A 60,948-nucleotide genomic window follows, 5' to 3' on the forward strand; every position below is an offset into this window, starting at 1 on the left:
AGACAATTAAGTCTACTTAATGAGACAATTTAAGTAAGTCAGGAGATAAGATGTGCTTTTCTGTTTGGTGTTGAATTTCATGAATAACAAGGAAGAATTATCAATAACAGCCTTTGTAAAAGTAGCAGAAATACTCCTAAGAAAGCAGAAGCAATTGAAATTGCACAAAGTTCATGTCATGCGGTAGATTAAAGTATGTCTGGAAAGAACCAAAAATTGTACTTAAATTGCATAAATGCAGCATACCTTGCTCTTTTGCAGTTTAAATTGCAATTCAGTTCCTAATCAGTCAGATAATTTCAAATAGGAATTAATAATGGAGTCTGTTTCCATATCAGTGACTACATGCAGAGCAAATTTTGCTGAAATAATCCAATTATTCTTTCTTTTTACTTTGATATCACGCTGCCTCCAAGTAATTACCAGAAAAGTTGGACAGATGTAGTTCCATAGGAATTATGCTGGTACCAGCAGCTAGCATTCAAATACCATACAGAAACTGGGAAGTGAAACACTTAATTCCTGGATGGTGTTCCTTGTTGACATAAAGATTTTTGCTGAGAGTTACTTGGGGTCTGGCAGTTCCTTTGATGACCTTACTGTGGTGATCTGAGATTTTATTCCCCAAATACTTGGCAGATGTGGTTTGTGCCACAGGTGACCAGCTACACTCAGACACTCCAATTCCTTGACTGGCATTTAGGGCAAGCAGTCGAAAAGGGGCTTTGCTGGCCCATCAGCAGGTGGGGTGTAGAGACGTCCACTTTGTCCTGTTCGAGCTGCCATAGCACAATCCATCAGGTGTTGTCTGTGAGGGACCTGGACCTCTGCTGGGAGGACACTGGAGACAGTGTTTGCTGCAGCGGCATACAGGAGCTTTTCTCCTCTGGACCTGACATTTCAGCACTACATGACATGTCAGTCATGGCTGCACTCAATAGAGGAAATGTAAAAGGGTGTAAGAGCTCCTCAGGGATTGTGAGTATTTTATTTTTAACATAATGTTTAGTAGTGGGCCTATGTTTATGTAGAAGAGATAAAAGCTGCCATACATCTTTCTATTTGGGATCCAGCATGACTTCTACTAGCCTCTGACAGTTTCCATTTGACAAAACACAAGAGACTTGTGTCTTATTAGTGGCTTTTTTTTCTTTACTTTTTTCCTTTTGGGATAATAATAGGGGAAAATAATTTTAAGAGCCTTTGGAGACTGTACCTCTTGCATAGGCTTATGCAAGAAAACTGATTTATCAATCTAGCTAGTAAGTCAGAGTTCTATGACTTTTTAAAAAGAAATTATCAATTTGAAATGAAAAGCAATTCTTCATCCTACACTAAATTAGAACTTTTTGTTAAGAAAATGGAAGTGAAATGGAACAATTCCTTGTATCATAGAAGCCAATTTTTCTGTCATATCTCTGAAGTATCTCTCTTGCCAAATGTATAAGGGAAATATTTGTTGCTAGGGTTGTGTTATGTACAAGTTATTCCTAAGTAATTCAAGAAAACAGTTCATGCTGAAACCTTACAAATCTACTTTTTAATTCCCTGTCCATATTCATCCATTCAGTCCAGTAATTCACCTTCTCCCTATTAGACTGCTATTAACAATGAAGGCAAATATTGCAGCAGTGCTACTTTCATGCAGCCTTTGACTTTTTAACTCTTCAAATCCAGACGACTGACACATTTTCTTCACCTTTACTCTTTTATATATCCAAATATTTCTTTCTGAAATTAGTGAAACAAATTCTTTTAATATTGCTTAAGACACAACTTTCCCATGAAAGAATATTCAAGAAAATTGAGCCTTTTTATACACAGCTATCATTAGGTATTTCCCACTGTTAGTCTAAACACACAAATTACAGTCTGTACTCATGGTTACTGAAAATACAGGCTTCAGTCCAAGAGATCTTCAAGTAAAATTCTCCACAGTAAACTTCAGAGTCTATCTTATTTTACTTCCACATTCCTCCCCTACAAAACTGATGGTGGAGTTTATTTTCAGAGGGTGAACCTGCAAAGCCTTCAGCAAAAACTTCAGCTGTAGATGGGGAAATGTTGCCCTCTGTGTTGTGTGCTTATGCAAAGCAGTCATTTGCTCTTTGGTATGTAGATTTTAGGAGTCTGACATCATATTTACTGTTCCAAAATCTGAACTGGACTCTAAAAGATCATTAAAACCATCACCAGGATTAAATAAACAAGAAGAACAACAAAGGTATGATGCACTTGGCCTTGCTGAAAACCGATGGAGGCAGAGTCAGTAAGAAAAGATTCCTCACTTTCAATGAAATAAGGCCACGTATTTTCAAAAAACCCCAAAAGCTGTGAAATACAAGGCCACTTTGCACACACCAGAACTGATATGGTGGGCCTTGGGACTTAACCCTTTCCAGAAATCAAAGGAAACAGAACCAGCAGTGTCCTCTGCATTTCCCTCTTTACTTTTTTCTCTACATTCCGCTTTTTTGCCATGTGAAATTCATTCAGAACCAAGAATTTCCTTCAGGACAGACTTACCCATATGGGTTAAGTAAGTCTGGAGAAACACAGAAATTTGTAAATATAAACAAATATAAAATAGTAAGCATGACAGTCACGACAAATTCCAACCTAGCAAGAGAAACTGCCTTAAAATAGTCACATTTTCTACCAAAAAAAAAAAAAAATAATTTGGAGACAAATGCCACAAACCCTACCCAAACCTTCCTGTAATCCCTGAATATGCTAGTTATTACCTCAGGCTGTAAGCTGCACTGTTACTCAAAGCTAGAATGAATTATCAGGCATTGACACCATTACAGCAGCATACATTTATGAGATCTGTACTTACACTAAATCTGTTTTGATCATCTCCCATTAAGTGAAAGATGACAACCTAGGACAATTTCTACATGATTGGGGTTTTTTTTTCATTATTATTCAATAAAGAAAAAATCCTGGAAATATTTTACAAGCTAGTGAACCAATTAGAAATTTGAAAGCACGCTCTTCTCGCAGTTTTTCTTTTCATTTTTTTCCTAAATGAAAGTGAACTCATTAACGCTATTCCTCGCAACTGTTAAAAAACCTCTACTGATACTTGTTGCACATGCTCAGAAATCTTGTATTGTATTAGAAAAGCTTCAAGAATAACATCTTTCACAACTACTATCCAACTCCACTGCTTTGTGATGGGACAATTCTCGAAATAACTTAGTCTTCTGTTGAGCCTCAGAGGAAGCTCAGCATGGACATGGCCCATGGAGCTGCTGGCAACCCCCTGGTGAATGTTCCCATCAGAACCTGTGCCTTCAACCACCCCAGAGCCCATCTGCAGCACCATCGACCCCCGTTCCCCAACAGGTCTGTAGCCACCAAGACAGCACCAGAACCCTCTATTGTGCCTCTCGTTCAGTGAATTCCCATAAAAACCTTCAAATTCAACCAGTTTACCTTAGTTTTGCAGATGAAGAGGTTTGCACATAGTCATTCACTGTTGGCTGTAGTGGATGATGACTACCCAGTCATCAGCCAAGGCTTGCAGGTGGCTTAGAAACACGAAATGGGAAGACCTGTAGCATCAGGCTGACTGTACAATCAGTATAGGATTTATCTACAACTGGGCCAGTATTATAAAAAAAAGGAAAAAAAAAAAAAGTTTAATAAAAGACCAGTGTGATAACCCATATGTCAATTTTTAGAAACTGGATAACAGCCTGATGAAAATTTTTTTCACTCCTCTTGTACCAAAGAGCAGCCAGCCCAAAATTATTCCAAGAACCTTTATTTCATTTATATATTCCATGGACCTGATTCACTGCTACCCAGTAACAAACTAAGCATAAAGAAAAGTCATGACAAAGAGGAACTTATTAAACAGTTAGCTCATAACAACATAACACTGTCACCCAGAAACTGAGTTTATAATTTTATAGATCATTACTAGCTGTCATTGTAACTGACAATTTTTGAATGATGCTCTAAAACAACATTCTTTAAATAATTTCCAGTGAATCGTATAAAAACTAAAATAAACTATGCTTCTCCCTATTCTATACAATAAAATCTGTTCTCAGTTTAGTACACACGAAAGGAACAGAGTGTAAAAATGCAATCTATTTCTCTACTAGAATAGTCAAACTGCAAAGTTTTGCTAAAATATTTTTCTTTTTCCACTGGAAGGATTCTCTTGCAAAGTCCCAAGATTCCTCTGCTATCCATCTCTCCCTGCATATTTGCATGAAACTTTTCTGGTTATATATTGCAAAAGGAAATGTGTCATTAAATGCTTTTCAAAGTGACATTGCTGAGTATGTTGGAAGTATATTCTGTGCTCTTCATGAACGACAGGCTGCACATCCCAGGCATCAGCTGCAGTTCATTAGTGCTACAACTGCAGCAAACCAGATGACTGCTCCACACGGCTTTTCAAAGGCAGCGATGATAAGCAGCCAGCTCTCACTGATGAAGGAGAAGATTATTCCTTCAGCTTTTTTAAGGAAACAAGTTGTCAGCCTGGGAAAAGTAGAGTGAAAAATAGATTTCTAAGAAACATGGAAGCACTAAGAAGAAACTTCTCTGAAGTGGAGAGTGGAGAATTGACACTGTTGGGGCTGCACAGCGTCCAGCTGGAGACATCCTTGGCTTCTGCTGCTGCAGGCAGGGGTCGGCTGCAGCAAGGAGGGAAAGCTGGCAGCTGCAGCAAGGAGGGAAAGCTGGCAGCTGCAGCAAGGAGGGAAAGCTGGCAGCTGCAGCAAGCAAGGAAAGCTGGCAGTTGCAGCAAGGAGGGAAAGCTGGCAGCTGCAGCAAGGAGGGAAAGCTGGCTCCTTCACAAGGAGCGAGCCTCAAACAAAGGTGGTGTAAAAGTGTTGGCAGAAGCAAAGGATGACAGAGGTATCTCTGTGTAGGTTCCACCTGATTTATTCCTGGTGGAGGGTCCAGGGACAAAGACCAGCAACGAGGGGAGAGCACAGCATTTTATAGAGGGGTGGAACAAAGGGAAACAACCAATGGGGATTGAATGAGGAGGAGTTAACAGAGGAATATCCAATAGAGATAACTTAAGGGAGGGAATTACATGAACTAACCAATGGGGCATAGAAGAAGGGACAACTTTCCAGAACTAATACATAAGCAATTAAGGGAAATGCATAAACATGAGCTTATGCATAAAACTTGATGGAGAGTTCCTGACCCAATAAACTTAAAACATATAAACTAAGAACCACTAGGAACATGGGAACTCGCCGTAACCACGGGGTGAGAATCAGACCTCTGTGTTCTGGAGGCCTGTCCACCAGTCCTCTCAGTGCTCTGCTGCAGGGGCCACTGCCACATGCACTGCAACAGGGAACTGTTTGCTGAAAATTGTTTTGAAAAAAACCCTCTTTATTTCTTGATGCTTTGATTTTTATAATTGGTGGAGGTTTTTAGGGAAATCTAACATGAGCTCAGAAGCGCACAATGCCTGCAAAGGGTATACAGAAGTATACTTCAAGTTTCCTCACAGGTATTCATATTATGCACTTTAAATTTGACTCGTATGAGTGGGTTCATTATTACTAGTAGCTCAATTTCCTCTAATGGTTTCCTGCATGACTAGATTTTCATGAACAGAAATTGAATCTGTAGATTAAAATCTTGCATGCACCACAGTATTTTTCAGGTATGGTTTGGGAAAGATGAGAGCAGGAGCCTCTTAGGTCTTGTTGATTTAAAACCATTCTGAAGATTAGTTGTTCTTACACTAAAGAATGGGATATTCCTCACAAAAACCAACCAACCAAACAAAACCAACAAACAACAAAGAAAAGCAAAAAAACTCAAACCAAACCAAAAAGAAACCCACAAAACAAAACAAAAAAAAAACCAAAAATCCCCAAACCAAAACCAACCAACCAACCAACCAAAAACCCTGGAAAAAGACATTTTAAAAAGGTACAGGGGAATGTTTAACAAAATGCTCTATTAGTTCTCTAAAACAAAATTGCCAAGTTTAAACCTGATGTCACAAATACTTTCAGAAAGCCTTAGAATTGTCATAGGATGTTGGAGGGGAGACAAAACTGCTCCTCTGCCAAATCTCACTGCTAAGAACTACAGAATGAGATGCGAGCAGGTACCTACAGAAGTTTTAAGCATAAACATGACCAGTTTCTGCATGCATTGCCATAGCATCCCACATCTCCTGAGAGATGTCTGAGAAGCTGTCCCACAATCCAGGACACTGGCAGTACCAAAGCAAATCTTTGCAGCCACATGATACCATAAAACTAAATAGACATTGAAAGAACAAGAGCATGCCACTTGTGTTAGCATGCTCCCTTGAAAAAACAATTGCAATCCAAACTTGATCTTTTTGATGGACCTCAAACCTGAGCATCAGGAACTCCTATTATGAAACTCTCATGTCTTCTTTGCTTTTTCCTTTCAATTTAGAGAGGTAAGATGTCAGGAATGTTCATAACAAACTGTAAACTGCAAAGCAAAAACCTTCAGGCTGGATAGACACCATCCACACTTCCTTTGTTTCTAAAGTCAGTTCAGATAAGCTTGTGACAAGACATTGCTCAGCTGCAGGAAGGTTTGTAATTAGACATAATTAATAGACTGAAAAATGCCCAATACATTCTTGAATGGCTATCAGAGAGTGGAACATTTGACAAGACATCAGGTAAAGAGGGATGGATGAAGAACACAGACTCTATGCAAGAAACCAGGGATCAAATTGGGTCCAATCCCACAACATTTCTACAATTGAGTAGTTTCAGCTCATACACACAAAAAAAATGTTTGTCCACGCTGAAAGGGTTTCCAGCTCAATGAATAACAGCACACAATAAAAGAAACAAACCCCCCAAGAGATGATCACAACTTTAGACATATCATCTGAAACATGAAAAACAAAGTTATATTTGATGCCCTTTCCTGCTAAGGAAAAGTTAACTTCTAGCTGGACTGAAAACTCTCAAATCTCAAGCAAATCCTATTTTGTCATTGACAAAAAAGACGTTATTTCTTCACGATGGAAAGCATCTTTTTGACCATCCTTACTCATTTTACACTTTGTATCATTGCTTCACAGGAATAAGCAAACTCTTCATTTCTACACCAAGAAAAACATGCTAGGAATAGATCAAACATGGACTTGACACAATCCAAGTGAGATATACAATACATAGGAGAGATTCTACAATATATGAAAGGAATCCTAAAACAGGAAAAAAACCCCAACTTTTAAATAAGTATTTAAAATTTATGTCTGACAAAGCACTGCCTACATTCAAATGCCAACTACGTATTGCACTTTCTTGACTTTTTCTTTAGTTGGTGTTTATCTTCTATACAGATTCCCATACAATTCACCGGAGGATTGCACAACATATTGCAACAATGCAGAGCACTCATCTGAAACATTTGAGACAATGTTAGACTCTCTGTTAGCAAGCAGCTGTTTTGCATCTAAAACCCCTGTGTTTATTACCAAGATTTTTAGATCTTCCAGTGTTCTGATCCATTGCAAAAAGCAGAAGATTTAGGCATTGCTTAGTTTATTATGGGAGTTCATGCTCTTTGAGGGACTATACTGCATGCAATGTGTACGTGTAGCCAGGTTAATACTGAAGATAATGGATAAAATTTCAAGCAGATGTAGTTTTGCATTTAATTTTAGTTTATTTAGCTTATCCTTAAACAGCTCTAGTTTTTGTACACTCTGACAGAATAAGGTTACAGTTTAAATCGGTAAATAAAGTAAACAGGGACAATTACACGCATACCAGCCCTTACCTAGTGTGCTTGTGGGTATATTTTCAGGGCTGGGTGATTTTTTTTTTTTTATTTATGGTAAGTAGATATGTTCCAGAGCAGAGGTTTTATCACTTGTATCTTCTTTTCTCAGGTCACAGGCCTGAAAAACGGCACACTGTAGGAGTTCAACTCATTTCTTATAACACATTGCAAACCTTTGTTACCATTAAATTAATTTAAATATTTTAAAATAAATCTCTCTGCTCCCAGAGGTTTCCACTTCCTACATGTATTCTGTTACTGAGTCCCCTGTGGCTCCATGGCTCACATACATGAGCACACAGATGCAGGGATGGCTTCAGTAATATTAAGCCGACAGCAAGGAGTTGAGAAGGGTTCTTGCTTAGAGTTCCACAGAAAGCAGTTTATTGCTACAACTTGAGAAGGTTTCTAGAGGCAAATGACCCCAAACATGTGACAGCTCGAGCTTAAGTACAGGGGTGTGGCTAACACCAGGAGCCAAGCGGGGAAGCAGAACTGGGGTACATTACCATAACCAAACAAGGCATCCTGGCAGAGGCTCCTTTCCCTCACCATAACCCATAAGTCATTGGCACCAGAGACTGTCTTACCAAAAAGCTCTCTCTGTCTTTTGTACCACTGGTCAATCGGCCACCACCTTTTATGGGGAACATAGCCTTAATTATCTTTTAAGATCCCCCATTAATATTGTGCAAAGCACTGATTAATTGTACAGCACCAATAATAAAAAGAACTGCCAAGATAAAACCATGTTCCTTTTTGTGGAAGGTATACAACAATGATGATTATTATGGTAGGTGGTAGATTCCTCATATGCCTCAGCCTGGAGGGGGCTGGTGCCCTCCCAAGTGACAACTCTTGACCAAAAAACACTCAGAGGCATCCACTGAGGAAACAACATTTCAGTGATTTTCTCAACAGACTTTTCCCCCATTCTCTTCCATACTGCATCATATGTAGTGTCTTCCCAGTGCTATTCCACTCCCTGCACTACACATTTCCACATTTCTTTCAGCTTGTGGATAATACCTTGCCAGGTCCCTGGCTCTGACAGGGCAAATTGTGCTGCTCAGGACACAGGCAGAATTTCCATAGGAAATTTCCACAGAAGAGGCTCCCTCATGCAGGAGTGATGGGCAGGGTCTGACTTCAAGCTGTCAGCTGGTACATGGACTGTGCAGTGAGCTCAACATGTGGGCCCTTCATGAATGATCAGTGACTCGAACAGTACCCACAGTAGCAATGTTTTTGATAATCATATTGTAATTCATCTCTTAATGCCAATACAATCCACAGATGACTTCACTTCTTAACTAAGGCCTCCAGCACCCAGCTGTAGGTAGGTGCTGTGACTGTAAATTGCTCTTTTCTTTTTCAGAAGAAGTAAGTGGGTGTGAGAGGGTGAAATTTTCATTGATCTGAGCTTCAGGAAAGAGAATTTGAAGGAATTTCAGTGTTGTGGTTATAAAACTTACTGCTTAGCAGCTTCAGGTAATATACTGTACTTGAGAAGATTAATTAAATTGTGATCAAATCCAACCCAAAGCTCTTTCATTCCCCTAAAATTTCCTGCCCTCCATTTTTCACCCTTCTATTTGGAGCTTGCTTCCCAGACTCCAAAAAAGCATCAGACAGATCCCTATTAAGGCTATAAAGACAAGAAAAATGATTGCAAAGTTCTCAGAGACGCTGTAACTCTTTCCTGAAGACAAACACCTGACTCAGATCATCCCATACACACACACAGAACTGGTCAGGAAAACAAGGCATATTTGACCACAATAGTTTTAATCAGTTACAATCAAACTAATTTTGATTTTAAACAGTTCACGAGGAGGTGGCAGGCTCAAAAGTCTAACTGATTACAAACACACAGTCTAAAATAATAGTAATTGGATAATCCCATGCTGCTGTAATCATTATCCAGTGTTTCTTGTTCATATTACACTCCCACAAAACAAGCATTTCCAAGCATCCCCTTCTAATGTACAAACATAAGGAGAGCAAAAATTACATGTGGGAACCTTAACTAAATGACAGTAGAAGTAATCAAGCTGAAAACCATCTGCCATTACTGGCTGTGCAGTGAAGTTTGCTCTGAAAACTAGTGTGGGAGGCTTGTTTTTTTGAGCAGAGATAAAGGTATCCTGGCAAGGAGAGCCAGCAAATCCCAAACCTTCAAATGCACATCAGCCTCCTCCACCAGCAACTGCTCTGTGTGGCCTAAAGCCTGCTATCAGCTATGCTTCGGCTTCCTCAGACATAAGGACATTACCTTGGACATTACCTACTGTTTGTACTAGCAAAGTATCCAGCACCTTTTTTGTTCAGCCAGGGCACCTGATGCAGCCATGTGGTGCAGGAAACAAGCACTTCTCAGTTAAGCAGACAATTTTTTGTCCTCCTGCTGCTGCTTTTTATTCTGCTCAGAAGTCCTGCCAGCACTAGGATCTTTGGAGCTGCTGCACTTTCACTGCTGATATATCCAGAAATTCAAGCATTTCAGGGTTCTGCTGTGACTTTTTAAAGGGAAAGAGAAAGCAGAGGAAGAGCTTCTCCTCCCCTGGAAGGTAATGAAAGCAAGGCTGGACAACTCAGCTGTGCACAAGCCTACAGGAAAAGGAGGAAATATTACTGATGCCAAACTGTCCTGTAAGAAGAAATCTGCCAAATATGGTCTGCTTCCAGAATTCCTCAGAGACAGTATCAGTCTCAGGCTGTGATAAGCAAGAAGCTATCTAGATTCAGAGCCTAAAAGCTACATCACATTCTCTGTAGAATGGGCAGGTTACTCCCTTCTCTTTTGCTCTTGCTCATTCTTCCTTCACTGCTGCCTTTCCCTGTTCCTTCCCAGTAAGAAACCAGGAGGAAAGCAGATCACTGACTTGGTTTGTCCTGCACCAGGATCTAGGGCCAGCTGGGTAAGGTTTCATTTAAATAACAAAATGCTTTTTATAGGGAAGAAGTTCTCCTTGTAAAAGCATTTGCCAAAGGGGTTAAGTGACACAATGCATGTTTTCCCAATGGGTAAACTGAGGCATGGGCTAATGACATGTTTGGTAACCTACAGACCAGGAAAGGAATCTTCAATTCCACTCAGATTTTTTCCATCCCTCTTACTAAGATAGGCTGTTTCCTCAGATCTGCTGACAGAATTCAAAATTTGTGGTCAGATCTGCTAAGCAACTTAGATCTCAGTTTTAGCATAAGCATTGCATAGTACCCCCTAACTTCTGGACATCTTGCATACAGATGATAAATGTTCCTATTGCCAGGCAGCATTTAAAAGCTTGAAGAAAATTTTGGAGACGAGCTCTTTGTTTTCAGCCCTGCATTTTCATGGAAATAGACTGGCATCTTCAGAGGAAATTAATATTGTTCCCTTGGATCACAGCACAGAGCATCTATATTTATTCCCAGACTGCTGTTGTGCCTCATACCAAAGAGCTATTCCACTGCAGCACTTTTGCCACCTCCAGTCAGCTCTTTTAACAGCAGATTTTAGGATATGCATGGTATATGCATTAAGCAGGCACCCTCCCCTCTGTAAGGCCCCCAAATTGAGGCTGGAGCCAAGGCACAGGGGAACTGCAAAGGCTAGGGACTGTATTCAGCTAAAAGGAAATGCTGAAGAAAAGGTGGGACTGGAGGGCAGATCTGAAATATTACAGTTCCAGGAGCAGGGTATTTCATTGTGTCTGACCATTTATCTTCATTGAGACTGAAGGGGCTGAGCACTCACCTGATAGAGGCTTGTTCTGCTCCTTTCTCATGAAAAAAGTGCAAATGCCAGCACTTTCTCTCCTCAGTAGTTGAATTACTACAGGAACAGTTTTCTAATATTTTCTCTGCTCCCCTGAGGGAAATACGCTGTACTGGGGTGAGATGGTGATGGTGAGACTGTGAGCCCTGGCTGGGGAAGGGCTGGACAGACCCCATAAAAAGCAGGAACTGGTGGCCAAATCACCACTTAGTGACTGGAAGTTCATTCTAATCCCTTTTTGGAGGCATCCGCAGCCCTTCCTTCCTCCCCATCTCTGCATATCTGTTTTACCTGTTTGCAGCCAGGAGGCAACAGCAGAGTCCTTACTGACTTGAATGGAATCAGGATTTTATCTTTTTCAGGTACTCCTAAGTAGACTACTGCTTTTTTGTGCTCGCATCATTGATGTTATAGGTAAAATCCAAGTCAGAAATTTCTATTCTGTCTGTTCTACTCTGAGGGAAAGTTTCTAAAATATTTACTTCTAGGATGTCAGAGAACAATACAGTGAGAAGCTTACTGTTCAGCTATTTTCATTAAAGGTTTTATCATCTATTCTTAGCCATATCCCCAAGTTCTAATTAGGAAATTGCTTTGACACAGAGCTTTAAAAATTGAATTGTCAAAGCAGCATAGTTGGTGTTTTTGCCATTCTTGTTTGTGACTAAACACTTTCAATAGCTTTTTCAATCTCTTTTTTAATACTGATCCTGAAATCTCCAAACAGCTTAGCAGCAAAGCAAGGCTGCATCATTAAAGGCAGTTCACTTACAAACACTATAATTTCTGGAGAGAGGGGAAAAAAACAGATAAGATTTGAACCTAACACAGAGCACATGCAAGCAAATGTAAGTTTTGCTGTGTGGTGCCAAGACCACAGTGGGACTTCTTTTCCCCAGAAGGGTTAAACAGATTAACTGAGACCTGGTGTCCTGCTACCTGTCCACCACACATCTGAGATAACTTGTGGGGACAGCATGGGATTCACAACAGTCAGCATGATGGCACGAGAACTAATAAAACCAGCCCCATATATTGAAGTCTAAGAGAGCAAAAGATGATTGTCATTCACTTCCACAAATTCTCCCAACATGGAATTTAGATTTCTTACCTGTCACAGGGGAACTTTCATTGAATACCTTTGTCTTCCTGGTTTTGTGAGAGCACTTGCACCAGTATCTTTTGTTGTTTACAATAGCTTCATTCACCTTCTCCAAGGCCTAATCCAGCAGGAGTGTTTTGGGCTTTCAGTGATGCCATGAAGATTTTTTGCCTTTTCTTTTATACCCGTGTTATACTTTTTTTACAACTTCTGTATTCTTAGTGCTTTTTGCCTACATTCTTGGACTTGTTTGTCAAGCTAGGAGACTAAACATCTTGGAAGCCTCGTAGTTAGGGGTCAGTGTGCCCCAGACACCAAGGTCCTCTCCAGAACACATTTTGTAAACTGAGATAGAACCATCCAGGGGAAGGTTCCTTGGGGAGGAGGAGCTCACTCGAGCCTCTCACTGGGGAATCTTTGATAGATGTGCTAATTAGCAAGACCTATAATGTTATACCAGATCTATTGTGGGTGTGCATTGCAGTGTGCATTTCGGCGCATTCCGCCTGGATGTGCTGCACCTAAGGGTCCTTAAAATAAATACCGAGGTAAAATCCCTTTTTCCCTTCTAACCATGTTTGACTCTTAAGACCAGGAAAAGGCATCATCAGGACAAACTGAACCAGGAAACAGCTGCTCCATGATCCTTTGTTGGGACTTGGGCGACAATTAAGTTACATTAAACCCCAAAGCAAGCAGGTGGGAATTTGAGGTAGCACTTAAGAAGCTATGGACATACAATATTTTACTTGAGGTACCTCAAGAGGCAACTGGACACTTGAACACCATTGTGGACCTTTGCCTATATGATCTATTGATTTTTAAATCTCAAGTTAGTATCACATCACTATCACTGCCTTCTCCACAAAAAAGGAAAAAAAAAATAAAAATGTGATATACTTTTGTGTTCAAAGGGAAAATAGTCTGCTTTATTTTTAAACCAAATTTCTTGAAGCAAGATAAGGTCCTGGAGTTGCATGTCATAATTAAAAAGATTTAGTAAGAATTAAACAAAACCTAAAATCCTGGTTCCTCAATGGGGAGAAGTCACTTAGTGCAGTACTTAGAATGGCAATCCTGTAACACCTTTGTACAACATATTCATACCATCCCTACTTTGGGGAGTAGAAAAGAAGAGCCACTATGAATGAAGCACTAGAGGTTTTCGTAAGGAGACAGCTCATTACCCATTTCCCGCATCTCATGTGTCTAGTGGCACTTTGTGCTATTTGGGCTAACAAGCCTGACAACATTTGTGCCCCTGCAAATCCCCACTCCGGCCTTTGAACATTCAGTATTCACGTCCTTCCTCTGCTATTACAATTGTTTAGAAAGGTGCTGGTTTTATTGTTTTTTTCAAGAAAAATTGAAACTGCATCTGAGCAAGATTGTTGCCAATGCTCATCTCGGCACTGGCATCATTAGCAAAACTGATAACAAGCTGTGGAAACAGTATGATAGATCGGGTTTATGCCTTAAATATGACACTTGCTTTTTTGGCCACCTTTTCATATTTTGCCCAGTTTTCAGAAAGTAAATCAACAACTGTCAGAGACTATAAGCTCTTAGGACTGAAAAGCTGCCAGCTTGCTGGATAGTGAGGTTGGTTGTTGCTGAAAATGCTGAAGGTAGGGTTGGGATCTGTTTGTGGCATAGCTTGAGTATCTGGAAGGTACACAACAGTTTTGCTGGGGCCCTGGGCAGCACAGCAGCAAGTACAGTTCTGAGGCACTTTCCTTCAGATTACACCTCCTTCTCGGGGAAATGTCCTGCAGGGGCCAGGCTATAGTTCTACAGGCTTCAGAACATAAAATGTGTATTTGTTTCACAACTCTGGCTTCCCAGCCTATGCCTCTGCTCCAAGCAGGAAATGAGCAGCAGCACTGTGCAGCAGGAACAGCAGCTACTGCATTACATGTCTGTAAGTCATGCACAGGCACAGGGCGTGTCAGCCATGGCAGTTTTCTGCGCAGGTGTGCTTTCCTCATCTGCCCAGATGTCCAGTTCTCAACAAAAGGTCTTAAGTAGGCATTAGGATGAAGTCCAAAATAACTTTGGCAGCTGAAGGCATCAAATGCCCAATTACACAGCTAGTCAAACCCTTACTGACCCTTTTGCAGTGTGGTACCTTGAATGGTTATGAGTGAAAGGCTTTATCCACGCCATCACTTCTGGAAAGGTCTCGGATTGCATTAAAGCACAACCCAGAAAAAACCTTTTATACTATACACCTAACACAGGAATTTCAGAAATTTATCTGGAAAAGTCATAAAGACTCTTCTGAGACTGACTCTACATTTTACAAATACGTGTTTGTATCTAAGCAAGTTACTCAAAGAAATATTTCACTATAAAAATATCAATGTAGATTTTTTTTGTCTTTCCTAACAGGCGCCAGCACCCAGCCTTTGTTCCCGAAAGGCAATGCTGCCCTCTTCTGGTGTCCTTGATTACACACAGGGTTTTAGATGAAATTCTTCAGCAAGGTAAAAAGCATTTTTCAAAGATGTACAACTTTTAACTGTGTCGAAAACAGACACGTCAAGTTTGAAGAAAAACAAGCTAAAACAAGTGAAGTGCCACAAATAACAAACTTAGTTTAGTAGGCTGTTGATCTAAAAAGGGCACTGCTGTTAACAGATTATGGAAAGTCAGCCGAAGAGAATTTGTGATATGTGGAGCAGAGTACAAAAGCAGTGCTTTAGAGGGTTGCTTTTACTGACTACAGCACAAAATCACACTGTGCCATTTGGTAAAGGGAAAACTGAAGGCCAAGACAAACAATAAGGTTAGAAAGATTTAAATCAGGTATTTAAAGTGGTTAAAACACAGAGCAAAAATCTCCTTTCAAGCTAACATATACAAAGACTATGGATTGTACAGACCTGGTAAATGGCAGAAATGGAAGATTTTTGAAGAGGAATCAAAACTTGCAGCTAATTTTATGATATAAACTGATCTCTCACTACCATTTATTTACCAGTAACTTGCCCCATACAAATTATCCACCTCTCCTTTATCCCTGCTCCTGTTCCAGCCCTGAAAAAAATGCTTTTTAATTACTGAGTCGAGATACGAAAGCTTCTTTTCACACTTGCGTAGCTTTCTCATATGTACAGCACTGACATTGCCCATGGCAGGACAAACACTTCTCTCTGGTTGACCTGTTGTCTATAGATAACCTTTCACTCTCCTACACTTGTGTGGCACAAGCTTAGTTTCATGTAAGAGTAGAATGTCAATATTGTTTAAAGAATAAGCTATTGATCATTCTCACACAATGCTATAGTGCAGAAAACACAGCTGTGGTCTGGGAGCAGAAAAGTGGAGACACAGGAAGCAGCAAAGGGACACAGGTGTGGGCCACCTTGGTACTGGAGATTCCAGAGTTACGCACAGCTCTGGAACAGTCAGTTTTAAAAATATGCAGACCCCAAACTTGACAAAACTGGTCTCTGAAACAACAAAATATAGTATCTAACATCATGCAGATTCCACATACAGGTAACTCGAATACAAGCTGGAGATGCAGAACAATGAATGAAGATACAAAAAGCACATTATCCAACATACAAATGACTCCCAATGCAGATCCCAGGAGGGTAGGAAGGAACCATCAGTGTGAACAAAATATTCCGCCCACAAAAAGACGGCAGAGGCAGAGAACTCTGTGTTACCCTCTCGAGCAGTTGCAAGATGTGGATTTAAAACTCAAGGGAAACAAAGGGAGACTGAGCATAACTCCAAGAGGAGGATTAGAAATGAAGAGCATGTGCTACAATTTTAATTGTATTACTGTATTAAAGAACTGCAATTTAACTCTTCAGGTCTATTTGCCTGCAAGAAACATTTTTCAGTTTGTTGAGATCATCCATTGAATGCAGTCAAGTAAGCAGCGGAGCAGTTAGAAACTCTAATCAATTATTTTTCAGCCAGGATAAAAAGGCTACCAAAATGGAAAGGAAATGCTTACTAAAAAAAACCCAAACCACCCAGCATTTAGCCTGTATTGATACCTGGAATTTTGCTCTCTGTTCTCTCTTTATCCTAAATTCATGGCTAGTCATGAATTTATGAAGAAAAAGTGAGAGAAAACAATGAAGTGCTTTTGCTTCTCTCCAGCATGACAGTATTTTGTAAAATATCCTGGCAAGGTATTACATAGACTCCTCCCTCGCAGTAAAAGAGGACAGAGCTTTACCAGGGACATGCAAGTTCCCTTTGCTCCCCTGACAATTCTCTCTAAAGCACTGCAGAACACAAAGGATGACAATCAGAAAACTCTAGAAAGAAAATGTTACCATCATGCTGAAAAGCACTGATAAATCAGCATTAGATTCTTGCTTCCATACTGACCACAAACATGGTGCAAGTCTTGTGGCTAAACAAGCCAGCTTTACTTGAATAGAGTAGTTCAACAAGTTGACACATATACTGTGAAGCTACAGAAGCAAGAGAGGCATTGACCAAGCCAGTCATCTAGATTTTACTGAGAAGTTCTTTTACTAAAGCAGCTCAAGAAATACACACCTTTAAAGTCTCACTGTTCCAGTTACACTCCAATGACCACCTCAGATCAAGTTTATGGAAAACACCTCATACATGATTCAAATGTTGTCAAAATAAGTAGCAGCTAATTAAAGTGAAGTTCAGTATATACACCTCTGAGAAGAACACAGACGACCACTCCTTTATCTTTTATAATTGATTAGTAAATCACACAAAGCCTTCAGTTTTACTCAATTACACGAATGATGGGAGCAGACACTTAAGGACATAAGGATAAATATTTAATGAGTTAAAACAGCTTTAATCAGAACACAGCACATTTTATTACATTCCCTATTTGTTTTCAAATTGACAGGCAAAGATGCATTTTTAAAAGTACTTTAGAGAAACAAAAAATACAGAATTAAAAAAAAACAGACTTAAGTTGCCAGCACCTGAACAAGCAACAGAGTGCTCAGTCAAGCACAGCTGTTCAGGCTCACTGCAATGAAAACTGCTCTTTTCAAGTTTTTTGGAGGCAGCTGCTCAGTTTGTCCTGAAGGACATGGGATTAAAAATCCATGTCTTTTGAAAAGACTGCACTGGTCTTGGGCCCCCCTCCAGATCAAAGAAGAGAAACCCCCGTGAAGTTCCAATTCATCACATCCTTCCTTACAGTGACCACAATTATAACTCTGCTCATCAGCCTACCCAACCCACCTTGCATCTTTCCTCTAACTGGCAATAAAATGGAGCTGCATCCCGAAGGAGTTGCAGTAGGAAGTGTGACTCACTGTTGCTCACCACCCTTGAGGCTCTTACCTTCAAGTTTTTATTTATTTTGACCCAGGAAACTGCTCAGTTGAGGATAAAAAAAAAAAAAAACAACAACCACCCACCCCCTCAATATTAAGAAAAAAAAACCACACCATGGAAATGTTCTTCAGTATATAGCTTCAATATATTAGCTTCTGGGCTCTCTCCAGAGGAACTCTCCACACGAGTACTTCAAAAGTAGTGTGGGACCAAAATAGCTTTCCCTGTGTCATGAATAACATCTCATCTTTCAACCTTTGCAAAAATTCAAAGTTTAGCAAGAATATATACTTCTGAAATTCAAAACCAGCCTTTATTAAGAGATTACTGACCTAATTATGAAACAACTGCTACCTGAATTTCCAAATAACTGAAAATACTTCCACAGAAACACAGAAATTCAAGCAAGCAGAAACCACAAAAAACCATTTTATTGCAACAATGTCCCCATCATCAAGTGAGATGGCAAAAATTAAATTTTAATTAATTTTGCGTTTCTACTTTTTTATTTATGTAAATATAAATTCAAGAGTGTAAAATAAATCCACATATAAAACACAGAGGAAACATTCTCTTTCAGTGACTCCAAAAAAAACTTACATACTGAAGATTCATGACAAGTCATCCACTGTCCATTTTTCCAAGTATACAGGCATGAAAGAATGCAGAAATTTATTCTCAAAAAGCATCCTGTATAAAGTCCTTGAAGTACTTAAGTAATATTTAGTAATCTCATTCTTGAGATTATGGATGTAGATTCCAAGAAAAGAAGAGACAAACATTTCAAACTTCAGATTATTTAACCTCCATCTAAAATAACCCATTTAAAACAAGATTATGTTCAATTCTTATAGCTGAAGCATCACAATTACTTTATTAGTATCATTATTTTGGAAAACTATTTCTTATAAGGTTTTCCTGCTTTCAGAATAAAGTCAGAATATTTATTTCAAATACTTTTCCTTAGTTATACAGTAAATATATTGCGGAAAGTAACTCCACATGCTGGTACAACAGGCCTTCATGAAGTTCCAATTAAACATTACTATGATGTACCTTAAAAACAGGGACTACAGCATGAAATGCACCAAAAAGAGTCAGTGTCATGGGATTGTGCCTGATCTTCCTTCTCAGATGCAATAAAATGCTAATGTATTTTGAAGTTAATATTGGAGTGCTAGACCATATGAATACTGGTTGGTTACAAATATTTGGAATAGGAACATTTACTGCTTTAGAAATATGTGATTATTTTGCTAATTGTTTCACACAAAAAGAAGTGTCACCAGTATTATAAAATGTATCATGGGGAATATTTCACTAGGAATGTTTTTCATTGGGTGTAACAGGCATATGTTTCCAATGATTGTGGTTTTTAATACATATCATGCCAAGTTCTTAATAAACTGTTTACCCTCATGGTTATGTTACAACAGAATGAAGAAATTATGATGGTAAAAGCAAAGTTAAAAATGAGAACTGCAAGTAACTTCACAACTAGAAGAGGAAAAATCATTGACGGATTTAAATCAGCACTATTGTGGGTCCCCACAGTTGCACTGCTACTCTTAGGTTTCCAAAGATGCGTATGATTTTATAAATATTTTTGTGCTAAGAGCCATGCTCAGAAACAAAATATAGGCTGGCACAAGTCTACCTTCTTGGAGATGCATGTTAAGTATAAAATTCACTTACTAAAGTGCATTTGCTGAACAAATTCTAACTTCTACTATTATAGCTATCCCAATAAGCAATACAAACTAAACTTTGTTGAAATTCTACCTCTACTTAAAAGCAGTAAATATAGATGACTGAAATCTAAATTACAATCTTGCATTACCAAACCTTTTGACTCAATGCTGTGAGCTTTAGAAATAAACAAAATGTCCTGCCCTATACTTCCCAAAAATGAGGAATTGCCTCTAGTTAGAAATACTGACAGTGTAGAATGGAGTTAAGTATAAGCAGAGCTGAAGTAAGCATTGCTTTGCTTCTTATTCAATATGGTATTTCTTTAAGGCTCTGAGAGAAGCTGTTAGTTGTCTCAAGATCTTTTGGCAAAAGATAAATACAGAAGTAGCAGGGTCATCTGACATTTCAGAACTTGAATTTTCATATTTCACTAAAGCCAGCTCATTCAGTGTCTGTATACATTTATTGCACTTGTGTTGTTGGAATACATCTATACCAACATAGTAATAATGATTGCAACAAAGCCATAGTAAAATAAACTTTAAAAGGGTCTGATTTGGACATTAGAGGATAAGTGTCTGCATGTTTAAAATGCTTCCCTAATAGTAATAAATACAGACAAATTGCTCATCAAGTCAGATGCACATGTTTAACCAATTATTTAGCATATATAAAATTTCACTCATCCTTTTATCAATACAAATCTGTTAGGGATCAAAAAAGACTTACCATGCAAAATATTGATTAGTGCTGCATAATGGAATATATATTTCTATCAGAGTTAAAACAGCATTTTCAAAATTTAAAGAAAAATAGATTTTTAAAAAGGGATTCTACTGTCGAATGCAAGTCTTCCTTGTAGCAAAGACAAGATAGAGACAAGTTACCATTATCGCTGTACTTCAGTCTTGATGAAAGACTAATAATAATTTGTCCACCTACTTCTTAATAAATGCTACATTTTCAAGAATAAAGGAACTATCAGTAGGCATTATCTCTACTTAAAACAAGTTATTTTTCTCTGTAATAGGTCAAGTATGCTTTTAAAGATTCAGGTAATGGTAGACTCATAATTTTCTCTCTCAACAGATTTCGAGGAGGCTCTTCTGGCTTCAAGGCCTCACTGTGATCTTTATCCTCCTCCTCTTTGTTATCCTCTTCCATTCTTTCATCTTCTTCACTATCTAGAGGCTGAGGAATGAGCTGATTACCAACAAACACATAGGTGTTAATCCTGCGTCTACGACATCTCCTGCGTTTGCGTTTTGGAGGAGCCTTCTGAGTAATACCCTTGGCTTTCATCTCCTCGTTTATGAAGTTTCTAAGAGTGCGTCTGATATATATTCGAGCTAGGTCCTGGAGGTTCCTAACAGCACATGGAGCTAGAATGAAAGAAAATAAGTTATACTAAGTGAAATTTCCCTCTAGCAAAAACCCCCAAACTAGCTGTAAGGTGGTGAGACTAATGTTCAGAAACAATTCAATTGAAATTTACTGAATGATACAATATGCAAAGGAAACAAGGTTAGATAGTATCACCTTGACAAACCCTGTGACACAGTCCAGGAGTAGAAAGCATGTACAGATCACTAAAATAAACATAAGAAATCATACAAGTACTGTCACTTTTTAGCACCTGGCACATCTTGACACCTACTGCTACCACTGTTAAGATCCTCTTGTGGGAAAACAATTTCTACCTCTGTGTCACATTTGTTTAGGCAAATGCCTTTCTTCTGCCTCCTTCTGTTCACCATGCTTTTCCTCACTTCCTACTGAATCTAACTGATGAGGGAAGGACATGTCTAATTCACAGGTGACCAACCAGATAAGCCACCTATATCTTTGCAGAAGAGGAATTAAAATTACTCAAGTCCTAACGGGAAAAAACCCCAAACCAACAAGCAAGAAAAAGCCAAAACTTTATGTTTTCCAATGGCAGGCAGGTGACAAAATACTGCTTGGTAACTCAACACCTGCCCTAGATGAGCTATGGATGGCTAATTCCAAGGAAAACAAAACCAAAAAAAGCACACCAACCACAGCTAAAGCTTGTTTAACTTTCTCACTTGTCACTTTCCTTCCTGTACAAAATACCCTACACTTAATGGGGACTAGAGCAAGTTAGTAAAGAAGTAATTTCAAAAATTACACTTCCAGAAAATTTTTTCAGCTAAAAAAGCTCCCAATGTAGTTGAAACAAGATCTATTGTCATATACAATGACTTCAGTTGCAGACTAATTAATTTGTCTGAGACAGAAAGGATGTAAAGACTGACAATACTTATTTCAGGTCATGCCAAAGAAAGGGGGGGGGGGCAGTGAAAAAGTGTCTCATTTCTTTAGTATAAAATCAGCTCAAAAGTTCAAAATTCAACAACAACCCTATCTAACCATCCAGAACAGGTTTATAAGTTCAGGTGAAACAAACCATGATTGCAGATTGTATGCCAATTATAACAAAAGCAAGCATTTTTTAATAAGGGGAACAGGATGCAAAATTTTGGATATTTAATATTCATGTATTTCCAATTGCCTACTATCAGTGAACTGCATCCTAACCAATTACATTGATAAAACAATGATAAACATTGATAAACCTTTTAACAACACCTCTGTAGTTTTCTACAGGAAAAAAGACTCTACTTTGAGCATGGCTGACAGATACTTTACATATGAGAGTTATTTTAGTTATATATAAACACTGCATACATGTCAGAAGGCATTCAAGGGTTGTCCAAAGTATGGCATAGATTCCATGTTTACTTCATAATGACATTTGCAACCACTGGTTAAAGTTTACAGAAGGAGCATTTTCACTAGACTACTTTGAACTTTTAAGATAAATTATAGGCCTTTGGATTTGAAACAAATAGACAATGTTACTATAAAAGAGAAATTACCTAAAAATTTTATTTCTTAAGCTTTTTACACCCCCGACCTCTTCCACGTACACCCAACACACCCACACAAATGTTTTTTCTTTAAGTTTCAAAATAAAACCAGATCAGCCTGAGCAGTGGAAAGAAGCTTCTCTCTCTGATCTCATTTTACAGTGCAACTTCAAGTCTCCAACACTTTTTTACTTTAAATAGTTCGAACAGTACCACATTTGCTTATTTTTTTCCTCTTCTCACTATAAAGTCATTTTGAAATTGTAGCACAGGAAACACCTTTCTTGTACTAGCATTCAGCTCTGAATGTCCACAGTCCGCAATCCTCATTCTGAAAATTTAGGAATGTTGATAGAAAATCCTCTTTTGTTCTAGGCAATTAGACTGGATAAAATCATTGTAAAGTTTGACTATCCACCTCTGTATGTCACTGCTAGATATGTTACAACCTATTATGGACGGAATGGAGGAAAAAATAATCTTGTATTAGTAAGTTAATTTCAGGAAATGATTTCTGAGGGCTTGAAACAAGTGTTCAACCAACCAAAATTAATTATTTCTGCAAAGGAACAGATTACATAAAGGGAATTCTCTTCTATACTTTGTATAAAAAAATGTAAAGGTAACTATCATAACAAGGTCACAAACACTCAAAATTAAAAGCCAGATCAGCAGTTACAGGCAATGCAAGCTGACTGGACTCCTGAAGGGCTAACACAGTTAAAACACTTGCACTTGAAACATACAAAGGGGACAGTTCTCTTTAGTTACTTGTTAACAGATCAAAAGAGGAGAGAAAAGATGTTATCTTTTAGGCTCTTTGTTGGTTTATTTAATTTCCCATGTGCTACCGAAGCTCTGTATTATTCTTCTCCCAGCCCTGACTACTCTGACAGAAAATTTCAACTCTATGCTTTTCTCTATCAGCTTTTTGTCCTTCCCTGTTATCATCCTATCTTACCATCCTGGCAACAGGTGTACTTCCAAAGACTTTCTAATTACCTTTACTACCTCTGCTGAAAGCATTGCAGCTACAAAGCCAATCCTGATGACTAATAACAAACAGCTAGGTATGACTATAACCATTGCAGACAGACATAAAAGCACACTCGGGCTTATTAATACTCGGTCATACCACAGCCCCAGTTTAGACTCTTCCTTCCATTTCAGAGGGAAGAGAAAAAAAGTTTTCTCTGGTAGATCATGTGAAAGTTAACACTATGAGGGACCTAATAGTAGCTGCCTATTTTATCTATACTGCTGTAACAGAGAAGCTGAACCTAAAAGGAAAAGGCAGCCAGAAAAACAAGGTAGAAACATTCTATCACTTAAATTCAGAATATTAACTGTGAAGCAACACAAACCATGCACCAGGAGCACAAAAACAGATCAGTGAGCTACTGCTTTGCTAAATGGAATGTCTCTACACCACAGCCTTTCAACTTCCAGACCTCCAACATCATGCACTGTAACATCCCTTCAAGCCAAAGGGAGGGAACACAAACTTACGCAGTCCTACAGTGTCATGTTTGCCGTTGTCGTTCCTGTTTGGTTGCACTAGTGGAGCAAATGAAACAGCAAGGATATTCTTACTTTCCCATGTGTTCTGTCCTGTTCTCAAGATCTGTGTTAGCTGCAAAACAAAACCAAAATAAATCAGTGGTTACAATTTTGTCATACTCAGTACTATTCAGATTGGTGTTCAAACACACTGCTATTTTGTTTTGCTTCAAAATTAATAAATTAAGGCTGTTTTATCAACAGAAAGAACTTTGATAATCCTTGCTATCACTTGGTCACTGGAGTACTGAATAAGGCTTTTTGGTAACTGGAAGAGATGCAGCTGGAAAACTAAGGCCCTAAGGTAAAAACTAAGGTAAGTTTCGTTTTTTCTCATTTTTCCAAAAGATCAAAGAACACTAGATCAGAAGCAACCTCTGGAATCCTACCTCTTCCTTGAACAGGGCCAACTTCAAAGTTAAATTAGAAGGTTTTCCGATTAAGTGAAAAAAGATCTAGGACTGAGATTCCCACCTGTCTAGGCAACCTGCTGTAGTGTTCAACCATTCTTACTATGAAAAACTGTTTTCTTTATTTGCAGGCAGAAAGCTCCCTTACTGCCAATTTGTAACACTCTTTCAGTATGCTGTGCACCTGTGAGGAGACTTGGACTCCTGTCTATCAAGTAAATTCTCCACCCCTTCAGGAAGACAACAAGAATCAAACATTTCTTCATTGTTTTTCTGCAAGCTAGATTATCTCAGATCTTACAGCTACTCCTCATACTTTACATGCTCTAAGCCCCTATGTACCTTGTATGTAAGGTAAAAATAGTCACAGTTTTAATTTCTCTCTTAAATTGTGACTACTTTTAAGTTGGATTCCATCAATTTCAACTGACAGTATCTTAGCTGAATAAATAATGAAATTTTTAATGAAACTCCAGGAACTGAATCATGGCGGCTATGCTTAAATCCCTTTGGTATTTTAAGAAAGCAGGTAGATAATGTGAGAATTCTTTTTTGAAAGTAACTAACATGCTTATCAACAAGCACTTTAGTAATTATCTGTATTTAGGACCACATCAACTTAAGTCACATGATGTACTTTTCTCAATTTCCCTATAAATAAAACAGGGAGAATAATACTTACCATTGAGAAGCCTTTTGAGGTCTAAGGATGAAAAGTGATAAAAGTGCGAAGCATTATTAAAATAATATGCCCCTGTCTGTTAAATGCAACATGGAAAAGCAACACTGAAAACTGCTGGGAATGAAGCAGTATTTTCCCTTCATTTTTTTCCTCCCCTTACAATGTCCCACTAATCACAGTTATTTTGTATTCTTTGAAATCAATTCTCCTAGTTTCTTTGTTTTGAAATACTGACTGAAAATGTCTGTGTGGCATGAGATTTCAAAGCAGTTCTCGGGCGGTATAACACACAGGAGATAGTAAGAAACAGACTGTTAAAAGCATGCTATTGATGCCTTCCTACAAATTTAAGGGAAAAAGGTTCAAGACTTCATTAAAAAGATCAGTATCTGCTTAATTGCAACAATACACCAAATCAAGGTATCGTTAGTTGAATATTAACTTAGTCAAATATATATTCCAAAGCATAAATTAAATTACATATTTATCATACTAGAAGATAAAAAGGGGAAATTGTCACTAAGTCACCTGATCTTCTATAGGCATTACTAAAATGCCTCCAACTTTCAATAAAATTTTCATGTAGTTTTCATGGTCTTTCTGGACTCCAGCTCCACAGTAAATCCGGTCATATTGATGGCTGTCTGAAGCTATTTCCAAACAATTACCGACCACAAAGGCAGGTTCACAGAACTCAAATCTAAGGGGAAGAAGAAAAAAAGAAAGAGGGGACACATTTCAAATTAGGATTTTTAAGAAAATCCAGATAAAGACAGAAAAATGTATTTCATATCTTCCCTTATATCATGAAGAAAGATTAACATACACAACTTAGAAGTCTGTATTAAGACATTACTTTGAAAGTAATCTGGTTTTTTTCTGCCACATCAGGGACCACTGAAGAAAAACTCTTAAGCAGTTATAATTATGTAATATGCAAAACAGAGAAAGCTTAGAAACATCATCTTCCTCACTACAAGCAAGTAGATTCGTCCAAAGAAATCTTAAGACATATGGTACAAGTGCCACTAAAACAGTATGTTTATCAACAATGAGTGATACCCAGGCTGTTGACTAAACATTGAGAAGTTTCATTTCCCAGTAGCTCCCCTCCATTTTCTCTAAGTTATGGTTTTTTTAAAGACTCATTTTTCTCTACCTCCCGATTTTCCACCTTGAGCCCAATCCACTTTCCCCCAAAAGGAATTCAATGGAAAAGTCTGACATTTTTTTGACACACGCAAAGCAAGACAAAAAAATAAAGATTCATTATCTCAGAAACATCTCATTTTCATCCGCAAATGAAAGTTATACAACTGCTTTTTAGTGGACCTAAGTTTGTAACACAAGTTGCAAGGACTGTAAGTGTTCTCTGTTACTGCATGGAATACCCAATGAAAAATGTACAGGGCAGTACTTTATTGCTAAAGCTTCATATATTCTCCATAACACTGTTATTTTCTGACATTTTTTAAATCTCTGAAGCATGTTACTGCTTCAGCTGTTAACGCCATAACAAAATTTACCGTTTTGTAAAAAAATTCCTTGCGTGAATAGCTGTACATTTTCCCCAGGCACTTTATATTTAAGAAGAGAGGTTACAAAGTAGCTCATAGAAAGGATTTATGATTTTCTTTGAAAAAAATATTACATAAAACCTAACACCCTTGTCGTTGCAAGAAGAAGTTCATAAACTTCATCTGGTAGTATTAAAGTCCAGTGCATCTCAAACATCATCCAGAAGGAATGATTTTTCAAAAAACTTCAAATACATGTGACCATTTTATGAACTTTACAGCTGTCAATGGAAAGTAATTTTTCTTTTTGCGTGGCTACCATTAGCAAATCCCAGTACAACACCTGACAACATTCAAATCAGTATCTTCTTCAGTTACAGTAAAATTGGCAGCTTTCACTGCTTAGGGATGAAGCCTGTAAGGGTTAGCTGACTTTCTGATCTAGAGGGCTGCCATTAACAAATCAGGAAATTGAAGTTTTTGCTGGAAGTGTATTTTTTCCTCCAAGACAGGATGCTTGATCTTGAAAATACTCCAATGCTTCTTTCTTTGATTAGTCCAGAGAGACCTAGAATCTTTTAACAACTACCGAATGGCTCTCTCTCATGTACTTCTTGTGGTCAACAGTCCACGTTGTCACTTCCAAACCCAGATGGGGGGAAAAAAAAGAAAACTACAAACAACACTGGTCAACTAAAGGGAAAAAAACAAGATGGAAGGGGAGTAGGGATAAACTACCTTGTTGCACACAACTGGGAAGGTGAAGCTAGACCGGCCTGAACTGTGGTTGAAATAATTCCAGACTAACACAGAAAGATCTAGAAATACATTAGACAAGGTTAAATGCTGGGAAAAAAATTAAATCCAAGGCACTGATCAATGTGCTGAAGAAGCAAATCTCATTTTGTAAGCACTTGTGCTATCATGTTCTACATTTTCTACATTCCACATACAGGTCAATCAGGCAGTTTATGCTATAGTTTTCATTTCAGGTTGTCTACAGTTTAAATTAAACTTTACCGCATCAATTTAATTTGAAAGTTTGAGCAAAGTACTTTTGTGGATTTAAAAAGTAAAGGAGGAAGGGAGAGGGGACAGGGAGAGAATGAATATGGTACTTTTCCAAAATGCAGTTTTAAATCTTGACACAGTCCCTGGTTAGTTATAGAAAAATGAAGGCAAGCCTCCCTGCCTGCCTGCCCACACAGCTTTTACAACTTCTTCTCAGAACGCTCTTCTAAAACCCACCAAAAATTTATTACCAGATAATCCTGTTTCCTCTACTAGAAAGCACCTTAAAAGCTCAAGAATACACTGATCACAGCCTCTTAAAACAAGGAGGAACACCAAACTGTCCAAGAAATACAAGACACAACAAAACCCCATGGAACATTCCCCAGACACAAAATACTCTATACAGGAGCTGAGGACAAAAATCCACAGCAGTCTTCATTAATACAGTAAAATCTGAAGATAATTTGTCATTTAGCTCCAGGGCTTGTAACCAGAATGGCACAAAGTGCAAATAAAGACACAGAAGCAACTTCTTAATGCATTTATAAGAGTAAAATGGGTTAAGCACTAGAGACCAACTCTGTCTATAGGCACTTTAAATTAGCGGGACTGTGCTCCCTCCATGCTATTAGCAGAGTTTTGTCAACACACAAAGCTCATGACCGAAACAGCTGTTCATTTATTATTCAATTTGCTTCAAAAAATACTGTCTTCCTCTATATAGTTTTTCAGCTAGTTTCAACCCAGTCTGTCGATGGCTGGTCTTCCTGACACTCATTTCCCACAGCAAAACTAAACACTTCATGGACTAGGTTACATGTAAATTCTGGAGACATCTCTTTAATCCATGTCAGATAAAAAATGAAGTCTAATCAGCTCACCTGGCCATGCCATGCTCACCCCCAGCTGGCCTGAACTGGTGTGCTAGCTGCTGCTGTGCTGCTAGTTCAGGAACTGCCACATGTAGTTCCCTGTTATCCAGAAAGGTAAAAGTAGGTAGAAGAAATGGGAGGAAAAGGTGATAAACTGTCTCTGGTAACAGCAACATGCCTGTTCAAAAGCCAATTCCCTCATTCGTGCTTCTCATGCAATTATTCGAAAGTAACTGCTTCACGTGTTACAGTTTGAGCAGTGACTCATACCAGATATACCAGAAATACAAGAAAAACATACTGCATTCCTACTTAGAACAGCACCATGGACTTTTCATGGACTAGTTAAGTTGTAGAACAGTGAATCTGGTTCCTCCACACTCCCATGTAACACAGATCTCACTAGTGATGTGGCAAAACTCTTTCCTAGATCCCCAAATCTTGAAATTATTCCGATTTCACAATTATATACACACACCTCTGAATGAGAAAGAGCTGATAAAGGTATGTACCATTTTCTTGTATTTATCCAATCTAGCAATTTGAGATGACCTTCAAACACAGACTGAAGTATAATTCTGAAAATTGTTTCTACTAACTTGCCTAAGTAATTTTCAAAAAGAGTGAAGTTTAGATTGGTTTTACTCAAGTATATGAGACCCCATCAATTGATCACAAAATTACTTAAAATTTAAATACAAAGCTTCTACAAATACAAGGAAGTACTCAATATTAAGAGTACCTACCAAGAGCATCACAAGCATGTTAGTCTTACAGTAGGAAAGTAGTACCAACCATATTAGGTCAAGTTCCATTTTAAAACAATCAAACCCAAATTCTTCTAGTACTAATTGTCACTACATCCAGAAAGTTTCTTTTATTCCTACTGCATCTGGGGTATCAAAACAGACCAGGTATTACATTTCATTTTGTGTTACATGGAGCTATCTTTTATTAATATTGATGAAAATAAAATTGTTTATTGCTTTAACGTGCAGTATTGAAAAACATGCAAGATAACTATCAAGAACAGCTAATATTTCACTTTAATACTTTGTTTATTTCCAAGCTGAAATGGAACTAAGAAATGCCATGTTCTTTAATGTTTGTTTACCTCTACCATGTGGCCAGGGTGGCTTTACAGAGCATTATATTGGTAAAATGAAGAAAACCTCTTATTTCACATATCAGATAACAAAAAGAAGGGAAAAAAGTTCTGTAACTATCTGGAAAGGTTTAGTCACTTCAGGTCCTTCAGTGGAATCAGCTATTTTGATTACAAGAGAACCAACAGCCAAGAACACAGAAATTAAGAGTTCCCATTACAAATAAAATAGCAACAGAAAATCTCTGATTAAACAAACACTTGCCACAGAATAAATTTAAGCACACACAGATCACATGAAGCAATGGCCCAAGATAACCACGCAGTTTCAAGCGTGTAAGACTTTTGCATGGGATAGGCATTTCAAGTTTGCACTCAACATAGCCAAGGTACTTTTTCTCCAGCTTAAAAAAAAAAAAAAAAACCTGTAGAATTTAAAGTGAGTTTTTACCTCTGCTGCAGAAACTTAAGAAAATGATCAAGTAATAGATTGTAACTGCCCATGTTTTAAAGTCAGATTCCCTATAGATATCAACACAGCAAAGTATTACTACTATAATAAAATAAACAGCCATTTAAAACATTTACAGCAAAGAACTAAGGTAAAGTTTGTTGCTCTTGTATCCATATCCACCAATCTACTGTATGTGTCATAGCAAAATACTAATTAAAAAAGCAAGAGAGTATAGCACTAACTCACCCTAACAGCAGGGATTTTTTTTACAAGGGGATTCACTGGTTAGTCCTAATATGATACCCACCCGTGAACCCTACCTTTAATTACTTCCAGCTCTGAATATGTACAGGACACTTCTTGGGCTAAGCTCTTCTACCTATACAACCTCCATGAATGCAGGATGTTATGCTGATGTCTCGTGAAGATGAGACTAGGTGCAAGGAGGTATGGATTGTCTCCCTTTTTGTTGTTTTAAATGGTAAACATACTTGATTTAAAAAGAAAAAAAAAAAAACAAGTTCAATAAAATTGGAGAAAGATAACAAGTTATTTGAAGGAAAAAAACCTGCCAGCATCCACAGATTTGTATCTGAAGGAAACAGTAAAACGTGTTATGAGATGCTTAAAAAAAGCAATTTTGGGGAACCACTTAAAACTGGTTTTGTTAAGAGAAGAATTATTTACTTCTTAAAACCAGCACCACTCCAGGTACATTTTACACCTCCCAACTACTACATTCACATCAGAATATCATCTGACAGTACGCTTCTGCCTATCCCCATATTTACTAACACACTCATATCTCTCAGCTTACTGTTCACAGCCCTTATAGAAAGAAAATCCATGTCAGCATGAATTTAGTATGCTGTTTTCCAATCCACACATTTCCTTTAGTTGGTCAACTCAAAGGTCTAAAAAGCCTGAATTCACATTCAGTACCACCGAACTGCTTTAAGTAATTCCCTTCTAATGGGAAATTTATTTAAATTTATTTAAATTTAGGGCACAAAGGACCACTGTTCTATTTTAATAATGTATAAGAAAAGGTTGGCAAGTTGTTAACATTTGTCATTTGAACTACAGTGACACTACATTAGTAGAAAGAATTTCACTCAAGTCTTTGTGGGGAAAAAAACCCCAAAACGTAACATATCTTAATAAATATTTCATAACAGAATAGTAAATCCAGCATAAGAACTCATGGAATTAGCTTTCTATCAAACTACCCTTAAACCATCAAATACATTAATAACCAGACATTGAAATGAATCTGCAAAATGTGTTGAGTCTGAAAATATGTGATAAAACATTAAACAATTTTGCTTACTGTGATGAGGAAGTAACACTTACATTTGTCCTATACTTATGCACTTTTGTCCTAGCTCTAATATACTGGTAGCCATACTTTCCAAAAATGGACTCCTCAGGATGGTAGAAAAAGAGAGGAAAGAAGGAAATAAAACCCCCACCAGTACTGGCACATTTGTTGGTGAAGAGAAACAAACCCAAAAACCGGTGTATGAAGCTACAGCAGTTGCAGACTGAGTTCCCATACTGATTTGAAGACACAGACTGAAAAGCTACGCATCATTTAACCTAGAAAGGTGTGGCTTCTTTGTCCAGTTGCATTAAGAATACAATCTCAGAGCTTTTCCTATATCAAACAAGAATTTCCTAAATCAGTAACCTTACTCCAAGCATTCCGAGAACCTAGTGTTTAAACACTAATGTATTCACTGAAAAAAGCTTTCAAGAAGTTTTCAAATCATTTAGTCAATTTTTCAGGTTTTAAAACTTTTCTTCTTTGAAAACAACAGATGAAGGTTAATATTCACACAGCTTTATGTGATATAACATGCCACAAGAACATAAAGCAGATTAATGAAATAGCTTTTGATTTCTATGACTCATTAGTCTCTCTCATTTTAGTTGACTGCAAAAATGCTCTAGAGCTAACACCAGTCAGATACAAAGGTAAACAATGTTTGAAGACTGTTAATTCTTTTCCCGTGAAGTGGGGCAATATCGGGACAAGATGGCAAGCTCTTTCCTCTATTCCTCTATCACCTGTTCTCTATTTCTTTCTCCTCTGTTCACTGCATCTCTTTTAAGTATTTTTCCAAGCTTTCTGAACTAGTCTTTGGCTCCTATATAAATGTATATTTATGTATTTCTAGCATGTTTTGCTGAAAAGTTACACATTTTTCACCTACTAGTATTGTTGATACCTTTTGCATGTATACTAGAAATACTAGAAAACAAACAGATTAAAACATTACATCTTTGAAAAGCTCCCATTGTTGACTTCATTTTAAGTCCCTTGCACCCAATTAGAACAGTAATAGCCAAAAGTGATGCTGGAAAAATTTCTATTCAGTAATGTTGCCTTGAACATTTTTTCAGCTTCCAGGCAATGCTGTAGGGATAGTGAGAATCTCTCTACCTCACTTGTATTTGTCATTTTTCATGTCTGACTAAAACTGTCTTGCTCCTTAGCTATCTTGTTCATAATTTCTGATATTCTCATCAGTTTCACTGAGTGGTTCAAAGCACATTATTCAATCATTCCTGAAAAAAAAGTCCAATACTGGTTCTTAAAAGTACTTATGGACTAATGATATTCTTCCTTCAACACTGATTTACAAAATTTAACCTTCATAATATAACTTCACTATATTATATCTAAACTTTGGTAGTAAATTTAAAATACTACTGAAGGAGTACTTTTTATCAATTCCACAGAGAATTTTAAGGAAAGTGAACAAGCATAGGGAGGCAAGAAAAAATTTCTGTCAGTTCAGTTTATTATCAAGGCCCTAATATACCCATGGAAAAAGTCTACAGAAAGATTTGTCTGTTAAAAAAAAAAAAACTAGAAAAGTATTTTCCTTCTATTTTTACTGAAGCAGAAAATGACTTTATAGGTTGAAGAAGTCGTATTTTCTACTGTGGATTTCTGTGAAACAACAGCTTTAATAGGAGCCACACACCAAGTATTGTCATCACTTGTTTTATTGTAAGAAAAAATTTAAGTACTACCAAACTTGTAGACATAAAAGATTTCCAAAGAAAGGCAGTGTCCATCATGGGATTTATTTCTAAAAGGTATTTTATTTGTTTTTCTACAGGCAAGAATATATATTTTTGTTACTATAAAATACTTGGAAAATGCAGGTTTAGTTCCTCCCCAGGTAAGAGGAGATTCAATTGTCTTTGGAGCCTTCTGGTTTACAAGGTAAAAGAATGAGAAGTATTATTTCCCTCATATCCCTAAATAAAAAAAAAAGGCTATGTTTCAAATCCCTGTTTTCCTTCCCTTTTCTTTAACATAATCTCTGGCATCAAGAACCCCACTACCTGTGTTGCTCTGATTAGATTAAATCTCAACAAGAACGAACTCACCACTAAAAAAACATTATTTACACTATCTGAAATTAAGTTATCAGTAAGATTTAAACTGAGAAAGCCATCAGTAAGTTTTGGAGACAATTCGCTGTTCCTGCTTACATTTTTACTGCAGTCACTAGCCAGCTGACCAGCAAGAAGAAGCTTTATTCTCCTTTGTGTGTACACTAGGGACTTGCCTTTCAAACCTACTTTAATTTACAAAGTGAGCCTTTAGAGTCCATTTCAATGAAGAAAAATACTCTGATGGAAGATGTTCTTTACTGTTCTTCAATGCCAACACAATCTACACAGGACTTCAGGAAGAAGTTTCACCCATAACAGTTATCCCAGAATTAGTACTAGGGTTCTTGTCACTTACCATTGAAGTGGTTTCTTTTGATCCTGAGAAGGGTTGGTGATTTTCTTTCACAGCAGGGACTTCACCAGCTTACCCAGGTTTGGGTTTTGATAGGGTGCTAGAAGATGGGCAACCTAGCCTTGCCCTTTGGCTCTCTCTCCGAGCTGGATATTCTAGGTCTAGAAGTTGAATGGGAGCAGAAAAGACAACACATTCCCCTTCAATAAACAGGTGAAGCGGGGCCTGGTACTTGAACATACGTGTTTTAGATAGTGCCTTCTTAAGGAATGATTCTTTTCCCCTTAATTGGCATGCATTCTCTGAAGGTTTCAAGAATGAAAGAGAGCCTTACATACATTTCAGACTAGAAGAGTTTTCTTTAGTCTATACCTAAAATCTTTGTACCTCAACCATCATGACACTTTCAGATGTTTTCAAGAAAAAACTTCTCCTTTGCTTTTACTGGCAAACATATATCATCAAGTAAATCAAGGCACACTTTATCTTTCAGAATGCACAACTCCACCTCCATTTAGAGGAACACTGTTTTTATAGATTGGTGGGATATGGATACAGATACAAGTAATTACTGGAATTATTTGCCTTTCTAAAACAGGTATCTGAGAAGTCTTCTTCCAATGAACAGTTCCAGAAGCCAAAACTGAGATAAGACCAGCTACCACAGATAGACAACCCTCCCTTTAGTCTGAGGGTCTCAAATCCTTCTGGACATGATAACTTTATATTGTATAGTGTCAGGTCTCTGGTGAAGTACCTTACCTGAATCATAGAAAAGCAAATTTTTAATTGTACTTCAACAACATTAGTACCAGGAATCAAAAAAGCAAGTTATAGTGCATCACACAGCACTGGAACATTCTCCCATACAAACAGCATCAAATCAATATTCTATCTTGTTTTATTAGGCAAGAACCCACCTAAACCATCATGACCCAGCTACACGCAGAAGTCAGATGCAAAACCAAGGGCCTATTGGTCCAAGAAAAGGAACAAAGTTACAAAGTGTTTATTTACACTTTATCCATGCTGAAGCTCTCCAGGTACCTACCTATAAATTTAAAATCATGTTTTTTGTTTCAAAAGCAGAATGCTTAGAACAGTCAAACCAGACTGTAGAACTCGATACACTAAAGACAGAATGCAGGGAAGTGGCAAAGCAAAGCTTTACTGAATTTCCCATTCACATAACTCCATTACTGCCAGGAACACACATTGTGGTCTCTGTGCTCCTTATGTCCTCTGGGTGCCTTGTTAGAGGCTGCTGGTCAAGTGAAAGTTATTTTTCACGCACACATTCACTGAGACAGTGACTTCATTCACACCAGTCTGCCATATAATCTGTTTTCAAACAGTGAGACCTCCTGCTCGGTATACACCAGTGTTCAGCAGCAGACAGATACCACACACCTCTTCCCTGGATGGTCTTTCAGCCAAATACTGAGCTGACCAAAGCAGTAGTTAAGTTCAGATGCCACAGTCCCATAACTCTGGGTAAAAATCTTTCATTTATAAATGATGATGCAGGAAAAAGTTACTGAAACAAGAATCAAAACCAGACTTACTGAGTCAGGGAACACTTACTTTGAGAGTCTGCTTAAAATTCAGTATATTATATTAATACTTACAGTAAAAACAAATACTAAAGAACCCTACCACAGAAAAAACCACACATCATCTTCATTAACTACAGTAAAATACAGAATATTTACAAAGAAAGCAGTCAGCCAGAATCAGCTATGCAGACAACTTGGAAATTCCCCCCAAAACACAAAATCCAACCAGGCAACCACTATCGTATCAGCTGCACTGCAGCTATTACAGGCAGATTTCTATCAAAAAGCACTTTCATAAAAGTATAATTTTTGTTATGCTGGTGAGAGTCTTATTTCTTTGAAACACAATACACATATAATAGTAACATTTGCTTGCATTGTTTAACAGTTTTGTTTTGCTTGTCTCAAGTTCTTGCACGTTTTAAAGTGTAACCAACCCCCCCAGTGTTCTGCTATTCGTTTACTAAACTATCCTAATCAAATTTTGCTTCAACAATGAGAAAACATTGCTACCCCAATCTCCTTTAATTTCTGTATATAAACCTATCACCTGGTTGGAAAGACATTCCAAGCAAAACCAGCTTTTTTGTATGTCTTGTACAGACACCTACAGTAATGCACAAGTACAGGTATGTGCAGGAATTCACTAGCTACCAGATACATCCAACTTAATAGAGCCAATAATGCAGTATTAGGACTGATCAAAAATGATCATATTTCACATTTTTTAAGACCCATAAATTGCATCATAAAGCTCCTCACTGAATTCATTTTCATTTGTTCTAGCTTGTGTTATAGATTAACCTCAGCCAACATAAATGCTTGTATTAAAATTAACACAATAGTAATGAAACATAGGCGTTTTCTCATACATGATTTTATTTATTTTACTGGGTTAACACAGTACTAAAATAATCTAACCAGTATCAGAACTCCAAAACTGACTTCAGACACAGGTAACACTAGGATGGTACTTTTCTGTTACTTAGGAACATGAAGAGAAAGACTTGTGGTCAGACAAGCTCCTGAAGTTAGGGGTATGAAAAAAAGTGGATTGAGCTTCAGCCAACAATCAAGAATGTGGCAGTTATAAAGCACATTACACAGGTAAAAAGATAGCAAGAATTTTCTTTACTGCCCACTAGGGAAGAAAGAGGTATAGAATGTGCAATTTTTTAGGCTACTCCTCCTGTAAGTCAAAAGCTTTTCTGCGTTTCCAGATGCTACCTTATAATCACTGTTGGAAAATTTATTGCCTGCAAGGAAAGAAGTCTTTACAAAGAACAGCCCTAGCCAGAACCTTGCTTTCCCTTCCATAGAGGCAGAGATGCCCAACACACTTACAGGCCAGCTTAAAATAATAAAAAATTGTTGAGTAGGTAGAAGCAATCAGGTTCAAAGCCCTGTAACTCAGAGTTACACCCAGAAGTAAAAATGAGTAGTGTTACAAGCACAGATGACTACTCTTAAGTCCTTCTCTTCGGGGAGTAAACACAAGGACCATCAGAAAAATTTCTTCGTGTCCAGATCAACAGGGGTAGATTAGAGAAAAAAGTTAATACTGTAGAGAGAGATGATGCACAATTACATAATAAAAACTGACTTAATGGATAAAAATTGCTCTATACATGCAAAGACACCAACTTATCATGGCACTCTCCTAAATGTATATATGCATGTACATGCACATACATATGTGTGCCCATGTATGTATACACATTGCCAAAATGCAGGGAAATCCATTTTAATAAGCACTGCACAGCAGAAATACTCCCATACTTCCAAAGAGTGTTTTCTTAAGCCTCAACTTACCTCATGAAGTAGAGCCACAAACTGGAAGTCTTAGGTTTTGGTTGTGTGATGCCATTCTTCTCCCCTCCCTAAGCTCATAAGCAATGACACACTGAGTTTAAAACCAAAAATGTTATTGCAAAGCAAGCTAGACAAATTAGATACTTACTTATCAAAGCTATCACTGTATTTTATGAAGCTCTCCAACTTTTCCTTGGCATATTCTACCACATCTGAATGAAGCTCTATTCCATGATTTATCCCAAAAGGTCCTGTAAATAAAAATAGCATGGTGTCTTTTGTGGTGTTTCTTTTCTAAGCACAGCAAAACTGAATGGAACAGCACTATACTGTGAAAACATTAAAAACGTGTAAAACCGAAGTCTCCAAACACTGCTAGACAAAATTACTTTTTGCATCTGCATTACTGGTGCTTAAGAGGAAGGTAAAAGGCCAAAGGTTCAATAAAAGAACATGGACAGAACTACAGCAAAACAAATACAGAATGAATTTTCTTTGTAAGCATGCAGGAAATGTTGACTATGATGAAGTCAGTCTGAGCAAACTCTTTTTCAACACATTATTTACTTGGAGTACAACAAATAAAAATTATAATTTAGTCTGTATTTTGTATTTAAATTTTGAAGCTTTCTTATGGCAAACTTTTAATCTTCTCACAATTTAGAGATTGAGGATTATATACTTTAGCCCTATATGCTCTTCTATTTTGCAGGTTGCAAAATCAGAAATTTGTTGCTGATTGAGTTATATATAATAATTAATTTCCATCTAGAACAGTGAAATTGCCCACACATTATGTTCACTCATCACAATCCCATCACAGTTGCATTGCTTTCCTGTGATCAAACCCAAGTATAATTCCAAGTCATACTGTGTGCTAAAAGTTAATGCTATATTTCAGGAACAAGAAGAAATCATGAGACAGTATTATGAGGATTATCCACATCAGGAAGGAATCTGAATCAGACAGTCACATTTGCTGTGAGGATTCTAAATTTAACATGCACTCATAGCCCAGGGTCCTTAGTCATTGGAGCATAGAATTGGAAAAGGGAGAGGGAAGGGGAAAAGTAAACATCAATAAGATTAGACAAAACTTATATTTATATCCTCTACTGCATTCTAAATCTTTCCTAAATATTTAGCTCCATGATGTTACTCCAGTGAAACAGAATTCAATTTGTCTTTTCTAGGACACAGATTAACAAAACAGACTAGGCTTAATAAGAGAGGTTCTGTTTTACTGCAATAAAAATATAGCATATAGCTATGTACCATTAAGCTGATCAATAATTGCAACTCTTAGCATAGTTTAGAACATTTCCTACTGGGTGAAATAAAACCAATCCACGAGGTTACCACCGGCAGGGCTCATAAGACCTCACTGACTGCAGGCAAGAGGTAGCTATCATCCAAGAGATCTTCTTAGAACTTGTGAAAACATGTACCTCCTGCTGACATGTTTACTGTAAATTCATTTTCTTATTGGTCACTTTAAGACAAGCATTGGCATAGGCAATTCCTTTCTAGCCGTTTAATATTCTCTTGTACCATAACAAGCTATGATGTTTCTAACAGCTCTACAGCATACAGCAGCATTCAAGGTATGTTTTCTTTACTTAAAAATTAATCAAAATTCCTTTAACCTCAAAGTAAGTTCAAAATGCATAAACATCATCTGTCCAAAAATTCACACGTACATTCCTTCAAGTACCTAACTTTAAAAACAACTAAAACATCCTGCAAATGTCAGTTGCTCCAACATTTTGAAATTAAAACTATGAATGCAAAACACTACCACATCATTATATACCACAGTATCCATAATTTAAATGGAAAGATGAGAAATGTGCGCTCTTCTTTCACTGGGAATGTCACAGCTGGACATGTAAGCAGAGTCAGCTATTATAAAAATGTGAAACCAACTTCTCCACTGGCCTCTTTCAGCATAATGAGCTAGCATTTCCACCACCTAGCTGGAACTTCGTTTACATTTTAACAGTATCAGCAACAGTTAATTTAATCTCTGCGGATTGGTACAGGGTCTTTTAAGCATGCTGCTATACTTAGAAATGATCATTGATTTCAGATTATTTAATAATTTAAACAATGTGGTAGAAACGTTACTCACTACACTGTCAAATTGAAAGATACCCAACTACTGTCAAAACCTGCATGATTCTGCTCCTCACTGCAGTATATGCTGAAATTTGTTTGGAAAAAAACCTGACCTTTTAAAAATGAACATGGTTTATTTGTCAGAAAATTACATCTGTTTATTTTTCTGTGTTAAAGCAACTGTTCCCTGATTTAAAACGAACACTGAAGTAGAATCATTATACGTAACTAATTTTATCAGAAGGAGTATAGTAAGAAAATAAAGGCACAAATTGCCTTTTTTACACCTTCCACGCCTCAGGCTAGAACTTAAAACAAATTACAGCACTAAGACTTTGGTGACAGCATACAGCACTCTGGAAACACGGAAAATCTACTTCTGTAAGTAGCTGGGCAGCTGCTACTCCAGGCTGCACAAGACCTGCTAGTGACTATCAGCACCTGAGCTGCCTTTTTGGGAACATCTGCAGGGTAACTGTGCTCTTCACAGGCCGTCAGCCAATCTCACCCCCCACAGAAGACAAGTCTTTTCCTGTTTGATTTCCTCAACTCTGCATATATTATTCTGAAGGACAGGAATTCTGCTTGATATGGAGAGGTCAAACCCAGGAGCATTCAACAGCCACTTGCAATTGGTTAAATACAGAGATACACGTAATATAGACAATTAAGTGCAACAAACAAATTTCTTTTTTTAACACAGTAGCTAAGAAAGAATAATGACGTAACAAAGCTTTCCACAAAACAGAAATAAACAAGTACCATTAGTCACTATCCTGAAAAAACACTTTAGAGAAAAAAAATGCTGCACTATTTACTAATAGTTTTAATACTAAACTTAAAATATTACAATCTAATTTAAAATATCTACTCTCAATTAGGAACACTCCCAAACAAGGAAAAGCAACACTCTAAGAGAGTAGATAGCTTTATCTTATTTTTACCTGTGAAGGAACATAATTCCTGTTTCCACAACACAGTGGAATCTCTTGTATTTATTAGTATTAACTAGAACAAAAGATACTGTAGATACCAACAAATGATGTTTGTTATGCACTATTAGCCATAATTTCTTCTTTCCAATAAATAAGAACTGATGCCAAAAAGTAACTAAATTAATTGAAAAATAAAAAACCAACTCTTGACACCTTAGTTTTGTATATAAATAAATATGAGCAAAATCTGTATATTACCTGTCAGCAAGGTTTCTGCAACCAAAGAAAAATTGCACGTAATATGGTAAAAAAAACTGTATCTATGAAAACTACATTACATAATACAGCTGTAGTTATTTTAATGTGAAATTAATTTGTAAAAAAATTAGTTGTTGTTGTATGTGTTCTGTAATCTACATGTTTGGCAAAAGGAAATTTAATGCATTTTTCTCTCCAGGTTTTAAAATTTAATTTAGGCAACAATATTTAATTCCATCTTTTTTCATATAGGAAATGTATTTGAAAACAAGAAAAAAGTGCTAGTGTGTTCAACTCTTGAAAACCTACAGACGTGATTAAACAGTCTCATCAGTCTACATCCCAAAATTCTCCCACTAAAAAAAGATTAAATGTATTTTAAAATAACTGTTTGCATACTGATACAAATTTACTTTTCATTTAAATTTCTTCAAGAGAAATTAGCCTTTACAATTTAGATTTAGATTTTCCTTTCCATAAACTGAAGATCAAAACAGTAACCTACAGTAAGGGCACGAATAGAGTGCAAATGCAGATGAAAATTTTAGTCTTCAAAAATTGTTCCACTCTACCTTTCCCTTTTAAACAAAAATAAGGATTGTTTTCTTTCAAATGAGAATTTTAGACTACAGAATGCAGGAAGAATTGCCTCTTTCAAAACATCTCATGAAATGTCACCAAACTACAGCACCAGTGAACTGCTTGCAGATAACCAACAATATTTGAACAACACATCTCAAAGAGCCAGTCTTAAGTATGGTACTGTCATTGTTAAAGAAGTAAAAGTAAGGTTTTACAGGGCTTGCATAATCTTCTAAAATATGCAAACCCACCATATTTGAATAAAAACATTCAGGTTACCTAATATTAATAATTACCTAATATTAATCCCACCATTGTACTCAAGTATCCGGTTCCACTACCCAGATTTAGAAAAGACAATCCAGGCTGAAGTTTCAGTGCTTCCATGACTTCAGAATAAATGCAAGGTGCTGACAAGTGTATATTTCCATGCTTCCAGGCCAAGTCTTTATAAGCATTGTCCCTGTATCCTTCCAGATAATAATCACCACGATCAATTGCTCTGAAGGCTTGCTCCACACTCTCGGTGCGAATATACTGAGCTTCTTTCAAGTTATCAATTAAGTCATCGTTGTCTTCTCCAGCACTCACAGCTCCTCCCATGCTGAACTTCTACGGTAATTCAATTAGTTTGCAAAATACATTAGGAGGAGCGCTTTCCCAAAAGTCTATGTATGTAATGGAGTCTCAGTTGTTTTTTCAGAAGGACATCACAAGTGAATCCTGCAAAACAGATATATTTACATAACTTGAGTTTCAAAGGCAAAGAAATTAACAACTATTAGCAGGTGATGAAATACTGTTAGTACTGGGTAACTTTGTGAAGCAGAACTATGAGTCAGGACAGCTAGTATTTAATCAAAATTCTGCCCCTCACACTTTACCTCAAAGCTGAGGAACACCAGCTTAATACATCAACATGGGCTGTCCACATTCTGCAAACCCTTATGCTGAAGTCCTTGCTAGACACCGCAAACACTGCAGGGCTAAGAACCCATCACCCATGTTATATATTTGAGGGGGCACGGATGGGACAGCAACTGCCTTTGGGCAAGCTCTAATCCCATCCTGAGAACTAAATGCCCAACAGCAGTTGGAGTATGTACCACCTTAGCTAATTTTGAAAGAATTTGGGTTTCTATGCTCTAAGATCACCCCATGGGGGGAAACAAAGCCCAGTAAGGGGTGATGGAGATGCTTTTCGGATGTTCACTTTTGAGCTGAAACAGAACACTACTGCAGATACAATGGCACATTGCTCTGCTCTGGAATCAAAACAGGAAAGCCCTCCAAGTAACTGAGCGCCTCCTAACACCTGCCATATTCACTAGAGGAATAAAAATTCCTAAGTACCTAGAAGTTTTCAACAGCTTGCCAAGTCCTAAGTGTAATTTTACACAGCACATTGTGATAAGTCATATTAACTTCAAAATAATTCCTTCAGATCTGTGTTTTATCTACAGTTACTTCATTATTAATTACTAAACTCAAAATCCAGATGTTAACATTTTTCATGTTGCATGAATTACCAGTAAAATAGCAACAGAAGGCTAGGAGACAGGAAAACAGGAAGTTTAATGCACCACTTCTAGGTGAACAGAGTACACAGTGAAGTTTTAGCTGTTGCTCAGTAGTGCTTACCCTAAGCCAAGGACTTTTCCATTTCCCACACTCTGCCAATGAGCAAGGCTGCACAAGGAGCCAGGAGAGAGCATGGCCAGAACAGCTGACCTGAACTGTCCAAAGGGATATTCCATCCCATAGGGTGTCATATAAACTGGGGGGAGTTTACTGGGGAGAGGGTGGAATGTTCAGGGCTGCTAAAGCCCTGGTAAATCAGAGGTGAAATGATGACTGTTCACCATCCAGCCGTGTGTTTCCCTCTGAAGCAAAACCAATTCCCACTGACATTCAGGAATGGAAAGAGGTAAAGCGTCACCAGGTGCAATTATCCAGCAAAACAAAAAAAATCTTCGATTGAAGTAAAAAAATAGACTTCTGAACACCCTAGTGTTCCACAGTAGGATAAGTAGGCCTGTGTGTATTCAACTGCACAGGAATTATTTCTTTCTACTTGTGAAAAAATTACAGGACAACTTAGACAGAAAATATGAAACCTGAGAGAGACTTTTGCTAAGTGTAGTTTATAAAAATATTCCAGCCCTACTCATTTGTTTGCACTTGCACCACACTTCAAGGTCCAATGAATCAAATGATACTTCGGTTAAATAATCTACAGTGACTAATGCAATAGTTTCTGCGATCTTTCATACTAAAAAGTTCATGATTATATTGAGATATGTTTGGAAGTAATTTTAACTAAAAACACAAAGGCAAGAACTGAGTTTTCTGAAGACTAAACTCAGCTGCTACATTTGAGAAATGGGACTGCCGCTTCCAGCCCTTCCACCTCGCACCAGCAGATGGAGAACTCGGCTCGCCATCAGCACTGCGCCAGCAAATGTGCAGAGCCCGCAGATGAGAAAACATAAAGCTTTATTAGCATTTCCATCAACAAGTGTCTTCACTACTTTCACATAATATTTACTTCCTGTAAAGAACATTTTTCTGATTTTCAATACTCACAAGACTGAAACAGAATTTTTTAGGTATTTGGTAATTTTGTATTCATGGCATTACATGACAGCTCAAGTTACTGCAGTATCACAAGACTTTCTACTGATGACACCCACCAAGTGTCTCAACTTCAGTAATAGCTATCACACAAAATCTCAAAGCCAAGAACAGAAAAGGCGTGGTTGACACCGTGACATTGTGGGAAATAGGGGAGACAAGAAATGAACAGTCCCTCCTCTCAAGAATGAGACAGCAGAACAGTGTAGCTATTTGGCAGTGCAGTTGAAGGTTACATCTCATTCTGGATATACTGCCCCTGTCTGAAGAAGGTGATATTAAGTAGATGACAGTGATGGTGTTTGCTTTTTAGGTATCTTGTTTAGGTTTGCTTTCATTAATCAACTACAGTGCTCTACTCTGGACTCTACAGCTACAGGTAGGAAAAAATGCTGGTCACATGGAAAGTATTTTTTTCAAAACCAAAAATGCCCTAGGAAGTGAAAGAAATGGATCTTTTCATGAGAAGTGGCCTCTTGTGCTGCAGAGAAATACTTTTTGATAGTTCACTTTCCTCCAATGCTTTTATATTCATAAGCTGTTGCTTATCAAAGTAAAACTACTACTAACAGAGATGATAGATATTTTAAACACACAAAAGAAAACATCTCAGAAGCCATTTTAGCACAGCTGGAGAAAAAGGGAAAGTTACTCAAATCTTCCTTGTGACAGTTGACCCAGGACCAAGATAAAAACAGAAGAGCACACTATGATAAAACTTTCTACACAGCTGAATGCTCACCAGAAACATCCTGTGAAGCTCCCTGATATTAAAACTGAAAAACACACAGTTCACAAAGAGCACAAGCAGCAGCATTCTGATGCCCATTAGAGGTGCAGCAATTTCACAAGACAGAGGAAGGTTTGACAAGGTAACAAAATGCAGCTACTGCTTTTAGCCTCAGGAATCTTTGGAATACAGAAGACAATAGAAATTACAGTTTAGGAGTTAACATTTCAATATAGTCTTGATAAGGTTCATTCAGTTAGTAAAACCAACTACAATTAAAACAATCTTCGTTTCTCATTCCACACTACTCATGAATTTATTTTCAGAAGTTGGACCCCTATCTTGAAGTTTCTTATATTTACAATAAAAATGAGATGGAAACACACTTTCCAATTTCTGTAACAATCCACACAACTGTGTAACACCACCTCTGACCTGTTTCTGACCTAACTAGTAACCAATTTCAGTATTTCTGGGTGTTCTTTTGATTTTGTTTTTAATCATTTTTACATTAATTGAACACTTTTTTGGCTATGTGGCTAAGAAGTGACAACAATTTGAGTGCATTTTAATTCTTCACTATTTTATAAGATATGCAAAACTCTTAGCTGAGAAGTTAGTAATGAGGTAGAAGGTTTACCAGATTCCCTTGCCAGCTTTTAAAGGGACACAAGTTTTGCATGTTTCAGAATTTCTACAAATATATTTGCACTTCAGGTTAATTCCCTGGGCCACTAAGGACTTGCACATTCTCTTAAATACAGTTTAAATACTGTCCTAGCAAGGTATCCAGTTAATTTGCCAGACAAAACCTCATCAACACTGCTAAATCTGTATGATGTCAAGTATCTAAAAAATTTGGTATCTTGTAATACTGACACACAAGTCTAGATAACTACTTAGAAATACAAGCTAATTGAGCCAACTAACTTGATCCTCACTTTGTTTCAAAGGATGGAAAATAGAAAATAAAATAATAAATGGAATCAGCCGTATTTGAAGTCTCCTCACAACTATTTTCACTAACACATTGGCTTGGAGAAACATGACACTGAATCAGGAGTGTGATACATTACTTTAAACTCATAGAGAGAATACAATCTTGCTTGGTCAATGTTCCCTCTTACCTGTGAGAGGGAGAAAACAGCAACAAATCACTGAGCTCCACATTAATACTATGATTCAGCTATTCAATATCCCCAAAAGGAATATTCTGTGACTGGCAATAGAAGGGAATTAGCCATGAATGCACACAAGAGCCTGAAACACTTCGTTCAATTTAACAGTTTCAGTTTACTCATGGCAAAAATCAACAACATTGCTCTGATCAGCAGAGATTTAGTTTCCCAGGCCACCAATCAAGCATCAGACTTACTTCTTTCTGTCCAGACTCAATCAATGACACCCCTGCAGCTGTTATGAACTCAAGATCATGCTGCACCTGTCCTCCCATCCAATGACTCCTATAACCACAGGACTCCATTTTCCATTTAGTTTCCCTTTTTCTCCCAAGTATTGTAACAGCAACTCACACAAGGAAATTCAACCTCGAACTGCAGAGCTGAGCTTAAGATTTCAACAGGAGCTTTAAAATAAACAGTATAATTGATTATGATATGAAAGGGAAAGAATAATTCTAATATTACCTTCACCCAGCAAAGACTGGAGAAAACCAAAATATGACCTATGTGCTGGCAGTAACTGTAGTAGGTGACCACAAAAATAAGAATAAAATGTGGAACACAGAGGTATTTTGGAATGAAATCTTCACAAACAATTAAAACAAAAATTGTACCTACACCTTGCTGCTAAACTGATACTAAAGGCAGCAACAAGTCCAAGTGCTTTGGAAAACCAACTACTGGAACTGCCTTCTCGTCCACAGCTATTTGTTTTGTCACTCCTAACAGCTATGAAAGAAGAAAACCTGTTGTTTTTAGGATATATGATCCTACTTGGTGCATTAAGGAAAACTCTGTTGAGAACACTGCATGTTTTTGAGGTCTATAGTCTAGACTGATCTTACTTAAAAGCATTCACTCCCAACCTACTGTTAAGTGGGTCACTTCAAGAAGCCCTTCAAGTTAAACAGAAAGAAGTACAAAACCAAGTAGAGTCAGCTCTCCAATGCAGTGCACTCCACAAAGCATGCTTCGAGGTTCTCTGCAATACAGCAATGGAACAAAGAACAGACTACAGGATTAGCGTTAAGTCAAATGAATGTAAACAGCTACAACTACTAACTTAGCCTGAATTGCACTGACCTACTTGGGCAGAAAATGTTTGTCAAGTCTGATGTAAGCTTAAGCCCTGACCTTCCTGTTTGAGCTTTCAACAGCTGTTTATGCAAGATTCTGGGTATGTGCCTGCTCTCACTCTTCCTCCACCTCCAGTCACCTGAACACACTGAACAGCAGACATGGTACTGCATTTCTCTCAGAAGAGGTACTGAAACTTCTGGAACTCCAAATGTATGATCAGTGACAAGCATATAAGCACATGATCAAATGAATTTAACCTTGGTAGCTGCCCAAGGGCATAATTTTGGACTAACTTGCTGCGTAGCTACTGAACTTTTTTTTTTTTTTTTAATTGAGACAATTCACATGAACTTGAGTAAAAAAATAACAATACAACATAGAATTTTGTTAGTTGTTTTTGTGTTTGATTGTTTTTCTCTCTTCTTTGAACTAGGATACATTCCTGTCTTGGTTTGGGCTTTCTCTTGTACTTAATTTGTTTTTCTCATCTGAAATTCTACCTACCCCCTTCACACCATACCAAGGACTGAATGCTGAAAGGAACATTTTTCTATACATCAGTTCTGTATGCCAGACCTGTTCTCAGATATGTTGATAAAGACTTGAAAATTCATTACCTTTTATTACAAAGCAAAACAAACAATCCTACATACTTCCTGGACTGAAATTTTAATGTGCAGCTAACCCCACATCCTGACTGAGCTCTCCTAATTGCTTAAAATCTGGGCAACCAAAAAACTCTTGCAAAGCTGAGCCTCTTAAGCTTCAAGAGCAGTTTCTTCTTCAAACATAGACTCATTAATTGCTATAGGCAAACTGGTGATTACATCTCAACAGGTTATATGTATACCTTTATGACTGAATGAACACTAGCTCTGCCCTGATTCTGTGTCTGTATAGTGTACCATCAATTGTAGACTTCAAAATAATTAATATTGCTTCTCTACCCACACCAGTCCAAAACATTTCCTGTTGCTTAGTTGTTAAGACAATGCATAAAATACTCTCATCTCTGGGGAGCCTAAGATGACTTAGTGACCTTTCAAAGCTCCATTACAGATCTCTTAAGCAAAAGATATCAGTTTAACCTAACGTCTAACATGCAGAAGATCCCCTATCCTTCCTCTGATACCAGTGTCCATGCAGAAGCTGGGAGTCCTCTTCTAGCACGTTTTGTAAAGGTCTCAGCTCCTGAGAGGTGTGCCTACAGCTCTGTCCATTCCCAGGCCACAACTATTTTTAGTTTGCCCAGCATGAACCAGCCAAAGAGCTTTATCACAGACTGGATGGGAGAAAGGGGAAAGACGAAAAGCTTCTCTCAAGGGCCAAACAGACCCATAGGGCCAGGAGGTACCAGGTAATAGTGGTTTGTTCACTGCCCAAAATATCAGGAGTTCACAAGGGATATGAATCAATCTTGTTTAATACATACAGATGTCTGATATTCACTGAGTCTCCTGCACCTGTTTGGCAGATCAGAAACTGATGTCTGTGCACACATTTCACAAATTAGTGCGCTGCAGAGTGACCAGGCTGCAAAACTCATTGCCACAATACACAGCTTTGTAGAAGAATATTTAACAGAGAGCAGGTTCATATAAGCCACAACAGGCAAATGCTAAGCATTAGAAGAGCTGTAGAGTGATGTGTAAAACGAACTAGTTCTGGTATATCTAATTTTGTTTAGCCTGAAAAGGCAAAAGGCATTAAAGTGACACAAACATTTCTGCAAATTTTAATATTATTGTGATCACTTTCCATCTAAGACACCTTGATATACATATATAAAGAACAATTGAAATACTCAATATTTTTAAAACAAAACTTGTTTTTCTTCATGAAAGAAAATGGTTAATAATTTAGTTTGGGTGACCAGAACATAACAAACCAAAGTAAAATGATGCTCCTTTACTTTGAGTATCACCTTCACAGAGTCACCAGTAACAACTGGGGGATGGGGAGGGAGAATCTTTTTTTATAATTAAATACAAAGGAGGTTTTGTACAAGAACTGAAACATATTTTTCTAACCTTTCACGACAGAAGTTATAGTTCTCAAGCAGATCAAGTCACAGTTCATATAACTCTGACTAGGCAAAATGTGGCCCATGACAAAATTTTCACTATTTCAGCCAGTACTAAAGTTCAAAAACTTACTGCACATAAACATTTCAAGCTATTTAAATAACTCACTTCCAGCAGCAACAGAACAACATATGCCTGTTGCCTTTAGCAAAAGAAAATAGAAATGAGGTCATGTGTAAAAATAGAAGATAGTTACATTCCTGACACTTGAAACCTCATCCTGGAGCTATGCATTTACTTCAGTCTTTACAAAAAAAAAAACCCAGGCCAAATTAAAAAACAAAAATATCAATCAACTTTACCACTAAAACTTCTTGGTTTCTAATCTTTGGAAATATATCTAAAAGCATCAAAATAGCATGCAATGATCACAGCATAAATAACTTAAATACTGTATTATCAGGATGTTTTCTTTCACAGCCTGAGAACTTTTATTTACTATGCATCCTCTTCTTACGAGATACTAAATAAATACAGTTTAAGGAAAGAACAAATCCTGACGCTTCTTTGCTTGATTCTTAAAACAGTACAGTGCAATACAACAATATGTTTTGAGAAGTTATTTTATTACTTAGTCCTGTAATTCTCAAGAGGGAAGAATGAGTAAAGCCTACTCCTGTTTCCTGCTTCTCTTCCTCAGAACCATGACACACAATTCTTTCACAGATGCAATCTTCAGAAGCATCACACTGGAATCACTATTTTTTTCAAATGTAACTTGTTTACTAACACTTGCACACTGAGTTACTTTTATCTTGTCAAAGAAAGCAAAGGATATCTACCTCACTTTCTTCTTTTTAATCCCCAAATCCTGCACATCCAAAATCTTTAGACTTTAAGGATTCAGATCATAATTTGTCTCAGTCTCCACACATACCATAAATCCATGTGTTCAGCACAACCTAAAGTGATGTGACTTTGTCCATAAATCTCTCTAACTTAAGATTTTCAATGCTTACTTTATATAAAAGAGAGATCAACTCTCCTTTCACAGTTCTAACCAAAAGAGATGATTTATCAAAACTTTCAAAACATACAAATCAAGTACAAACTAAATCCAGAATAAAACTTTAACAAAAAGTCTCTAGTCATCCAGGAAAATAAAAATCAACACTTAAATTTGCAATGTAAAAGGCTATACCATTAATACCGTTATCAAAGTCTGTTTCACAAAGCTTCATGCAAATATTTTATTATTCTCCCTACTTTGAGGTAATGTTTCAAAGTATTGCTTTTGTAACGGTATCACTTTAATTTACACCTCTGTGGTCAGTCAGTACCTTCTACCTTAAAATTTTCCACAGGGCTTGCAAATGATTAAACAGATGATTTGCCTACACATATCAAAGTTAACCTTGTTGGGTTATGTGATAGAAAGCTGTTCTGCACACAGAGGAGCAGGGGTGCACTTACAAATGGGGGAAACACAAGTGAATACGGTGATCCGGGCTACCATCGGCTCTCTCCGCACTCCCACCACCACCGTGCCTCCTACAGGGCTACAAAAGTTCCCAGGGAGTTCAAGGGAAAGGGACTTTGGGATGGCACAAGTCCTGTGAGGGGATGCATAGGGGAGGAACCAGAGGTGAGGAAAGGGAAAAAAATCACAGTGTCTTGGTGAGAAACAAGCATGGAAAAGCCAGGGCTACGATGACAAGAGGGACAGGTCACCTGTGAGCAGGCTGTAGGTGAGTATGTGCGTCCAGCTGTGCTCTGCCTATCCTGTCAGACTGTTAATCTCCTTTTACAACTCTCTCTTGGGCCTCTGTTTGGTGCCCATCAGTATCTACAGGACATGGAGTCAGACCACGAGTCACAGGGGCCAGTGGGTCTGTGGTGCCAGCAAAGCAGGGCATGAGCTTCTGCAGGTCTGGGTGTAACCACACAGAGTACCAAGCTGGACTGGCCAGCAAACCAGCAGAGTGGCCTTGGAACTGGGATGGGACACACTGGCCAAGAGAGGCAGCTGAAGGACTCGGCTGCTGGAGGAACAAAGAGGGGTCCAAGGTGAGCTGCTGGAGAATCTGTGGTGTTTGGGACTGGCAGCTGAGCATGTGCATGTGTGTAAGAGGTAATGTGGCACAAATGGACAGAAGAGCTCCAGGGCAGAACAAGTGCCTAAACCCAGTAACTGGAAAGATTTGTAATATATACACACGTGTTTGCAGACATTCAGCTTGGCCATCCAGAAAAGGTAACAGGATGAGGTCATTGGTGCTGTTTGTGCTTGCATTAATGCCATCTCCTGCGTTGTTGTGGTGGCAAATTATGTACGTACACGCTGAATACATTTGTTTGTTTGCTACTGAGAATACATGCTTAGCCTCACAACTCAATGGACCTGAGGCCATGACACCTAAACTAAAAACTGGAAATACTTGAACAAAACCCCTTATAGGCCTTCTTTAAAAGCGAAAACCAAAACACATAAACACATTTTTAACTTGAAAATGGTTCTGAATTATTGTTTTTCTTTGTCTTCAGGTATGAATTAAGTACTACTGTAAATGTGACTCCAAAGTTATAATTTACTTACAGTACCAACAACAGCAGATATCGTCTGGAAGGGATTTGGAGCATTTGTGAAAGCTCCAGTAACCATTTCAAAATATTCATGCAAATACTTCAGCAAGAAATGGAAGTTGAAAACCTTTTATCATTGCCTATATAGCAGCTGTGCACTTGCACAGCTCAAGTTAATCATCACTCCCACAATTTTACTGTATCAGGTTTTTTGCAGTCATACAAAGCACATGGTTTTCACCTGGTAGAACTGTAGTTTACAGATATAACACAAGAGGCTGCTACACTCACACAACCTGATGTAGTTATATCATGGACAACTCCAGTTTATCCAGAGCATGCCAGAATGGAGAAGTCAAATTTTACACTGACTTTTTCTGACAACTGAATTACTTCAGAAAACATCACAGAATCTCAGGAAACTTGGCAGTAATGAGTCTTAGTCATGATGAATGCATAATTAACTGAAGCAAATAATGAGAGACTAAGGCCTATGGGATTTTATAATACTGCAGATGTCAGCTCAGCAGAAGTCAAAAACTGAGCAACTCGACTTTTCTCTGTCCTTCCAGTTTCACTGACCTTCTGACCGCAATAATGCCAAATTTAGAGTTTCTTGAAGGAAGAACACAGCAGAGCTTAACAAACTGGTCTACACTGAATGGAAAGAAAACCACAGTCCATTCCCAAAACGGTAAAGGGGACAGTTTTGCAAACAAAGAGCAGGATCACATGCCCCAGCAGAAGAATAGCCAGCAAAACCCCATCCACCAGAAACCAACAAGAACTTCAAGAGTAGACAAGAACTTCGTGAGTGTCAGGCAAAGATTTTCAAATGAAAATTAAATTCTGTAATGGCAAACTCATGTCCCAGTAGAAATGCAGCATTCCTGATTACTTGAACTTATTAGTACTACAGAAATATTAACCATTTGTCAAAATTAAGCATCTCCTTTAGAGAACTTTGGAGTTCATTCTTTCAGCAAAGCTGACTTGCATTCATTTCAGTCATACCTATCAAGAAAAAACGACTGTTCTGCAAATATGATTACGAGGATAGTGGTTCCCACAACCATCTCTGTAAGTCTGATAGACAGACCATGATACAGTACAGTCATCCTGACTGGGTTGAGTAGTATTACTTGGCTTTTTCTTTTATATGTCAAGAAAACCACATGCTAATTCCCAAATATCTGCTAAAAACATTTGCTACGGAAATAATAAAATCTCAAAATAGTAATCACTTCTCATTTTCTGCCAACCACATGGTCCTAATTCCTCTTTCAATGTTAAAACAACCATTTATAGGAATCAAGCCTTTCATTTGGGACAGGGATGCCACAGGCATATCAATTACTGACTGTGATTCACTAGCTGACTATTACTATAAACAATTACAATTACTATCACTTCACTTAAAAAAAACCACACATTGCAGAAATCTCCTTTTGGAGAAGATTTGTCTTTCTAAAATATGAACAAATAATTAAGACGTCATCTCTGAGATGATCTCTTTAAAATCTAGTTCCCTTTCACTCCTGAAGACAACTCATAACAAATTCTATTTGCTTTGCTTGAAGGATGGTACCAATGCAAGCTTTTAATAGTTACATTCCTTTTGTGTCTACAATATTACTGCATACTTCCTTTCACTACATCTTAAACTAGTATTTTAGAACAACTCTGATTTGACTCTAACTCTTACCACTAAATCTAAAAAGACATTTGTAGACATCAGCTGGAAGAAAAATCTTCCCAGTGACAGATGCCTCCTGGAGGAACATTATCCAGCATTACAAAGTTGTCACTGTTCATCCTGAAAATAGTTTTCAAGATTGCTTAATTTGCCATTAGAAATATGCACCTATCACTTAAGACTTTAACAAGACAATTGTTAAAAAAAAAAGGAAGAAATAATTATGATTACTGACAGCTTCAATAAGACTTATCTATTTAGAAATCATGCAAAGAAAAGGTTTTGTAATAAAAACAGCAAGCTTCTGGTACTTGCGATGTGACTCAAGTGCTCAAACACAGACCTCTAGTGCTATTTTAGGTGCACATGCTAACTATTGGCTACTTGGCCAGTGCTACAGCAACAATTAGTGCTAAAAAACAAAACAGAAAACTCTTCTGCCCACATCCTGTCTTTGCTTGTCAGCAAGTAAGTCAGAGGAGCTGCAAGTAAGTCAGAGGAGCTGCTCTTTCTGTGCGCTTTAAGACTGCTTTGAAAGGAACCTAACAGCTGGGACTGGAAAAGCAACCAGATAAAAGGCATCATTGGCCAAAAGAGACCACAAGAGCAAACCTGGAGACAGTGACTTGTAACCAGTCTGTCATCACCAAGTTCTAAAAACATTCAGAACAGAGATCCTGTTTACAGTCTCCACACTGCCACAGAATTGGTTGGTTGTCCACGTGCTCTTTGTGCAAGTGTGTCTCTAAACACACACCATCTCCAGTAAAACATGCATGTCAGCATCCAAGACAAGGGCTCTCTTCCCTAACTGCTCAGCTACGTCTGCTTCAGATTTATCCTGTCTGACATCTGGGGTTTTTTTTATACTTCAAATAATGTAGACCTTCAGTAAATCCTCTCATATATAACAGCATGCCAACAACTCAGATGCCCTACAGCACCTCCATATAAATGTCTTTCATTCAGGATTCAGAACACCGCATGTTGCTATCAAACCACTTGATCTAAGCCTGTTACCTTTTAAACCTGATTTTAACGTTTTATTGTCAAATTCTGGATTGTTTCCTCAAACAAGTTTTTCAACATTAATTCCAACTGTACTCTTTTACACGCTAGAAACACAGCAAATCCAACTTTGTTTTGCAACTGTACACTCAGTAAATACTACTTCGAGAAAAATCAAGTAAAATGCAGTACTTGAGAGGCATTCCAAACCTCCCCTGTTATGTCACCTTAACAACACTCCCAGTATCTCAAATCTCCAATTGCATGCAACTCATGGGGCTCAATACTCTGCACCTGGAAGATCTTTACACCCTTTCTTCACTAAACATTACACAAAACAAAGCCAGAACTCCAAAATTAGTCTTCATTAAATACATTTTCTAAGCAGCAGGCTCCAGTATTTTTCTGCCACAAGACAGCCCCTCTAAGAAGAGGAGTTCTGCAGTCATTCCCCACTCTAGAACTCCACCACATGAGAATACACCAGAATCTGTAGCCTTTGAGTTCCCACGGTGACTCCTGATGTCACGTCTATACTCTTTCAGGACTGTGGAGTTTGAGGTTTTGTCTGTTTTTGTTTAAGTGCTCTGTAATGACCTCTAAACCAGTGTCTTTTCCTCACAATAAAGGACAATTTATATTTTTGTACTTCAATTTAAAGGACTGATAAAATTTACTGAGAAATATGTCACATACCAACTGTATTCACAACGTACAAGTGACAAAGACCCTGCAGTCATTCTCAAGATCAGTGTCCAATCCTACAGCTTCCAATCCTTTTTCCTTTCCAAAAATAAGTTTCTTTGGACTAACTGCCATTTTTAAAGACATCTTTGCTTACGGTTTACTTTTACTTCCTACTTTCAACAAGCTTCTGATCAGAAGTAGATTCAGCAAGAATGCACACAACATACATTCCATCAGTATTCCAAGCTCCTTCAGGTTAGTTAACATCACTGTCAACTTTGCAACACTATTCTAAAACATGAAGTAGGTGTGACATACCAGGACAAAAAAGGACAGAGGACCAACACCACTCTTCTAAATGCCAGCCAGCTATCTTTCAGTTCTGCAAAAAAATATATTCAGCATCCTAAGCTACTATAAATTCTATCCTTTCTTCAAGGACCGAAAGTCCAGCCCAAATTTCTTAACACAGCAGTAGAAACTGCTTTAACAGCTTGCACGAAGGAGGCCTGAAGGCTTTCATTAACATCCAGTGCACACAAACAGGTCCCAAAGGAATTGGAGCACAGTAGTTATTTCCTGATGCTCTCATGCAATTATACCTATAATATTTAATATAAACTACTAGACTTTAGTCCCTATAACTCCATAAATGATGAAGTGGAACAGCATGATCACCCTTCTGCAAGGCAGATACACTAAAATAATTCTCCATCCCAAAAACCCACCCTTGTTGGTTGGAGAGGATGAAGCACGCAGATCCACTTCTGACCCTACCAGAAGATTCCTGGAGGGCCTTAGGCCAGTCACATAACTGATTATTCATTTCCAAAACATGATCACACATACATTCTACCCACTTCTGCTTTGAGGAATTTACATTCTAAGTAGATAAAATAAATGAGATTATATTAAACCATGTCTGCATTCAAGAGTACCAAGAGCTGTAGACTTCAAGGTACTTTTCTTACACAGAGAGCTAATTAATCATCAGCTACAGAACATCGCTTTCAGTTCAGCAGGGTAGAATAGCAGATCTCTGTGTCATTCCTGCTGAAAATGGGAACAAAGCAGGGAATGACAAGAACAGGTACATGTAAAGACACCTCTCATCCAGAAAAAAACTACTGTATTCTCAGGTGTTTCTCCCCATGCGCCCAAGACTGGCACAAGCATTCCCCTAATGCTTAATATTTCAGAATTGCTTTTAATGTATTTGTTCTGGGGAACTTTTGAAACACCTGACATAAACCTTTCTGAGACACAGCAGGGGGACATTTTATTGCCTGGTTCTGGGGGGAAAAAACAAGAACCATGCACTATTATGTCTTGCAGTAGGAATTTTGTGCTAATGTCTTTTAAATTTGCCTAAAACAAAAACATCACGGGCAACATGCTCTTTTAAGACTTCCACCAGCACTGGTACCATGCCTAAGCCTACCTTTAGCTTCAGAATACACACTTCCCACCTCAAAGTGTTTCAAGTTTACAGAAACACAGCTAAGTCACTGCTCTGGTATGGTCCAGCACAGGCATGGAAAACTACAATACATGCCTGATACTGAGGCCCTATTCTTAGGTTTCCTATTAGGCAGAAGCCTCTTCAAAAGGAGCTGCAGCTTGGGCAGCCACTGACAGGCAAATAGAAGACTAAGCAATAAAAATCACCAAACTGTCAAGATTATGATTATAAAAATGGCAAGAGTTCATAATATATAAATAGAATACTGCAAAATTGAAACTGGCCAGTCACATATCTAAAGCAAGTCATGACACAGATAAGATGAAGAAAATTCAGAGAGAAGGCCCATTAGAGAGGTAAAAAGATTTTTACAAGAATTCTGGAATGAAGATCAGAGATTATGCAGGGAAGGAACCTAACCCTGCACAGACAGTAATAAAATTTGGTCATCCAGGACTGTTCAGTATTACATACTTTTTTCTGTTTCTGCGATTTCATTATATTCTCCTCACTGCAAACCTCCCAACAACACCCAATTGTATTTTCTAGCATTTCTGAGGGACACTGACTGTTGTAAAGAACATCTGGCTAGGAGTCCATCTCCAAAGCCCTCATTGTGGCACCCTGACCTCACTCACATACTTCTCACATTCCTATCATTATATTTATCCACCCCAAGTCAGTTAAAATACCAATAGATCTTTCAAGCATTTTTCCACCTACACATTCAAAATACTTTTCAAACTTTTCCAACAAATCAGGCAGGAGTTCTGTAGAAGACAGCTCTATTTATCCAAGCCTGATTCCTTCCAGAGATCGTCTGCCCAGAGCACGGTAATGGTCCTGTTGAGGGAAAAAAATGCATCACACAGTATGATTAATTTGCAAGCATAATGGATTAAGGTTACAAAGACATTCTCACCACGTATTACTGTAATCTACTAACTCTAAGTACTGGATTTTTGTGTCTTGCATCTTAAAAAGCATTCTCTGTAACACAGAGGTCATATGCTCAAGAGGAATTTGGTATCTTCATTAATTTGCCGAAGTCCTGACTAGCCTTATTCTGGGTATTTTTTTTGTGTGTCTCAAAGTTTGCTGCTCTTTATGAGAAGAAACCTTACTTTCTTACTAAAGTCTGCAGTTCCACTCTGCTTGACTTTTACTTGACAGGAGTAAAAAAAATATCTCCCAGGAGAACACTAACTACGTTGGCACTGGCAAGTACTGCAAGGACACAAGCACTTTCCACACACTGCAGCAGTTTAGTACTTTCATAAAGACCTTGTTTTCAAACAGACATCCCCTCACCCTTCCACCTCAGGTGTCGTTTTTGTTTTTTCTTTTAACAGCAGAGCTGCACAAAGCAGGCCCAGGCTGCTGACCGAGTATCAAATAAATGCCAAGATTCCTTCCCCCTCTGCCCTCCCTTCCCCTTCCTGCAACTTCAGTGCGAGCCGCTGACAACAGCCGAGGCAGGGGGGAGGAGGGCGGACGGAGGGCAGACGAGACCCGCACATGCACTGCAGAAGGCGGCCCGAGGTTTCGGGCCCAAGAGGAATCCTATTAACACCTCAGACCGCAGCTCAGCTACAGACGTGACCGCAGGACGCCTCCTCGAGCAGATAACAACAAAGACAACAGAGGGGAGGAGGTGGCAGCCCCGGAGCCAGCTCCTGCTCCTCCCCTTACGCTTCTCCCAGCCAAAACAGAGACCACAATGTAAACAGAGACAAAAATGTGCGTTTATGGCAAAGCGGGGGGCAGAGGCAGCCTTCTCCTTTTCCCCCGGCGGCTGCCGCCAGGAATGCTCACAGACCGACTCACCCTGGTTTGCGGGCGAAGTTATCGCGCATTTCACACACTTTGTTTATGTAAACAAAGTATCTTCCCCTCGCTGCAGCCGCACCACCTCCTCCACTCCCAAAAGGAGAAATATCCTTCATTAGCCCACGGGTTTTTCTTGAAACAAAACAAAATGTTGTTTCACGCACCACCCAACGATGCCTCGGCCTGGAAGACGCAGCCCCCACAAGCCCCTGAGATTGTAAAGACTCGACAGCGAAACAAACAACCAACCCCAAACAAAAACCCCAAAACGCAGGCTCCTCTTCTCACTGCATTTCCTCAAAGGCAAAAAGCAAACCCACAGCCGTCATGGGGGAGAGGCAGGGCGCTGAGCCGCAGCGGGGGACGTGTGCTGCCCTCACCTTGCCCGTACCACCATCCCCCCGCCTGGATCTCGAGGCTGGAACCTTCTCTCTTGTCCCCGTCCTCTCACAGCTGCCCAGGCCCGCGGCAGCTACACCAACCACATCTCCTCCTCCCAACCCTTTTTGGGCCAGAGATTATTTATTACGCAGACGGCACGAGGGGTGGCGAGGGTCGGGCAAATGAGGAGGAAAAAGAAGGGGCTGCCGAGGGCGTAGGCACAGAGCCCGTCCTGTCCCTCCCCAAGGCGAGCCCTCGCCCCGTCCCGGCTGTGCGAAAACAACCGCCCCCCCCTCACCCCCCTTCGCCCGCGCCTGCGTGCGGGGCCCATGGACAATGGGGACCGGAGCGCCCGGGGCGCCAGCGGAGGGCAGGGGCCGGAGGGCAGGGGCTAGCGGGCTGCGCTCCCTCTCTCCCCCGCCACAACCCACCGTCCCGGCCACCCGACGGGGCCTCCGCGCCGCACAGCGCGGCCGGAGCGCAGTTCTGCCCACCCCCCTACAATGCGGAACACTCACCCGTTCCGCAGCGGGCCCCGGACCCTGCGCTGGGCGGCAGCGGCGAGACCGCCTGGGGGGGCGAGAATTGCAGGCAGGAGAGCACTCCGGCCGGCCGCGGGCGAACGGCTGAGCGTGCGGAGAGCGGCGCTGGGCAGCCACGGGCCGGGGTTCGCGGGTCGGTTCGGCGGCCGGTGCCGGTGCGAAGGACGGGACGGGACGGGACGGGACGGGGGAGGCGGGGCCCGACAGCTGAGAGGATGTAAACAGAGCGTCACGTGACCCCGCCCCCCGCGCGCGGGGCCGCCGGGCGAGGCGAGGCGAGCGCTGCGCTGCTCCGCGCCCGGCCCTGATTGGCCGCTCGGCGCCCGCGCGACAGCCAATGGGCGGCCGGCGCTCGCGGCGCTCGTCACTAGTCGCCCTGGGGTCGCGGCGGCCCCGCGCGTTGACTCCCCCCTCTCTTTCCCTCCTCTTCCCCCTCCCCGCCGGCTGGGAAGCCCTGGAAATCCCGTGTCCTCGGCCCTTTTATCTCCCGTGGGCCGCCGAGCATGGAGAGCAGAGCCGTGTTCTCGTGCGGAAGGGCCGAGCCGCGGGGGGAGGAGTGGCGGCGGCGGCACCGCGTGTGGGCGGCGGGGGACACGCAGCCACGCCGGAGGCCCGGATTTAAAAACATGCGCAAGGTGCCCCCGGTGCCCGTCCGAAATAGCTCCGCTTTCCCCTTTCAGGGCTTCCGCGCTGTGTGGCGTTCTCGCCTTTCTCGGGGGACGCGGCGGCTCTGCAGGACCCTTCCGTAGCGCCTCTCTCAAGGGGGGTCAGAAAGTTCCCCCCACGGCCCGAGAGAAGGGCCTTTGGGCTTTGTTGTCGAAAGATAGTTTGAAAAACTACAGGAAGGACGAGAGATCACGGGAAAAGGTCAGAGAAATAATTACAAGTGTCAGAAAACGTCTAATGGAGGGCGATAAAGATGGTAAAAGGTTTAGAAGGGGTGCCACATGAACAGCTGAGGTCACTTGGCTTGTTCAGCCTGGAGAACAGACTGGGCAGGAGACCTCACAGCAGTCCGCAGCTTCCATGGGAAGTGGAGGGGCGGCCACTTGATTTCTTTTTTCCAGTGACGATAAAGAGCCTGTGGTAATGGCATGAAGATGTCGGGGAGGTTTAGCTTGGATATCACGAAAAGATTGTTCACCCTGAGGGTTGTTGAGAACCGGAACAGGCTCCCCAGGGAAGTGGTTAGGGCACTAAGCCTGACAGAAGTGTTTGGACAACACTGAAAGCCCATGGTGTGATTCTTGCAGGGCTGGGAGTTGGCCGTCGGTGATCCTTGTGGATCCCTTTCAACTCAGGATATTACATGATTCTATGAACTTGGGAAGGAAATAGACATGAGTAAGTGGAAATCAAGGAAGCCTGGGGCCCCAGTGTGGACTTGAAGCCCAAGGTGATGAAGAGTGTTGGGTCATTCTGAGCCCTGGTCTCCTGTGAGATTTCTAAGGCATTGTCTCATGTTTGGTTTGGCCGAGAGGAATGATGTGAGATTTGGAGAGTCAGTGGGGAAAGTAGGCTTGGCTGGTGTTCGGGAGAATTAAGACTTACACAGGTGTCAGGACTTGTAGCAACTTGGCTAATCTGTTTTCATTGTGGAAAGGAATGAGAAATGCCTGAGGTCAGTATCAGAAAAGGAATGACATTCACACTTCAGGAACAGTAAGTTTATATTCACCAAATGATCAGGCAAAAGATGTGGTATTTAAGGATTTCAGGCTAATGGTTATGAAAACCTGAAGATCTGGAGTGGATGTTAAAATAAAACTAATTAGATAACTTGTAGACATTTACAATGATAATTTAATCTGGAGTGTTGTAAACACTGAGTGTTTTGTGAAATGCAGCTGAGAGGCATAAAGTTTTGAGCTTTAGCCAAAATTTGAGTAGTGGCGGAACAGGATTTGTAAGTAAAGGCCTTGAGAATTGAAGAAC

At 38.9% G+C, this 60,948-nt stretch overlaps 1 protein-coding gene across 4 annotated transcripts; it reads right to left on the reverse strand.

Annotated features, from left to right (window-relative positions):
• Positions 1 to 18,361: 18,361 nt before the first annotated feature.
• Positions 18,362 to 59,227, reverse strand: PCMTD1 (protein-L-isoaspartate (D-aspartate) O-methyltransferase domain containing 1). Of its 4 annotated transcripts, XM_082302740.1 has the most exons (8): positions 58,990 to 59,227; positions 58,088 to 58,222; positions 56,984 to 57,103; positions 41,472 to 41,898; positions 37,431 to 37,533; positions 25,715 to 25,886; positions 24,044 to 24,167; positions 18,362 to 21,022 (listed from the first exon to the last, which is right to left on the reverse strand). In XM_082302740.1, the coding sequence occupies exons 4-8, from the start codon at positions 41,776 to 41,778 to the stop codon at positions 20,652 to 20,654; spliced, it is 1,077 nt and encodes a 358-aa protein (XP_082158866.1). In that variant the 5' UTR covers positions 41,779 to 41,898; positions 56,984 to 57,103; positions 58,088 to 58,222; positions 58,990 to 59,227; the 3' UTR covers positions 18,362 to 20,651. The 4 variants fall into 4 exon arrangements, with proteins under 4 accessions (XP_082158866.1, XP_082158865.1, XP_082158864.1 ...); XM_082302739.1 differs by lacking the exon at positions 56,984 to 57,103; XM_082302738.1 differs by lacking the exons at positions 56,984 to 57,103; positions 58,088 to 58,222.
• Positions 59,228 to 60,948: the final 1,721 nt, after the last annotated feature.

Source organism: Coloeus monedula, assembly GCF_965178545.1.
Source record: "Coloeus monedula genome assembly, chromosome: 1".
Classification (NCBI taxonomy): Eukaryota; Metazoa; Chordata; class Aves; order Passeriformes; family Corvidae; genus Coloeus; species Coloeus monedula.

Coding starts and splice junctions, on each gene's coding strand:
- PCMTD1 (XM_082302738.1), bottom strand. CDS start 41,778: ATGGGAGGAGCTGTGAGTGCTGGAGAAGACAACGATGACTTAATTGAT. Junction 25,887..37,430: donor TACAGTGATAGCTTTGATAA/GTAAGTATCTAA, acceptor TCTTCCCCTTAG/ATTTGAGTTCTGTGAACCTG. Junction 24,168..25,714: donor TAATGCCTATAGAAGATCAG/GTGACTTAGTGA, acceptor TTTGTTTTGCAG/CTAACACAGATCTTGAGAAC.